Source organism: Xenopus tropicalis, chromosome 7 (assembly GCF_000004195.4).
Source record: "Xenopus tropicalis strain Nigerian chromosome 7, UCB_Xtro_10.0, whole genome shotgun sequence".
Lineage (NCBI taxonomy): Eukaryota > Metazoa > Chordata > Amphibia > Anura > Pipidae > Xenopus > Xenopus tropicalis.
Window position 1 is genome coordinate 109441832 of NC_030683.2, and position 72089 is coordinate 109513920.

At 39.2% G+C, this 72089-nt stretch overlaps 4 protein-coding genes and 1 long non-coding RNA gene across 5 annotated transcripts; 2 read left to right on the forward strand and 3 right to left on the reverse strand.

The window, feature by feature from the left end:
• Nucleotides 1-7215: 7215 nt before the first annotated feature.
• LOC116412238 lies at nucleotides 7216-9293 on the forward strand. Its single transcript, XR_004223604.1, has 3 exons — nucleotides 7216-7279; nucleotides 7904-7939; nucleotides 9209-9293. It is a non-coding gene; the product is annotated as an uncharacterized LOC116412238 (long non-coding RNA).
• Nucleotides 9294-11227: 1934 nt separating this feature from the next.
• On the forward strand, nucleotides 11228-16390 carry LOC108648112 (traf2 and NCK-interacting protein kinase). Its single transcript, XM_031906008.1, has 13 exons — nucleotides 11228-11352; nucleotides 11888-11983; nucleotides 12207-12242; nucleotides 12711-12776; nucleotides 12946-13002; nucleotides 13280-13408; nucleotides 13773-13883; nucleotides 13994-14084; nucleotides 14250-14368; nucleotides 14778-14832; nucleotides 15030-15108; nucleotides 15516-15676; nucleotides 16014-16390. The coding sequence occupies exons 7-13, from the start codon at nucleotides 13779-13781 to the stop codon at nucleotides 16022-16024; spliced, it is 621 nt and encodes a 206-aa protein (XP_031761868.1). The 5' UTR covers nucleotides 11228-11352; nucleotides 11888-11983; nucleotides 12207-12242; nucleotides 12711-12776; nucleotides 12946-13002; nucleotides 13280-13408; nucleotides 13773-13778; the 3' UTR covers nucleotides 16025-16390.
• Nucleotides 16391-19396: 3006 nt separating this feature from the next.
• LOC100490788 (trypsin-3-like) lies at nucleotides 19397-25577 on the reverse strand. The gene is given in 5 exon segments (NM_001346571.1): nucleotides 19397-19739; nucleotides 20618-20754; nucleotides 22586-22845; nucleotides 23734-23899; nucleotides 25502-25577. Coding segments are annotated over 5 exon segments (753 nt in total). The 5' UTR covers nucleotides 25542-25577; the 3' UTR covers nucleotides 19397-19589.
• Nucleotides 25578-35693: 10116 nt separating this feature from the next.
• klk15 (kallikrein related peptidase 15) lies at nucleotides 35694-41704 on the reverse strand. The gene is given in 5 exon segments (NM_001011435.2): nucleotides 35694-36070; nucleotides 37008-37144; nucleotides 38739-38998; nucleotides 40225-40387; nucleotides 41629-41704. Coding segments are annotated over 5 exon segments (756 nt in total). The 5' UTR covers nucleotides 41672-41704; the 3' UTR covers nucleotides 35694-35917.
• Nucleotides 41705-51453: 9749 nt separating this feature from the next.
• Nucleotides 51454-60393, reverse strand: LOC100498532 (trypsin-3-like). Its single transcript, NM_001346569.1, has 5 exons — nucleotides 60318-60393; nucleotides 55312-55477; nucleotides 54462-54721; nucleotides 52768-52904; nucleotides 51454-51830 (listed from the first exon to the last, which is right to left on the reverse strand). The coding sequence occupies exons 1-5, from the start codon at nucleotides 60355-60357 to the stop codon at nucleotides 51678-51680; spliced, it is 756 nt and encodes a 251-aa protein (NP_001333498.1). The 5' UTR covers nucleotides 60358-60393; the 3' UTR covers nucleotides 51454-51677.
• Between the last annotated feature and the right edge of the window lie 11696 nt (nucleotides 60394-72089).

Below are 72089 nucleotides of genomic sequence, written 5' to 3' on the forward strand. Positions count from 1 at the left end.
TTATAAGCAACCACATTAATAAACCAGCTGGTAGAGACGCTTCCCAATATAGAGATATCTTGAGCCAGCAAGTTATGTTTCAACTACTGCGTCAGCAAAGTGCTGCCCGTATTTAGCCAAGAATACATTAGAATGGGGCTGTCCAGTTTAGGGCCCGTAGACAATATGTGGTACACCATGGTATTTTTATCAGCCCGGGCTGCCCAACCTGCCCAACTTGCATTACAAGTTATATACTTTGTCTGGATATAGGAAAAGACTAAATTCCAATACACCTGTTCCACTTGTGCTTAATCATTCAGGGAAAAAAAAAGCTAATTTGGTGCCAAGATCCGAATGCTCGATATTTCACACATTATGCAATCCTAGTTCTGTTATACAGAAAACCCAGGTGCTTAATCCCTTATAATTGCCCTTAATGTCTCTTAATCCCCCTCTCCAGCTAAAAACAGAGGAAACTCCCGAGTGTGGATCACACAGTGCCGGGTTTAAAACCTTTATTATTGTTCGGAGGTGCCATTAACAAAATGTAAAACACTTAATCCTCTCCAAGGACATCTTCACCCGCCAGTCATCTTTTCCCATGCACTGAATAAAAATCCTGACCCCTCTCTCTCCAAAGTCTCAGCCACTCAAATTCCCTCCTAAGGAGGTGTGTGCCCCACACCCCTTTGGTAACTTTTCCTAATTTTAATCCTGGAAGTTTCCAAATGACTTTGCACACTCTCAGCTGGTCCGTCTCCTGCAAGTCACAAGGTGGAAGCTATCCTCTACCTACTTATCATCCATGCCCTTCCTTGCTGAACAATGGCATGTAGGAATCTATAGAAAGTTTCGTTTTAAAAGAAAAACGGTTGTTTCCCCCAACCGGACTGTGGTCTCTATATGCCCCAAACCTCTGGTGGCAGGAAAGCAATTTCATGGTGACAGGTGCTCTTAAAGAACCTTTTTTTCTATCCTGCCTTCAGAGGTGAAAGAAGACAAAACCCCAAGTCTGCACTGACAGTAGGGCCAACTAGAGAAAATTTTGTTGTGAAACAAATCATAATTCCAGTAGGGGGCGTACATATCTAAAAAGCAGGCAGGATGCCCCGCAGGAGTGACACTGAATGTAGCTTTCAAGTAAATTGAAAACTTTGTACAATTTGGGATGAAGCCTTAGTCCAAGGGGGTTGTTATAATATATCTATATAATTTAACTCAAAAAGCTGAAGTGGAATGTTATACAAAATAAATATATTTACACAAAGCAAGTAGTGCCCAAGATGCTGAGGGCTGTCAAAACCTGAACATTGTGCACTACGACCCCTATAAGTACTGGGTAGTGCTGTGCCTACTGACTGCTAAATTTCACAGCTATGCAGAACTAGTGAAATGTGGGTAAGAGTGGGTAGGGCCGCAAGAAAAACTACAGCACAGACGCTATGCCACTTTCAAAGTCTGGAAAGAAGCCATTTTAAGGAAATCGCCCACAATTAGCTGTGGAGAGCTGGTGCCACTGTATGCTGAGTGGGCCCTTTGCACTGTATATGACATCTATATGAGAAAGAATAAAAGAGCTGCTTTAGTGCATTCTGACTTTTCTTAATTTGAACTGATTTCTAGTGGTTGTGACTCTTGCCTGTCCCTGACTTATGAATCTTCGCTGCCTGCCACTGACCACTGCCTTATCCTTTTGGTAGCGTATATTTGGATTATGTACAATGAGAAATGAAAGGCAACTTTCTTCCCCAACAGGAGTTTTCTGCTGGATGGAGGTCGACAGCAGGAGTTTGGTGCCTTCAGTACTTATTATGGAAGGTGATGTACCTACAGGAGGGCAATGCATACCTCCCAACATTTGAAAATTAGAAAGAGGGACAAAAACAGTGGGCGTGATCGCATCCACATACCTCTTTACATAAACACACCCTTTTTCATGGTTGGTTGCTACTGTCCTGAATACATTTTTCCCAGATGAATGGTCTTTTATCCTAAAACAATCTAATATGAAGGATCAAATGCTGAAAAATCTCCCTGTGTCTGCCATTAAGCAAAAAGATACCTGATCTAGCCAGTGGGAGTGCAGGTATCCAGTTTTTTTTAAAACATCAGGTTTAGGGGATCCTTGTGCTGCCTGTGTAATTTTAAACTGCAGATTCTTCCCTCCACTGTCTGCATCACAGACAAGGAGGGATTACAGCTACACAGATCTGTACTTTAGTAATGCAGACAGTGCTTTGGAAGGCTAAACAAGGGTGGGCAATGCTCAAGGCCTTACTACAGGGATCCCCAACCTGGGGAGTTGCGGAGAATAGATGGGAGAATAGATGTTATAACTCACGGACAGGAGGCTGATTCACTGGTCTGATCTTTTCTCTCTGTCCCTTCCCAGCCCCCTGCTCCCTCACCGATCATTCCCAGCACCAGAGCCGGATTTCTCTTCTGGGCGCCCCGAGGCCGCCCCTGCTGGTCGCCCTCCACCCGTGCGCATGCGCAAACGGCGCTACCCCCCCCAGTGCGCATGCACAAACGCGCGACAACCCCCCTCCCCCCGCGAGTGCGCATACGCTCCTTTAAACTCCCATACGGAGCAGTGGGGAGAGGTCCCGACTGCTCGGTATGGGAGCCAAATTTAAAAATTTTCTTGCAGCAGGGCGGCATGCCGCCCCTAAACTTCTGCCGCCCTAGGCCCGGGCCTTTTTGGCCTCTCCACAAATCCGGCCCTTCCCAGCACCCCCTGCTCCCTCACCGATCATTCCCAGCCCCTCTGCTCCCTCTTTTGTCACCATGAAATTTGTTTGTTATGCTCCATAGACAACTCGCCTTTAGAATTTTTCTTGTGCATTTATAATTATTTAAATTTTATATAGCAATCTAACCAAAGAATAATCCACAATGAGAGTTGCAGTTCCACAAAAACCCTTGAGGTCTGCCTCTCTGTTGGGCTTCAGGTACCCCAGTAATATGTCTTATTTTAACATCTCCTTGCTGTACATCTCAGCTGCTTCATTTTGGGAGGACAAACTTGCTATTAGGAATACATTACATTTTCTGCCCATCACTTAGTTGCCCTTATTTTTGTTGCAGAAAATTTTGGGGTTTTTTTTTTTGCAAAAAATCTGTCTGGTGAAAAAATTTGCTCATTACTATCTGCCAGTCATAATTAGGATGATTATTTTCTTAGTATTTAACAATTACAAACTTTTAGATGATTTTCAAAAATGCCATAATACTGCTAACAATAGCAAAGCTTTGCAGTATGGCAGTCTGGAGTAGAAAGACATAAGGGCTGATTCACTAAAGTGCGTTAATTTTTATCACACTTTTTTGAAATTTTTTAAATTAACGCGCGATTCACTACAGTATTACCGCGTGCGTTGTCGCACATCGCATGCGTTAATTTGCGCGCAAACACATGCGTTCATTTTAACGCATGCGTTAATTCGCGCGCCGAAATAACACTAACGCATGATTCACAAACACTTGGATGCGCTAAATATCGCATTAGTCAATGCGAAAATTAACACCTACTTGGGCCAGGCGGTAATTATAGAAAAGTAATGAGCTTTTGGCAACACAATATGGACGTTGCAGTGGGATTTATTCAAGTCTGTGTTGGCCCTAGAGTGATGTAGCCGCCAGTTTGCAGGGAAATGGGCATTTTCAGTACAGTGAATTTCAGCAAGTATTGGCATGTATGGCTAATATGGCGTGCGTTTATTTGCACGACTATTTATATGAGGCTACTATTTATATACTACTATTTATATGCGGCTACTGTTTAACGCACATTTTAACGCACTTTAGTGAATTGGCCCTATAGTTACCCAATATATGGTTTTTTGGGGGATGAACATGTTGGAAGGGGATGCACAGAAAGAAATGAAAGTTTTTGTCCTGGAAAACACCAGGGAAAACAGGTTGTCCTATTCAAAACTAGGAGGGGGGCAAATTACAGGGCACCCACTTATGAATTGGCACAAGACCCCTGCACTAATATTATACAATGTGACCAAGATACCGGGTTGTGCTGTTGGCAGGGTGCCTTCCAGCCTTTCCATGGGAACCCTAGTCTGCTGGGCGCTACACTAATTGGGCATTTTTCTCTATGCTTGTGAGAACATAAAAAGGGCAAAGGCATCACGCCCAATTTCTGTATCAATTGCCTAGTAACTCAGAGAACTAGCGATGATGAGCGAATCTGTCCCGTTACGCTGAAAAATTAGCGAAACTTTGAAAACCAAGAAAAATTCACGAAACATGGTAAATGGTGTAAAAAACTAAAATTGTTGCTTGCATCAAAAAAATTGTCACACAAAAAAAAAACCCTTTTTTTTGACGTGCGTCATTATTTTTGTAGTGCTGCAAATTTTTCCACAGTGAATTTTTGCACCCGTTTCATGAAACAATGGCAAAATGCAGAAATTCACCATAAATCCATGTCTGGTGAAACATTTTGCTTATCATTAAAGAGAACCTATAAAAGCAGTTGTAATTCAAATGTAACCAAAACAAATGTAATGAGCAAGGCCGCCTTTATTACTAGTTTGGCATGTAACATGTATATAACTTTCTACTGCACACTGATGTGGAATACATTATTATATTATAAAAACCTGCAATAATAATAATGAGAATAAAGAAGACATTATAGTGATAGTATTCCCTGTACACAACAAGGGTGAGTGGGTTCATAATAAAAACCCAGCCATTATCACATTGTCCTATTTGAAATCAACAGCTAAACTGTGGCAGTTTTTATAAATGTTTTTTTAATCAGCAGCAGATCTGCTAACCCCCATCCCCCCCCCCTTAGCTTGGCCATGTGATGCTGCTGTGATGTCACAATGCGCAGAGTCAAAGTATCCAAACAGCAGCCCAGATTGGCTCATTCTTTCTTAGGAGACTGAGGTGAGTGGTAGTGATAAGCAAATCTGTCCCATTTTGCTTTGGGGAAAAACCCCCTAAACTGCAGAAAAATCCGCAAATAGCGAAAGCATTTAAGTCAATAGATGACAAATTTTATGTGTGACAAATGTTATGCAGACGACATTTTTTATACTCAACTTTTTTTTTTTACTTACTCCAAACACATTAAAGTCGGGCATATTTGTCTTGGCAAATTTTTGCCACAGTTTAATGAAAAAAATTGCCAACGGTTAAATGTGGACTTTCGCTACAAATCCTTGCCTGGTGAAAAAATTCACCACTCATCACTAAAGCACTAAATATTCACTAAATTAGCAAAAATAATCATTTTAATACTGGTACTGCATGGGTTTAGCAACTGCTACTGCTGTTGTGAATATGATAGGATATATAGAATTGCATTAAATGTGATTTTAAAGGGGGAGGGTGTATTTGGCTCTGCATACAATAACTGTGACATTCCCTATATGCTGGAGTATGGGATCCTATTTGAAATCAACAGCTAAACTATGGCAGTTTTTATAAATGTTTTTTAATCAGCAGCAGATCTGCTACCCCCCATCCCCCCCCTTAGCTTGGCCATGTGATGCTGCTGTGATGTCACAATGCGCAGAGTCAAAGTATCCAAACAGCAGCCCAGATTGGCTCATTCTTTCTTAGGAGACTGAGGTGAGTGGTAGTGATAAGCAAATCTGTCCCATTTTGCTTTGGGGAAAAACCCCCTAAACTGCAGAAAAATCCGCAAATGGCGAAAACATTTAAGTCAATAGATGACAAATTTTATGTGTGACAAATGTTATGCAGACGACATTTTTTATACTCAACTTTTTTTTTTTACTTACTCCAAACACATTAAAGTCGGGCATATTTGTCTTGGCAAATTTTTGCCACAGTTTAATGAAAAAAATTGCCAACGGTTAAATGTGGACTTTCGCTACAAATCCTTGCCTGGTGAAAAAATTCACCACTCATCACTAAAGCACTAAATATTCACTAAATTAGCAAAAATAATCATTTTAATACTGGTACTGCATGGGTTTAGCAACTGCTACTGCTATTGTGAATATGATAGGATATATAGAATTGCATTAAATGTGATTTTAAAGGGGGAGGGTGTATTTGGCTCTGCATACAATAACTGTGACATTCCCTATATGCTGGAGTATGGGATCCTATTTGAAATCAACAGCTAAACTATGGCAGTTTTTATAAATGTTTTTTAATCAGCAGCAGATCTGCTACCCCCCATCCCCCCCCTTAGCTTGGCCATGTGATGCTGCTGTGATGTCACAATGCGCAGAGTCAAAGTATCCAAACAGCAGCCCAGATTGGCTCATTCTTTCTTAGGAGACTGAGGTGAGTGGTAGTGATAAGCAAATCTGTCCCATTTTGCTTTGGGGAAAAACCCCCTAAACTGCAGAAAAATCCGCAAATGGCGAAAACATTTAAGTCAATAGATGACAAATTTTATGTGTGACAAATGTTATGCAGACGACATTTTTTATACTCAACTTTTTTTTTTTACTTACTCCAAACACATTAAAGTCGGGCATATTTGTCTTGGCAAATTTTTGCCACAGTTTAATGAAAAAAATTGCCAACGGTTAAATGTGGACTTTCGCTACAAATCCTTGCCTGGTGAAAAAATTCACCACTCATCACTAAAGCACTAAATATTCACTAAATTAGCAAAAATAATCATTTTAATACTGGTACTGCGTGGGTTTAGCAACTGCTACTGCTATTGTGAATATGATAGGATATATAGAATTGCATTAAATGTGATTTTAAAGGGGGGGGTGTATTTGGCTCTGCATACAATAACTGTGACATTCCCTATATGCTGGAGTATGGGATCACTTATCTGCAAACCCATTATCCAAAAATACTGTATCCCATAGAGTAGTGATCCCCAACTAGTGGCTTGTGAGCAACATGTTGCTCCCCAACCCCTTGGGTTGATATAAAAAAACAGTACTTTGTACTCCAACCGTGTATGTATTTGGGTTAAGTCTAAAGCAACTGGACTTGCAGACTAATCTTGGGAACATTTCACCTCTCATCCTAATAGCTTCTTTAGTTCAGATTTTTTCAAAAGTCATAGCAGTTGGTTGTACTTGTCACCTTTGTGTGTGTGTTTGGGGCTTTGCCATTGATACTGTTATGGGTACTACGAGAACCTTGCATGGTTGAATGTAAAAAAAAGTATTTTATGGTTTGTCAACATGCTCACATTAACCCACCCTAACGCTAGCTTATCCTTATTATTAGGATTACTAAAGTGATGTTTTTTTTTGTCCCCATAGAAAGAATTCAGCGTTTCAGAATGTGGCGGTATATCTGTGAATATTTTCCTTGCTTCGGCGGGGTAAGGACTCCATTATTTTACTGTAAAATCACCCACTTCATTTAGTGAATAGCTTCCCAATGATGATCTCTAAATATGTCTTAGGAAAGCTGGCATTCCCACTGTATATGATAGTGAATATGATGTGATATATTGTTAGGGGCTCAGATTGTGTCTGGATATATCTGTATATTATCCTACAAACCATCACTAACACAATTCCATAGGGATTTCACTGATTACAAAATCTTCCACTACTGAGTTGCATATTGAGATTTCAGATAAGCCCCAAAAATCACAGCCGACTTCAGATTTTTATGGGCTAATTGCCAAGGAGTCAACTAAATCAAAATTGTAAAATATTTACCCATCGAAATCTGAATGTAAATGTCATCCTGCTTGCATTGCTATATACTACAGTATAACAGCATCTCCACTGCAAATAATTGCGGTACGGAAGTCAGGGGAGAATGCATCAGCTGCATAGGGCAATATGGCAGTGTTTAACTTTTACAATTTAAACTGATATTGGTATCTATATATTTAGGTGTTTTCTCATAACTGATTTTGATTTATATCATTGAACAATTTGCCTATTTGCCCATTTCTTTTTTTGATAAAACCTTTTTTATCTCTTTTCACTAGAAACTACCAGATGAACCTACACAAGAAATTATCGAGGTAAGCAGAGAAGAACTGGGCAAGATAGATTCCATTTCCTTAGCATTTATATTATTAAAACCATGTTATTTACACATCAAAAGATTTCTATACAGGTTCATTAAATAGAAAACTTAAGGAAACCTCCACTAATTACTTGCATATTTACATTTCTGATAAGTCCTGTCCTACTTAGGGGCAAATGTATTACATTTTTCTACAATTTGAGAAACTGAAACAGAAAATTTAAATGAAAATACAGGTATAGGATCCATTATCCAGAATGCTTGGGACCAAGGGTATTCCGGATAAGGGGTCTTTCCCTAAATTGGATCTCCATACCTTAAGTCTACTAAAAATCAATAAAACATTAATTAAACCCAATAGGGCTGTTTTGCACCCAATAAGGGGTAATTATATCTTAGTTGGGATCAATAATAAGGTACTGTTTTATTATTACAAAGAAAAAGGAAATCAGTTTTAAAATTCTAAATTATTTGATTAAAATGGAGTCTATGGGAGATGGGCTTTCTGTAATTCGGAGCTTTCTGGATAACGAGTTTCCAGATAAGGGATCCCATACCTGTATTTGTAAACTAAAACCTAGCAAGCTTTTGTAGAAGTCAATGGGAAAACAGTCAATTTTTTACAGACTTATTGTACATTAATGGACAAGATGGTTTTCATAGCGATGATGTTTTTTTCCCTTGACTTAATGCTAGTGAGGAGCGAATCTGTCCTGTTTCGATTCGCCATAAAATTTGTGAAACGACAAGAAAATTCGCGAAACAGGGAAAAAATCCACAAAATACATTTGTCACGCAATTTTTTTGTCACCCACGCCCATTTGACGCAACCGCACACAATTTTTATGCAAGAGCGCCCAATTTGACACGACTGCAACTTTTTTTGATGCGCGGCAAATTATTCCGCGGCGGATTTTCACGGACGTTTCGCAAAACAATTTCCTAATCCCGAAATGCGATCTCCAATCAGCACTAAAAGTTCAGGGCAATGTATTAGTTGCTAAGGGCAATATGGCACCAAAACTTCTTATACATGTAAATAATTATTCAGAGAAGACAAAACGGACTAAGTCCTTATATACAATGGTGAAATGAAAATTAAACTCCAGATATTTTATATAAATTCTGATTCTCTTATTTTTAAAATGACAGTGCTGTCTATATATGTTTATAGGCAAGTTTAATTTATATGATTGAATGAATTTCAATTCGTTTATTTCCTCATTTCTTTTTCTAATAAAACTTTTGTTTCTCCCTTTGCTAGAAACAACCAGATGAACAAACTGAAACAGTTATTGTGGTAAACACTGTTTTCTTTTTTGTTTGAAAAAATAAAAGTTTATATTGATCCAAACCAAGAAAAACTCTGATTTGCTAGAAAACAGCCCAAATCTCCAACCAGCACTTACATTTTAGGGCACATTATAGAATATTCATGAACTGATATCTGAATGTAAATGTTATCCTCGCTACATTATTCAGTATAGGGGCAGTTAGTCGATGATGATCGGCTGTGGCAGTCAATGTAGAATGCATTAGTTGCAGAGGGCAATATGGCACCAAAGCAAAGAAATATTTAGAGAAGACATTCAGTATGGTTAAATGAAAATTAAACTAAAAAACAAATATTTGCTATACATTCTGATTCTGTTATTTTACAAATTATAGTTCTATATAGGTATTGATACAAGATTGATTATTAAATGAATTCCAGTTTGCCTATTTGCTCATTTCTTTTTATAATAAAACTTCTGTTTCTGCCTTTGCTAGAATCAACCAGTTGCAACATCTGATGAAATTATTGTGGTAAGCAGAGAAGTACTGGTAACATACCTACTGTGTAAAAACACGTTTTCTCTTCATAGCTACTGATGTAGTAAAACATAGATCCAATTCATATTGATATTTATGATACTCAATATCATATTAACTGCTTATTTAAAATCATTTTCTTTGTTGATCATTATATCTCCTTTCCTCTCCTGGCTCTAGCTATTCCCCTCTCCTTTGCATTAATAGAATAAATCTCTATACTGACCGTGCATTTATTTATACACATTAATTATATCTCCTCCAAAACTATACATTTACTGATCTATAGAGATAACTTGTCTTGTATTAATGTTGTTGGATAATAGGCCTTTAATTTTATAAAATAACCCCACCTTTTTATCTTAACCAGGCTCAACTAGAGAAGACCACAGATAAAATCTGCCTGGTAAGGAGAAGAGGAGTTGGTATAATTCACTGTTAATAGGCCAAGGGACATTGTTCCTGATCATTATTACGCTCATTAGCATAGTTTCTTTCTTCTTAAGCAATGGCACGAGGGGTTGTTAAGGTTTAAGCTGAAGATTCTAGTCCTTTAGACAGATTCGGCAGCTTATCAGCCCATGTATGTGGCCACCCAATGGGCCTCCCCAATGGATATCTGTCCGAAAATCAGCCAGGTGTCGATCTGGGAGGTTTGATATTCCCCAACTGCAGTCATGCAGTTGAAAACGATAATTCAATTGTTTTATTTTATCATGTTCACTGCTGGGTTGATCTTCTAAAATAATATTTTCTCTTCACCAGGAAACCATCGCAGTGTGCGAGGAACCTCCCCAAGAGATCGGAGAGGTAACCAGCAAATAATTTTATTAACACAAAACACAGAAAATGAATTTTACAAGCTATAAAAATACCAATAGATCATTTAAGACAATATAAACCCTACCTTTTGGCAACTGTTTCAAATAAATGCGTGTCAGTTTTCTACAAAGCAGAGATCTGATTGGTCGTTGTGGATAACTGCAGTCATGCAGTTGAAAATCATAATTCAATTATTTTATCATGTTCACTGCTGGGTTGATTTTCTAAAATAATATCTTCTCTCCACCAGGAAACCATCGCGGTGTGTGAGGAACCTCCCCAAGAGATCGGAGAGGTAACCAGCAAAGAATTTTATTAACACAAAAGAAAGTGAATAAAGATAAAAATACTGTACCAATAGATATTTTTAGACAATATGCTCTACCTTTTGGCAACTGTTCCATATCAATTATCAGTTGAAAATGATAATTGAAAAGGATTAATTTTATTTCTAAAATAATATTTTCTTTTCACCAGGAAACCATGGCAGTGCGTGAGGAACCTCCCCAAGACATCGGAGAGGTAACCAGCAAATCATTTTATTAATACAACAGAAAGTGAATAAAGATAAAAATACCAATAGATTTTTTTTAGACAATATGAACCCCACCTTTTGGCAAATGTTCCATATCAATTATTAGTTGAAAATGATAATTCAAAAAGATGTATTTTATTTTATCATGTTCACTGCTGGGTTGATATTCTAAAATAATATTTTCTCTTCACCAGGAAACCATCGCAGTATGTGAGGAACCTCCCCAAGAGATCGGAGAGGTAACTCGATAAAATGTTTAAGCATTACAACTAGATTGTTAACAAATGTTCTCTCAGGAGCTCTCAAAAGATTGTGGCATCAACATCAGAATCAGAGCTCATAAGTAAAGAATATTGTTTAAGGAGAATTAAACCTTTTTCAACATATTTGGCCCATGTCTAGCCCCTCCCATCCTACTGCATCAGCCAAAATCATTTGAAGGCCCCCATTCTTCCATCACTAATTACAAAATGCAAAATTACATAGCGGGGTAGCTGAGCCTTAACAGAACTCATTGCCAGATTGCCCTTTAGTGTGCATATGTTAATATGCTCAGCAATCAGAGTAGTGATGGTTTTAAGAGAAAGGACAAAGCTAAATATAAAGACTACCCACCCTGCTGAGTAGCTTTGAGTTTTGTTTGTAGGTATGGGGGGCTCACAAAGGCATTTAGGTGATATAGTTGAAGAGGGTGGTTTGTGCTTTAAAAGGGTTTGGTTTTCCCTAAAGCTAATGGTTTCAGTTTAATTAATAAATTGTATCCCTCTTAACCAGGAAATACCAAAGGAATCTAGTGTTGGTATCAGCCAGCACCAAAACTTGGACGTGGGCATTAAAAATAATGAAGAAAGCCTCCAAGTCTCCAATAAGGTTTGAGCAGAAAGTTCTCAATAAATCTATTTAGCAATATACATTTAAATAAGCAGTATTGTCCCCTTTTCAAAGTGAATGAATTGCCCATTGTTTTAATTAAATATCTATTGTCATTTCTTGCAATGTACCTAATATATTCCTCCCTGAGTGGATTCACCTTTCCTTGTTTTTTTAAAATAATAATTTCTGCGTTTTAATAAAACTTTTTTCTCTTCCCCAGGAGAATGATACTTATCACTTTCAAGAGAAATACCCGGTAAGCAGAAGTTGTACAACTGTATTTTGGAACAGATGTAAAAGCCCAATTTTTATGGTTTTACTTTATTATAGCACCCAGAGGTGGGCTGTAACATTTCGGTGCCCAAGGCAGCCCCTCTGCTGCTGGCTCTGCTGCCAAAAACCATTCAGCCTCCCCCTCCCAACTGGGTCCTTTGCTGCAGCCACTTGCGCTAGCCACCCCAATCCCCAATGCTCCATGCAGAATCAAGGAGCTAAAGGAACAGTGCAATTGTTTTCCTTTAAATAGAAACCCTCGGCAAGTTGGACCCTAGTTGCCGCCTTGCCTATGTCTAGTTCCTGCCCTGATAGCACCCTTCAGCCTTCTCCCCAATACAGCATTTCCCTGTTTCCACTACGCCAGCTTTGCTTCTCTGATGTACAAAGGGTTATTAGCCCAACTTTATTATATTCATTTCATGATGTCATGTTTTCATTATTCTTTAAGGAACCCGAAAGAATCTTAAAACTAGGAAAGGCTATCGGAGAAGGTGGCTTTGGCGTGGTTCATAAGGTGAGATATTAAATATCCGATATTAAAATTTTGTTTCAATGCTTTTGGGTAATTCCATAATTCTGCAAATTGGTCATTCTCACCATCTTTTCTGTGTTTTTCTTGTTACTGAAGCTTCCGATAACTTCTCCATATCCACATCATCACCCTTTCTCTATTTGTTTTACAGGGTTGGCATCAGATCAAAAACAGACAAGTGGCCATAAAAATAATAAAAGACCTGGAGGTAATGTGTTTTCATTACTATTAGTATATCTAGATAATAATAAACATTTCTGGAAAAGCCCTTTTGTTACACCTACATTATTATAATCAGTAATAGGAGAACTTGCTAACTGAATATTAGCTGCCACTCACATATTATGGGCCAATCACAGTTCTGTATGGAGAGAGGCTGCTAATTTAGAAATGCAGTTCTCGTATAGTAATATTAATACACTGTAAATGTCCATAACTAAGTACCTATGTTTCTTTGTAACTTGGTTTGTTTTCTTTGAAACTAGAATGAAGAAATAATCAGAAATGAATTAGAAATCCTTGAGAAAGTTTCAGGCCACGAAAATATCATCACCTTCCATGGGGCTTTCTACCAAAAGCCCAATGTGAGGAATTCGCAAAATGAAGGATTATGGGTAAGAAAGTGTTTATTCAGATACTGGTTAAACCATGCTCCAAACATGCCAAGCATGTATATTGCTAGGAGATAAGAGTAGGGTTGTTTTGCCTCCAATAAGGATTAATTATATCTTAGTTGGGATCAAGTACAAGGTACTGTTTTATTATTACAGAGAAAAAGGAAATCATTTTTTAAAATTAGAATTATTTGCTTATAATGGAGTCTATGGGAGATGGCCTTTCTGTAATTTCCAGATAAGGGATCCCATACCTTGAAGGCAATAAATCCAATATGCCATCCATCTTTCTCTAGGCATTCCAAGTGAATTGTAGGCAACACAGAAATATCTGCATTATGTTCTTTGTGTGTTTGTGTTCTAGATTGCTATGGAGTTTTGTGCCGGTGGGTCAATATATGACTTAATGGAGACCAAAAAGGATTATTCATTAGGAGAGAGATGGATCTCCTATATCTGCAAGGGGGTTTTACAGGTATGTCATATAGGAACCTAAAAGGTGCTTCTCTAGATATTTGTTTAACAAATCTATGTTATTAGCTCAGGATATTTATATTTTTACATTTGCTTTATGAATTTCCCCAGGGCCTGTGTCATCTACAAGACCTGAAAATGATCCACCATGATCTTAAACCCGAGAACCTCATGTTAACCAGATCTGCAGACATAAAGATAAGTAAGTGGCACAAGAACATAAATGTTTCAATAAAGTTTTGTTTTCTGACATAAAAAAAGTTTTTCTTTAGGAAGTGTCTATGGATGAAATCATTAAGATACTGTATTTTCATAATGTTGCATTTTACAAATGAAAACTTATGCCTACCATTTCATATAATTTCAGTTGATTTTGGCCTTGCCACTGTTGGAGAGACAAGCATTAGCGTCGCTGGAACAGCGACATATATGGCACCAGAAGTGTTTGCATGCTGTCAAGACAACTATGTTGGATATGATAATAAGGTATAGTGATGTCTTGTCTCTTTCTTTTCAGTTTAGAGCTCCTGTCCTGTCACTTTTATTTAATACATATATGCCCTATATGAATTAAACTGCGGGCAATGTGTAGCTCACTCGTTACAGATACCCCGATAACTGCAAAAATAAAGCAGTTATTTGGTTGCTATGAGAGGGGTATGTGAAGTGAGCGAGCAACATTCATTCTAAGAGCAGGGTATAAGTTTCTTTGAAACCAACTTCACCCAAATCCTTAATCTTTATGGTGCTTTGAATATATTTCGTTTTCTACATGAATGGACAATCAGGGTGTGGGTGGATAGATAGAAGGAGTATCTGAATGATCTATAATTGGAATTCTTTCATGTGCCCTATGTATATTCTTATCTAATAGTTATCATCTTTTAATTTCTAGGCCGATGTGTGGTCGCTGGGTATCATAGCCATTGAAATGGCAGAAGGAAATGCCCGTAAGTATACCCCAGTAATTCTTGGCATGTTTGTGTAGCAAAATATATAAAGATGTGTAACTAGAAAGGTCAGAGGGCATTTATGTGCCATGCTGTAATATAGAATAGCACTGTCCCATTGTAAATTAAACAATGAATAAATATTGAAAATGAAGCCTTGTCAGCAGCTTCTTATATTGTATTTTCTTACAATCTAGCACACAGCGAACTAACGGAAATAAAATTCATCAAAAGAGTCATTCATGGTCCCCCTCCAAAATTGACGTGGACCAGATGGTGAGTTATTTAAATGATAACAGTGAATTATGGGAGGTGGGGAAATGAGAGAATATATAAAGGTGAGAGAGGGGGAGAGGGTGGCAACATTCTGCTTGCAGGTAAATGCACCCTAATAATTTAATGTAATATGGAAGCAAGTTAGACTTTCCTTTCTCAGAATCCTTAAAAGAGAAGAAGAGCTCACACTCATTCTTGTACAGCTTTTTTTGCCTGGGTTGTGATAGTGATTGTGATAGTGTTATGTGCTTGGGGTGACATCAAGCAAGTCACTTTAAACAGGGGGCTTATGGGATATTCAGGGCACACGACTGTGCTGTTGGGTTCTGATTATGCTAGAGGCATGAACTTTTCCATACATCTGAGAAATGAGATATATTTAATCCAATAACAATTTTTTTTCCCAGGAGTGTCACATTCCACGACTTTATTTACCAATGCCTGAAGAAAGATCCAGCAAAGAGACCAACTGCAAAGCAGCTCCTGTCACACCAATTTATCGCAGGCATGTGGGATGAAAGGGATGTAAAGATACAAATTTCAAAGCACCTACAGAAATGTAAGGAAGGTAAGGTCAACTTTAATCCTCTACTGCACCAATGGAAACAGTATTCTCTGGCTTCCATATATGTACAATAATTCTATAACTAAAACCGCCAAAAATAAAGGCTTAGATTGTTTTATGCAGGGGTCACTGAACTAGGCCAAATATAGAGGAGAGACCCCCAAGGTGAGATGGGAGAAAGTGTTATTGTTGTATAGTTGTATTTGACCTTTAAATGAGCAGCAATAGGATTGTGAGATAAAACATGAAAAACATAAAAAATTGTAAAGAAAAATAAATTGTAGAATGATTATACACATAGGGAATCCATGGCTAACATTGACCAATCTTTTCTTGGCAGCAAAGCGTTGAAGCTATAAAAGAAGAAGAACAAAATCGCGGCACCATGTATGTTGGGGGCAGCCATTGGGGGGGAGGGACAGGGGCAGAACTCTAGGGGCCCATCCGTTATACTTGTACTGGGCCCCAATGGTTCCCCGATGGCAGCCCTCCATAGAGTCAAATGTACTCTTCTTGATAAATAACAGTCTTCAAGGACTTAGAGACAAAGAGAAAGAAATACGGAACTGAGAAGAGGACATGACCCAGTATGTTAGTGCATCTGATGCACTGCGTCTGAGAACTGGGGGCTTAAGCTGACTGACAAAAATATTACTTTTTTGTCATATTATTTATTCTTAACATTTTTTGCATAATGCAAAAATGTATTCAGCATTGTTATTGTATACTGACAATTTAAAAAAATAAATGTTATGTTTTTGAAAGAGATAGGCTTGCTGTACATTGGTATTAGTGAGATAGGCAAAGGCAAAGGAAAGTAGCCCAGAGTTACCCATTTTTAGGCCCAGCGCTACCTGCACATATAGGAACAAAACCATTAAACCATAATTTAACCTTAGGTACCATCATTGCCTCCTCATCCTCAGCCTAGCTAATGGGAGTTTAGATATATGATAAAAGCAGCACAGGATAACAGTTCCAGAGAGAGGGTCAGTAAATGGGGTATCGCAGGAAAAAGTAAATCACAAATTAATATCAAATTGTTTTGTTCATTTTTAATGAGGCTGTAAAATGATCTTATTCTATTTAAAAACTCTCAAAAAAAAATCACAACTTAACTTGCACCAATGCTGAAGAAACACTTGCATTGACTGCCATAGAATCTCAAAAGATTCACTGTTGACTTTAACAAACTGGCCCAAAGATATTTAGCTAAATATATATAAAAAAAAGTATAACAAATATTTGATAGTTTTTAGAATATTTGCTAGTGCATACACCAAATCTTATTACTTATTATATGTTATTACTGGATATTTGCATGTATTATTTTGTGAGAACTGCGGTACTGATTGCTTGTCTGGGGGAAAATAAGATATGATTGTGCAAAATATACTAAGATACTAATACTCCTTTACTAGCAGCCAGGCGGTTTATCTGTATGGTGAGTGCTCCTCAACAACTACTACATATATAAATGTGTATATAAGGGTTATGGGACATGGGGAGATGCATTGCCCGTGCTTATATTTGTGCTACCATGGGTGGCAAATCTTCCAAAAGTGGTTTCCCACTGGCAATAAAGTAGATCACCGGTGGGAAGTCTTTGCAGCGTTTTTTGAAGCCACCCAGACTTTCCTTGCCAGGCAACTTCATGAAGCCAAACTGACTCATATGTTTTCCCAGTGGCAATTAACATTATTGCTGGTGGGAAAGCAGAGTTGGCTTACAGTTCCAGCATCATTCAGCCCTAGGAGGAAGAGTGATGCAATAGTAGCTGAGAGAGGCCAACATTGTGACAGTAAGGCCAAATGTGAAGAGAGAGGGATGAAAGAGAGTAAGAGTACCTCAGATATAAAGAAAGGGGGCCACTCAGAATTTTGGAAAACTGAAGAAACTATAGGGTTGATTCACTAAAGTGCGATAAGCGTTATTGCATGGTTTTTTGCGTTAAAATTGACACAAAAAAAGTCACGATTTGCTAAACTATTATCGCATGCGTTAAGTCGTTCATTTTAACGCATTGCGTTAATTAGCGAATAGAAATAGTATTAACGCATGATTTACAAACACATATAAAGCGTTAAACGCGCTACTTGAGGCAGGCGGTAATTATAGAAAAGTACAGCAAATGATGAGCTTTTGGCAACACAATATGGACTTTGCAGTGGGATTTATTCAAGTCTGTGTTGGCCCTAGAGTGATGTAGCCGCCAGTTTGCAGGGAAATGGTCACTTTCAGAACAGTAGTTTTACGAACGTAATGGTGTGTATGGCTAACATGGCGTGCGACAAGTAGCGCGCGCATGTTACTTAACGTGTGTTGCGTCAAATACCGCACGAAAATAGTCTTTGCGACTTAAATAATGCACACAGCATTGCATCTAAATTAACACAAGTCTCCTTTTAGTGAATCGTGCGTTAAGACGAGAAAAATAAGACGCGATAAAATTTTTAACGCATGCTATAAATAGCGCTCCTTTTAACGCAACTTAGTGAATCAACCCTTATGTCTTTATTTTTGGAATGAAATTGTAATTGACTGTTGTCCATTAGAGGTGATTCACCCAATGGGAAATTTCCATTATATGTATATGTGTGTGTTTAAGGCAGGCCTGGACTGAAGATGCCATAGACAGTCACTATTTATTGGGCTGGTGGGGGGGGGCTGTATTGGCCTCTGTGTACTTGAAATACCAGGGCTTATTTTGTATCCCAGTAGTTCATATGTTGTATGAGGGACTAGGACTAGGCACTACACAAAGCTCAATAGAACAGTGTCTGTCTAATGTACTGCAGATACACTTTGCTCTAAGGAGAATGAAGATGTAAAGACACTTTATGGAAACTAGGATAGGCATTATTCCATGTCCTTATACAGGCAGGTCTGTAATTATACAATTATGATTTAGCTTTCATCAGATAGGACTGAACATGATTGCATGGCAATTGTAGTCTTACTAAAGTGGCTTTTTTATCAGCTGACAACTCAGTTCTTCTGGCCTTAAATTACAGTGGCCTCAAAAGAACCAAGGAAAATGTGAGACTCAACGAGATGCTCCCTAAAACTAACAGACACCTCTTGTTTGCAGTGGGTTACATAACATTTTAAAAAACTGTATTTTGGTTGATGACAAACTGGATTAACAAGGGCAAAACTGTAGATCTGAATTAAGGATATGGAATGCTTAACATCCTCCTAATTTCTGAGCCCCTCAGTATCACAATTTTTGTGGTACTAAAACCGGATAAGGTATTCTATTAGCTAAAATGAAGCAACCAAAATGCACATGTAGGGGACTGATAGTTTAGTTACCCTTTTATATTAAAGGCAGTTTTAGACAGCTAAGCTGGGGCCTAGTTTGTTGGGAGACAGAATTTCTTTATTGATTAGCAGAACTTCAACAGAAATTCACTGTGGGAAAATTCATCACGTGTCAAAAAAATTCACGGTCGCGTCAAAAATGAGTGCGGTCACATAAAAAAATGACTTTAGTCAAATTTGAAAATTAAAAAAAATGAGAAATGATGGAGTTTTAGTAAACCTCGCCACACGAGTGGAGCTTACAGTGTATCTCTTTATAAACTCAGTGATTTAACTTGCATATCCTTGAAAACATCAGACTGCATCACCTTGTGATGCCTTCATCTTCACCGTAAGCCCCAGCTCTGTTTGAAAGCCCCTATTAGCCAAATACATTAAAGACAATATTTGCACATAGGATTGATGCCTCATATCAATTTAATTGTTTGTAACATATAACAGCTAGAACAACATATTTAACCACTTTTGATGTTCAAGATATGATATTTCATACAGGATAAAGATGTTGGGAGCTGTTGTTCAGCTGCAGCAGAAGAGCCACATTGCTTCCCATGGTATACAGTCACTGTATGTGAGTCTCAAGGGTTTGTGTCTAGTTGTTTTCTGTAATATTCTTTATCCAGTCTAGATAGTTACAGACTTTAGCATACACTCCTGGAGAATTCTTCCTGGCACAGTACCTTCCCCATGAAACCACTCCATAAAGTTCTCCACTGCAAATCAGGGGGCCGCCAGAGTCACCCTAATGAAAGGAAAAAAAATAATTTAGAAATGTGTTACAAATACATTACAGTACAATACAAACAGTACAGTTTTATAATTAGTTTTGAACCAACATTGATTTGAGTATTGATGATGGTTGTACAAATGAATATGGCTAGGTATGCTGTATTTTATATACTAAACTTGCTGTACTAGCCCACTGGTTAATAGTAATGGCCCATTCTTTCATTGTAGTCTACAGGAGCTCTGTGTTATGGATATTTATTAGGCCATTTATGAGCCTCAGTTCAGACAGTTATTTTAATTAATTGTTTTAGTGCCAAAAATAAAAAGTTATCTTTAAAGACCACTGTTACCACTTGGCAGAAATGACCTGGAGTTTATAAATAAGCCCCTTAGACCTCAAACCATGGTATGTAAAAGTCACGCATTTGTATATGGTCAATATAATAGAGTCAACTTGGAGGTATTTGTCTTTTTTCCCATGATATATTTTACATGCTGGCAGGTGTGACATATAAAAAAGGGGCAAATTCTTTGTTATGGCCTGCCCATATAATTCCTTTTTATTTCTTTCATTGCTGACATTCTGAAAGGTTCTAGGCCTCAGGGGCAGTATAGAGCTTTCTTGGAGGTTTCTGTACTGTACATGGAAGCCTTAGAACAATATGGTGGCTCTGCTGCCTATCAGTGCATTGTGAAGAAGAGGATTGCCAGCCCAGGGTTGGAGGATAGGAAGTAGAGTGATTTTCCTTTAGTGACTTTTAAACTGGTGAGAACAGCATCAAAGCAATGAATAATAACCTTCCAATTAAGCAGTGCAAGCAACCTATATCTGCATGTTGCATTGGAGGGTGTGTGAGTATGCTTGTCCACCTCTATCCATCCTTTTCTTACCTTGCAAGAATCCTTTTCACCTTCCAGGAAGCCGGCACAGAACATGTTCTCAGAAATCATCCTGGGATATGAAGCCTTACAGCTGGAGTCAGACAGAATGGGCAGGTCCAGACATTGCAGTTGATCAGGGTATCGCGCTATAAGCAATCAAAAAAATATTAACATTCTTCCGTTCATTATTCTATCCTGACTTTAATATATTAAAGGTCAGCAAGTAAAATTTCTTGAATTGCAATGGCAGCATGTTATCTATAGAGAGGGGTTATCCCAGTCACATACTCCAACCACAGACTGAGCTTTAGCAATAAGGAGAGTAGCAGGAACCCATTTCATAATTTCCCAATTAAGGAGTTATGACATTATGTGTTACATTTTAAAAGATGCAAACAATTCGGATGAAATAGTTGGCAAAGTATATGTGACAGATGGGGAGGTGTTAGATTTTCTTGAGATCTTGAGATGATCAGTTTAACTGCAGTGTAGGGAGCTTATAATTAGGTTAGATCTTTCTAATCTGTCCTTGTACTGTTAAGGTGCAATTATAAAGGGGTAGTTAGCCTTGCTGCACTACACTGCTCAACCAACCTTTACTCAGCTGTTGCTGGACTACAAATCCAGGAATAATGTGAGATATAATGAAGACTGAGACATGCTGGGAGCCATAGTCTAGCAACATCAGGTTTGCAGGGGTGCTGCTGCCATACGGGGAGTTGAGAAACTCACCTCAGATGGCAGCTCCCATCAAGTTACCAGGGGTGGCAAAAAGCAGCTCCTGCTAACTTAAAGAGCCGAAATTCAGATTTTTATATCGGATTTTTGACTCTTCTAGTGCAGAAAGCACTATTACACTCTGCACTAGCTAGGTGGCCCCCCTTGATCCTGTAAAAAAACAAAGTGCAGGGGGAGTGGCATCAACTTGGCACAATAAAACTTTTACAAAACTTTTCTCCAAATCTTCCCAGCCAGCGGCTGCATTAAAATGCAAAATATCCTCCAATGAGAATTCCAGCTGATCCCAGCTGATTTGCTCCTGCAATTGGAGTTAGAAGCTTTAAGCATTTCCTAGGATTGATCAAGTGTGTCCTTTATTCTCATGTTTAATTCCAGTGTAATATAATAAAGCCAAATATGAAATAATAATCTCTGTATGTAAAATAACAGCAATTACTCTTAACAATTACATTAGAGGGCATTATAGACAGATAGACAGAGACACCAGGATATTAAGTGGCTTGTCCAGAGTTACAAGGAGTTGTCACAGGGAATCAAACCAGGTTCTCTAGCATGAGATCCCACATCAAAGGCTGAACACTTAGAAGGGTTAAACTTGAAAGGCATTTGTTGTTGTTTTTTTCATTCCAAATGAACTATGTAATTATTTAACTTTTATTCCTATGGAGCCTCCCCCAGTAACATGGGTCTGCTGCCTCCCTTGTCGCACCCCTAATATAAGGTCCATTAACAAATACAAAGTTTTATTTTGAAACAACAAAGACAGGGGTTCTATCTTACAAGTCTAAGTGGCCCTACTACACTCTATTAAGCAACACCATTCAGGAGTTCATTTGTTTTTTTGACTTTCTATTAGGGGGGTTTGTTTCAAATTCAGTGATAGCTTCTCTTGAAAGTTTTTCTATTTTTGGTTGGTGGAGGTAGGCTTATGCATCCAGATGTGCAAGTCAGGGAGCACCGATTGCAGACTGTATAGAAGCCCTGGATTTACCTCCCACCCTATGGCATTGTGCTCTCCCTGGATGCAAGTGCATAAAGACTGAAGGGTGCAATATTGCTCTATCAGGCCAGTAGTAAAGTATGCAACATTTTTTGTCTTTATCAGTGTCAAAGCTGTATAAATATTTAAAACTGTACTGATTATCTCCTAGCTACTAAATATGAATGTATAAAATTCCAGTAGTGTTTCTTCCCTATGAAAAAATGATTCATTTGTTATCCAAATGAGCTACCTACTATTATATGCAAGCAGATTCCCATAGCCAGACACTAGACACTTAGCACCGTCTGTTGGGCAGCTTCTTGCCACTGGGATGGGCTGCACATACTGATTATACTGAGCAGGTTTCGCTAGTTTAACCAACATGATATCATGGTCATAAGCTTCATCTTTGTAGCTGAAGTGCTTATAGGCGGCCTCCACTTGGATGTGCTGCTCAGTTCCTTCCTTCTTTTTAAGATCGTGTTCTCCAAGGAGAGCAACCAAGGTCTTGGGTCTAGACAAAAGAGAGAATATAGAATGCAAAATATGGAGTATATAAAGTGGGAAATTAATATGTTCTAACCCTGCTTTGAAAAATGGTTACAAGATGGGAGAAAAGTTTTATCCTGATTAACCTATGAGTAGACCTCAATGACTTGGAGACAGGACCCCCAGAGTAAAACAATGTTCCCTCTGATTTCTTCTTGTCTGTGTATGCAAATATGAGCTTACATCTTAATGTTTTGTGTGTAACAGAATTTGTTGTGCGCTGGCCTCAACATTTGTGTGTGTACACACGAGAACATGACAGAGCAAGGGTCCCCAACTTTTACCCATGAGCCACACTCAAATGTAAAAAGATTTGGGGACCAACACAAGCATGGAAAAAATCATGGGGATGCCAAATAAGGGCTGTGATTGGCTATTTGGTAGCATCTATGTCAACTGACAGCCTACAGAAGGCTCTGTTTGGCAGTACCCCTGGTTTTTATGCAACCAAAACTTGCCTCCAAACTGGGAATTCAAAATAAGCACCTGCTTTGGGGCCTGGACTATCTGATAGGACTGAAACACAATACATTATATGCTCTTTATCTAAAAAGATAACAGGCTACAACTGGGGGAATGGAGGGGTTTATTTACACTGAGGCTTCCCAGTGACCTGCTGGTTTGTTAGACTTTAATCCTTGGGATCAGGAACTGGAATGGGGTTTTAGCCCATTTAGTTTTAGTACCATTTTTCATTAAAGAAAAACCTTAGATATTTACTAATTAAAAGGACAAGCAAATTGTATGTTCTGCAAAAGCCCTATTCAGTAAAATGGGGTATAATGTTTTTTTAAATGAACTGTATGAGAGGCATAGCTGTTCATATACATATGTCACATTGTGAGTTACTTACGGCTGGTAGCAATGAGCAGCAGAAATTATCCATCTGGGTGAAATTAGGGAACCCCCACACCAGTTTCTTCCATTGAAGGTGAAAAATACTTGCCAGGGCTGGGAGTGAGGGGTGCACTCATATCCTCCCACAATCTTATCATCATCATCATCCAGAGGAGCAGCAGCTGCAAATAATAATAGCAGTATTGGGTGTATGTAACTTTTCCATAGGGCTTATTTATGGCAGTACACAACAGTTGCCTATGAGATGTTATGGAACCCAATGCTGAAACTTAAGCTTTTTTGTTCAAACGCCAGGCAGTATTTTAATGACTGCTAATTTTAAATACATAGCCATACTAATTTTCTCTTTACCTGATGATATCACCATTTTCTGTATTATCTTATATTGTTGAGCGGCAGTTTCTAAAAGGTGGGGTATAGGAGCCTTGAAATGATCAGAGGGGTTCAGATGTTGTCCTTCCTTAAGCAATAGAATGTCAACAGTTTCCCACTCTCCTGCTCTGTGAGTTTGTTATATGGTGTGTGCATGAAGTGTTTTACATAGGAGCTTAGTTGCAGCGGTTGGGAGGGTGGGGCACCCCTGGGGTAGTAGAAAAGGAGGGGTTGTCATGGTTAAATGGTTACTGTGTGTAATGGGTAAGCATGGGGCTAGATTTAGAAAATATTCTCAGTATTCAGGTGGGTTGGGGGGGGGATCAGGAGGCCAAGGCTTAGTTTCAAGGTTGGCACAGGGCGTTTCAAGCATGTTAATCTACATTAACTTGTTTTACTAATATATGTGCAACCTTTTGTATATAAGGGGCCATTTGCAATGCAGAATGCAGTGTGAAAGTGCAAAAAAAATCCACAGTCAGCCATTTTAACTGCACAGTGCACACTGCATTGTTCAAATTTCCACAGGCCTCAGTTGCTCAGTGGAGAGTCCAATGGCTGCCCCCTTGAATAGAGTGCTGCCTGCTAAGTGGACTCTATTAAGGCATGGTAATATTACTCAAGCTGTACAATAACTCTTCTTGCAGATATGCAATAATGAACTTCAGGCAGCCATAGCTCAACAGATTCACTTGTTGCAAAGTTTATTAAAACAAATAAATCCCAACAGTACTTATGTTTTTCTTTGAAGCTCTTGTTATTGTACAAGAAATGATCAATGGTTAAACGGGTCTTAGATCTCTATAGATATAGATCTTGGGACTTTTTGGTTTGAAGCCTTACTTTCAGTCCAATGTTCCCCTTTGCTCATAAAGTATTGATAGATATAGATACAATATTGTTATAATAATCATGTTATTATAATACTCCAGTAATTCAGGTTTATCCTAATTGGCTACTTTTCGAACCTTTACATGATGGGTTCATCTCCAGATTTGTAGTTCTGTGTATATCTAAGACACTAGAAACACATTCTTACTATAACTGACCTGCAGACCTACCCACCAGCAGATCCACATCTTTGTGGGGGGGCTACTACCAGAGTTTGCTAACTACAGCTCTACATCTTTCCATTTGAGTACTATTGGAATACATATGTCATTTTCATGTTTGTTAAATGTATAATTATTTGAATCTTTAAGATGGAAATTAGGTTTCCTTACAGATTATAACACTGAAAAATAGAGGATATTGCTAAATGCAGATTTTACACAACAAAAGAAATTACAGATGTTATAAAGTTGATTTTATGTGGATAAACCAAGAATAACCCTAGATGTTCTTTAGAGACCAATGTTTTAAGTATTTGTAGATCTCTAACAGATTCTTACCTGCAACTGCCAGGAACATCAGTACCCAGAGAGGCATCATGATGAGTTTTCTTGGGTTGTCAGTCGTAAGCTGAACTGAATCGAAGAGACTGTTGTTCACAAAGGGGAGAGCCTTTATAGGCCAGTTATCAGCATAAAAGAGCACCTGGTTTCTTCCCATGGCCCTTCTCCAGGTACTTAGATCATAAGTGCTAGCCTGGTAATAATTAGTCACAGGAAACATGTCTTGGCTATTAATTGATAAATCAACATTATTGCTGCCATTTTTAGTAATATTTAATAGAATTTATGCATCAACACTGATAAAAAAAGCCAGTTGGTGATCTGTTCTTGGAAATGTATTTCTAGCCAAGTCAAATACTTAATATGCCAAGGTGAGTTGAGCAAATCCAGCAGCCATATTCATACCGACTAACATTACAGACTAAGCAGTACAGAATGGTTTCTTATTCAAGGAAGAAGTCCAGGTGCAGTTTGTCTATAAGCAAAAAATGAACAACTTTTTCCTTCACTATAACCCTATCCAGACACTTGTGGCTGTGAGAGCTCAGTCGTGGGCACAATCCTGTTATAGATTAGCAGTAGTAAATATTCTTAGGTCACCAAGTCATCAAAAAAAAGTCAGTTGGTGATTGAATCTCAGACAAGAAACTCTAAGCCATGTAAGATATTAGCCATATACCTAGGTGAAAAGAACAAGCATGATCTGACACATAGTCCAGTTCACACCAATTACAATAACCAGATATTCAATATATGTAATGTAAAGTGAGCTTTACCAAAGTAAAAAAAAATATATATAAATCCTTTGCAGATTAAATGTTACCATAGAATGTCTTATAGCCGCTCTGTGAGAATATCATCCAGGGAGCATATTGTTAAGTCACGTAGTTATTTAGTCACCCTACTCACTGCTTTTTAAGTTGGGGGGTCCAATGCTGTACTCCTTGAGGTCAAAAATGTTCAGCTTTACCCACTTCTCATCTATAATATAGCAGTTATGAATAGGACTCCATCTGAGTTTCAGCTTGTATATATTGAAGTGGAGTTCCATAAACTTAGGAGATGTTTTTAAAGTTTATGAATGCCAAAAGAGTGGGGACACATTACAATGTGGTGAAACTATTAGGCATATTTTTCAGTACTGGTATTGCAACAGAGGGCTACCAGTCAAACTCTTATAGATGAATATACCAGAGACTTATGGGTACCAAGATTTTGCTCCTAGAAACTTCTTTATCTCAGACCAATACCTAATGTCTTTTTCCCCTCAAAAATACCCACCTATCACTATTACCATCTTCTATTACACTGGAGAAAGAATTTCAATTATTTCAGAACCTTATTATTTCTATCTTTCTTGTCATCAGAGTCATTAGAAACTAAATAAAATAATACCTGCTCTGATTTCATATCCCAGTTCGAAAGCCAAGATGCTCATAACTATTGCCACTACACACTGAATTAGGGCCTTATTCTTTTGCCCCCCTGAAACCACAGGGACTCCCCTCTCTGACTAATTCTGTACTAATTTATCAAGATGTCTGTGGAGAAAGCACACATTGCTGCTCATTTCCCTTACATAGAATTCTCTGGGCCTGCCCTAAACTATGCATTACCTCAGGAGAAACCGTTACCACTGCCATTCATTCTCACAACTCTAAACCACAAACTTTTCACCTATATCTTTAGAACAGCCTTCAGAACTCACCCCTGGTATTCAGTTTGGCTTTCTCTATAGGATGTTTAGCATTGGTTTGCAATCAGGGTTTCTTCACTTCTCCTACTGAAGTTGCATTTAACACACAGGGTTAGATAATAACCACAGGCTTAGATACTTATCTTGAGATGGATATCAAGGTTTGCTATATCATCTGCAGCATAGATACTACAAATTTTTATTATAATTTAGACAGAGATGAGATGCAATGTGAACAAATAGTGAAAAGTTCCATGTTTTTTGCATTTTGAGCCCTTACTCCAGATTAATTTGCTCCTTGAGGTTCAGTTCTTTGTCCTTCTAGAATAGAACACTAAAGGTTGCTCCTTTGCATGCTGTGTTGATCAATTAAAGATTGATAATATCTTCTCTCTTTTTTTGACTGCAATATTACTGGCTAGAGTTAAATGAGTTAGATCTCATGTTCCTCTCTGCTGTTGCCCTGCCCCCTATTAAATTCTTTGTACATCCCACTTTCTTGCCTTATTTATTGTGTTTTTCCTCACATATCTTCACTGTTATATATGGAGGAAAGTCTTTTCAAGATATTCCATACATACAAGAAATATAGCACAATATCTTAATGCAAAAACAATTATAACAGAACAATGTCCTTACTTATCAAGCAAAGCACATCTAATACACATTTTTTGTGCCGAATTCGCACCAGTGTGCAAGCGTCCAGGGGGCCCCAAGGGGATGCGTGCCTGGATGCACCCTCCGCACCCCCGGGTAGTTCCACCACTGCCACTCTGTAACTCAACATCCATGCATCCATTTGTATTTGCTGGGGCCTGAAGGAATCTGGATTTCTGATGGGCTTTAGATTATTTCATGATTTTATTTTACTTGTAGCTTCAAGTAACCCTCTTGGTGGAGCAAAACAGCTTGCAGGAAAGTCATACCCACTGCCCCCTACTCATATTACGCAGAGAAGAGACAATGACACAAAAATGGTGAAAAAAATAGGACATAGGTTTTACTTTATCCAGGTGCTTATCTTCATATGGCATAAATAAGTAGCCGTTGGGAAAACATATGCGTTGCTTCGCCATTCTAAATTAGCCCGGAGTTGGCAGTGGTGATTTACTTTATCGCCAGTGGGAAAGCATTCAGAGGAGATTAGTCGCCACCACTAGGGGAGATTAATCAAGGGGTGAATAATCTAGTGTTTAATTGCCCTAACAGCCAGGCCACACAGCCAATGTCCAAGGCCACTTTCTCTAGACACAGTCACAGGCCCCTCGGCACTCGCTTTCTCTCTCTCTTTGTCTCAGGCTCCCCAGGTCCCCTGGTTCTCTCCCAGGCTTCATCTCACACACTTTTTCAGTCTTTTACCTTTCTTTGTTACCCTCATTTGTATACAGTATGAGCTTAATGGGTAGCTAGCAGCCTGGCACCTCATGGGAATGTATGCACCCTAGAAAGCAGATTTAGTCAGGGGAGGAGGCTGGTACTAGGCTAGTTTGGCAAGTTGTGGCACAACTTTTGATTGACAGTTATATGGCTATTAACGTAACAGGGCTAGTTAAGAGCTAAGTAGTTGTTATACAAACTAGCACATCATGTTTGGATATAATTATGCTGATCTTTACAGTGGATGTCATATTTAGTGCAGTACGCTGAATTGTTATTCATAAATATTCTGCTGCCATTTTATGTCAATGCCTGTGTCCAGTGTGCTCATTGGGGTGTGAGTATGGGGTGGGGTTAGATTTTGGCTAGGATGGTGCAAAATGCAAGTAACAAGTTAGAAACTTGTTTACTTGGCTGTGATGAAAATGAATTATTTTGCAAAACATATACTGCCCATCAGTAGGTGTATCTATGCATATCCCAAATAGATGCAATGAAATACAAGAAGGTGACCATTCAAAACATTACATTAATCTTTATTGACAGAAAAAGATGAGTATCAAGAGTGTTGGGCATAAGAATTACACATGAGAATAAGTTGGTAGCAGGACGTATTGCTAATCATATATTCCCCCTTTCTGGTTCACTACAGAAGAGCTGCCAACTTTCCAAGAACATTGCCCAGTACCATTAATACAGAGTAGGTGCAATTCCAAGACAAACAAAGCATAAACAATTTAGAATGGGAACAAAGACATGTGCAACACGGCAGACCTGTAAATGGAATTCTCGTGTGAAGAAGATATGGGTAGAGCTGCTGGACCATCACTTGTGGCTCCTAGTATCTCCTTGGTGGAGCAAAACAGCTTGCAGGGGAGTCGTACCCATTGCCCCTTCTTTATTACTGATACTGATACTTATTACTAATAGTGCAGCTTCACTCCCTTTTTGTTTTGTAACACGTTTTGTGGTATTATCACAAGAAGGCTTGCATGCAAGCTAGAAAATGATAGAAATACATTGCTTTGCTTGATAAAGATAAAAAAACAAACAAAAAAGCTTTTCTTATTTAAAGGAAGATTAAGGACGGATATTTTGCAACCTAAGATAACAATAGCACCGTGTTTATCTGTAGCAATCTGTTGTATAAAAGAGAAGTCGAGCGGCAAACATTAAAAAACAGTTCCAAGATATGTGATATCTCCCCACACATGTAACACGTTAGCCATCATGGTGTGTGAGTAGCAACAGAACTGGGAAGCCCTTGTGAATGTTGCTTTTTATCTCTAGCGTGCATTTTACAGTGGGTATTTGTTATAGCTTTAGGGCCAAGTCACACTATGTGTGTTCTCTGCAGGTGTTTCTACACTGTTGGAGAAAATGGCAGTACTAAATGTTCCATAACGGCATTGGCTACTTTTGTCAGTGGGCAACTTGAAGACCTTCCTCGCACACCCTAGCATTCCAAAATGAGAGGCTCGGTACACAATGCTGGAGGGATCGGCACCCTCCCAAACAATTCAAAAACAGAAAGCAATGGCACTCGGAGCAATTACAAGCATGACGAGCCCTTGCAAATTTTATTGCGGAGGTGCAACGGTTCGGGGCAAAACAACCTTGATAAAGGGGTTGTTTTGCCCTGAAATGTTGCACCTCCATAATAAAATTTGCAAGGTCTCGCCATGCTTGTAATTGCTCCGAGTGCCATTGCTTTCTATTTTTTATTTTTTTTTCTACTTTTGTCAGTGCACACTGATGTCAGGGCAAAAAGAAGTAGATTTCCATTTTCTCCCCCAGTGTAGATAATCCCACAGGAAAAAAAGCCCTAAACATTCCTGAATCTAGGACCTCAGATCATTTCGTCACCCCCTCCTGTTGTGCATACTCACAAGAACAACTCCAGAATTAGGTTCAGAGACCTGGCCCGTAGCTCATCATTTTATTTACCCCCATATGCTTTATTTTCTCAAGCTTTTATATAAATTGAGCCACACCCTTCCAGATCACTTCTCACTGGCATCCAATTGTGTTACAATCCTATTAAAAGAAGCCTATGGGTGAAGACACACAGAGCTACTAGTAGCAGCTACTTGTCATGGCTACTAAAATAGACAATGCTGAATATTTACTGATAATTGCCTCTGTGTGTTTTAGCAGAGGCAATTCTTAGTATTGTCTATGGCAGGGTATTTTCTGCTGTTAAGTAGCTGTAACAAGTAGCTGCTACTAATTAGCTCTGTGTGTCTTTGCTTAAAGGGAGAATGGCTTATATGGCCAAAAGGATTTGTACAATGTCACTTTGGGAACAGTTTGGGCATGCATGACACTATCCATAGCAGGGAAACTCCATAACCTTTCTCATAACCTATAATAGGAGACGTGAACCTCATTTACAAGAAAATCACAACTTCATTATCCAGAAATCTGTTATCCAGAAAATTCCAAATTGCAGGAAGGCCATCTTGAATAGACTCCATTTTAATCAATTCACTTTAAAAAAAAAAAAAATCCTTTTTCTCTAATTAAAATATACCTTGCACTTGATCCTAACTAAAATATAAGTAATCCTTATTGGAGGCAAAACAATCCTACAGAAAATTAAGGTTAAGGTTGCCTTTGGTCCCTGCTTCAGGGGGACTGACCCCTTTTTGATTTCTCTGTCCCCTTGGAAAATAGACCCCAGCAAGCGTCCCCAATTTTAAAAGCTGTCCCTGGATCTCTCCATGACAACAGAACCAACCCCCAGCCAGTCATTACTGTTCCAGGACAGGAACAGGAATGAGTGATCATCTGTCACCTGATCACCTTCGCTCCTCCCACATCCTTGAAACTTCCCTCCTACAGCATTTCTGTTGCTGAAGAAAGAAATTTGTATAAAATTATTTTGGAGTATTTTTAGGAAGAGATATTAAGATTAAAGTATGTGGCTCTGTTGAGCAGTGGGAGAGTTGCCGAAAAAGTGCTAGTGGCACAAAACCTTTCTATGGGGCACAAAGTCCTATTTCTGTCCCTGAATTTCACTTTGAGAATCTGGTAACCTACCCCATTATGGACCTGTCCATAATATTTGGGACCTGGGGTTTTCCAGATGGGATCTTTCCGTAATTTGGATCGAAATACCTTAAGTCAGTGATCCCTAACCAGTGCCTCAGGGGTAACATGTTGCCCCCCAACCCCTTGGATGTTGCTCTCAGTGCCCCCAAACCAGGGAGTTATTATTGAATTCCTGACTTGGGGGCAAGTTTTGGTTGAATAAAACCAAGAATTAAAAATGTGAATTGAGTAAATTTGAATCAGTGGGAGCTGCCCTTCCCGTAATTTGGAGCTTTCTTTTCAGCTTAATAGACCCTATACCTGTAATATGTTTGAGGCTCACTTCCTTTGCAGTTTGTGCTCTAATCCCTTGTCTTGCAGAAATCACATATTATTCCCATTTAAAATGAACAGGATGATATCAAATGTAGCTACAATACAAAATGTTTGTGCAAAAAATTCTCAATAGTCTTTATTGTTTATAGGACAGACTGCTTTCTAATTAGATTGGTTTGTGGATTTTGTGTTTACTGTATGAAATTTCTTATACAGGATTTTTTTTACAAGTTTATATAATCCACTTTCTTTTTTTATTCCCTTGTGTCTGTATACATAGCTCAATGCCTGGAGCGGTTCATTCTTTGCGTGTGAAAATTTGCTTTGGGGAAATGAGAGTTTAATGTGTGCCCCATATTCTCAAATATCTCACATTTTTATCTCGGAGTCTGATCTTCTGGCAGTTGGTAAAGTTTTGCTTGTCTGTCAGAGACAAATGGTAAACACATTGCAAATGGCTAGGTATTCTCGTTATCATAGCATTATATCATCTTAATAGCCACAGGCTTCAGTTTATTTCTGCTAATGTTTATAGGGCACCTGTCACAGCAAAGTTATTTTCACCATCTGGAGGTTTGGGCCAATACAGCACACAATTTAGTTGGAGAAAAAATACTATTTTAGCCATAAAATCTCCCTAGCAAGCTCTATGCCTCCAGCACTGGGAGAGAGATTGCACCTCCAGTGGGGGAAACAATTTTGCTATGATAGGTGCCCTTTAACATGGAATAAACCGAGTTAACTTTACTAAAAGGAATTCTGTCATGCTTTTTATGTTATAGTTTTTATTACTGTATTGCAAGTAATTGATTCTACCATTTAATATTTTATTCTTGAACCAATACATGTATTTTTTAGCTGTAATATTGGTGTGTAGGCGCCATCTCAGTGCATTGTGCCTGAGTCTGAGCTTTCAGAAGGAGCCAGCGCTACACATTAGAACTGCTTTCAGGTAACCTATTGTTTCTCCTACTCCCATGTAACTGGAGGAGTCCCAAGCCGGACTTGGGTGTTTTACTACTGAGTGCTGTTATCACATCTACCATTAGCCGGGGCATGGAAGCATTTTTAGCAATACAGCTTTCAGGGAGCTGTTATCTTGCTACCGTCCCATTGTTTTGCTGGTTGGCTGCTGAGGGTAAAGGGTGATATCACTCAAACTTGCAGCTCAGCAGTAAAGTGTGACTGAAGTTTTTCAGAACAAAAGTCACATGGGAACCTGGGAAACTAAGAATATATCTAGCCCCATGTCAAATTTCAGAATTAAATATGAAAAAACATTGATTACTTTTTAAAAAAATGGATTTTAGTGCAGGATTCTGTTGGAGAAGCGTTAACTGGTTTGTAACAAATGTTTTCTCATGGCAGAAGATGAGTAAATTCTGAGAGGTCCTTGGTCTAAATATGACAGCATAGAAGAAGCCATTTCTCAGATGTTTTGCTATAGTAGCCACCTAAATACATTAGAGCTCCTTTACAAATGTGTCAAGACAGGGTGAAGACAGGCTGGAGTCCATATGCTGGGTTACACCAGAAAATAGTTCCAAAAGCAGTTTACTCACATGGTATGATGTTATAACTGCTCATGGTAGATGGATGCAGACAGAAGCCAAGAACTGGGCAGGTGGCAGGTAAGCAGTGCCCAATAGACAAGCCAAGGTCTCAGCAGGTATGAAGCAAGCATTGTCAGAAAACAGGCCAAAGTCTGAGTCCAAGTAATGGGCCAGAAGTCAGAAGCAGAAACAAACGAGAAGCTGTGTACCTGTTTGTGAAGTGCAACTTTGGTCACAATTCATGTTTTTTTCCCCGCAGTGCAGCAATAGCCCCTGGTCATTCCAGGGAAGCACAGCATTGCATTTACATAGTTACATAGGTGTAGCCCCCTTTCACTGCTGCATGAGATCTCGCACACATTCACTTGCGTGTGGCGCTACAGGAGCCCTGTGCCCCCGCTATCTGGAAGAGCAGGTACACTGATAAATGGCGTGCCTCCTCCCACGGTCAGGACAGGTTGGGCTGCGGTACCCCTCCCTGGGAAACTTCTCTGATCCACAAAACACACACACAGGAAAGGTTGATGGATTTATTGGCAGGACGCTATACCTTTAAATTTGCAGGGATAGATACAGTCTGCCAGCCAGGGGCAACTTTACTCTCATAACACTGCTGGTACTTTCTGAACTGCTGAGGGGAATCCCCCCACTTATGTGGCAAGTGCTACAGAGTCTTGAGAAGAACTCCCTTTGGCTTTCCGCGCCCTGAGAAGAGCACGCTTTGTTCTTCAGAGCCCTGTACAGGACTGTTTTATTATTACAGAGAAAAGGGAATCATTTAACCATTAAATAAACCCAATAGGACTGTTCTGCCCCCAATAAGGGGTAATTATATCTTAGTTGGGATCAAGTACAGGTACTGTTTTATTACTACAGAGAAAAAGGAAATCAGTTTTAAAAATCTGAATTATTTGAATTATTGAATTATTGTTATATGGGAGACAGGCTTTCCATAATTTGGAGCTTTCTGGATATAGGGTTTACAGGTATGGAATCTGTTATCTGGAAACCTGTTATCCACAAAGCTCCAGTTTACGGGAAGGCCATCTCCCATAGACTCCATTATAAGCGAATAATTCAAATTTTTAAAAATAATTTCCTTTTTCTTCGTAATAATAAAACAGTACCTTATACTTGATCCCAACTAAGATATAATTAATCCTTTTTGGAGGAAAAACAATCCTATTGGTCTTAATTAAAGTTTACATTATATTTTAGTAGACTGTGTATGTACACGTAGATTACAGCAAAAAAAAAAACCCTTATCCAGAAAACCCCATGTCCCTATACCTGTATAAAGTATATTTTATGCACTGTGCTTGCTGTGAAAAAGTTCTGTTATGATCAGTCCTGAAATGTTTTTTACAAAGTTACAAAATTCCCTCATGTAATGTGTTTTGCAGGGAATATCTACAGCACAGCATTTACCAATAGGCTTATACACAGATTCATTATTTTATGCACAGGCCCAGGACAACCAACAGATGGGCCCAAACTGGCTCAGTGTCTCATTTGGCAACCTCGCCACACGAGGGAGCTCACAGTGTATCTCTTTATAAACTTAGTGATTTAAAGGAGAAGGAAAGTCATTTTGGCATTTTACTGCCAATAGATTTGCCACATTAGTGCCACCTAGAACAACATATTTATTCTGCAGAAACCATTACCATACCTTAGTAAACAGCTTTAGAAGCTTTCTCTGTTTGCTTAAGATAGCAGCTGCCATTTTAGGTAGCTTCCTGCCTGCAGTCTATAGCTGAGATCACACATTCCTAAGGGAGGGGGGAGGGAGTTCTTAGCATTCTGGTGGGAGGGGGAGCAGGAGAGAGAGTGAGAGGAGAGAAATGCGCCGACTCTGGGCCCGGGAATTAAGGCTGTTTCTGAGAGAGGAAGTCAGACACTGGGACATCATGCTTACAAAAAAAGAGACAATAAATCCCGTGTTTCTTTTAATAGAGGACTCAGTGGAGCATTACTGTAAGTGCTTATGGCTTGTATTTACATAGACCTTTCTGATAAAGTTTACTTAGTTTTTACTTTTCCTTCTACTTTAACTAGAATATCCAAGAGAACATCAGAGTGCATCACCTTGTGATTCCTTCATCTTTACTGTAAGCCCCAGCTCTGTTTGACAGCACTGCAGTAAAAGCCCCTATTAGCCAAATACATTAAAGACAATATTTGCACATAGGACTGATGCCTCATATCAATTTAATTGTTAGTAACATATAACAGCTAGAACAACATATTTAACCACTTTTAGTGGCTGCACACACAGTAATACACATATATTGATGTTCAAGATATGATATTTCATACAGATTAAAGATGTTGGGAGCTGTTGTTCAGCTGCAGCAGAAGAGCCACATTGCTTCCCATGGTATACAGTCACTGTATGTGAGTCTCAAGGGTTTGTGTCTAGTTGTTTTCTGTAATATTCTTTATCCAGTCTAGATAGTTACAGACTTTAGCATACACTCCTGGAGAATTCTTACTGATACAGTAGCTTCCCCCCCATGAAACCGCTCCATAAAGTTCTCCATTGCAAATCAGGGGGCCGCCAGAGTCACCCTAATGAAAGGAAATAAAACTAATTTAAAAATGTGTTACAAATACATAGCAAACAGTACCGTTTTATAATTAGTTTTGAACCAACATTGATTTGAGTATTGATGATGTTTGAACCATGTCTTTGTACAAATGAATATGGCTAGGTATGCTGTATTTTATATACTAAACTTGCTGTACTAGCCCACTGGTTAACAGCAATAGCCCATTCTTTCATTGTAGTCTACAGGAGCTCTCCATTATGGATAATTATTTCTGAGCCTCAGTTGAGACAATTATTTTAATTGTTTCAGTACCAAAAATAAAAAGTTATATTTAAAGCCCAATGTTACCAGTTGGCAGAAATGACTTGGAGTTTATAAATAAGCCCCTTAGACCTCAAACCATGGTATGTAAAATCACGCATTGGTATATGGTCAATATAATAGTCAAAGTCAAAGTTAACATTTGGAGGTATTTGTCTTTTTTCCCATGATATCCTTTACATGCTGGCAGGTGTGACATATAGAAACAGGGGCAAATTCAATTTCTTTCTTATGGCCTGCCCATATGATTCCTTTTTATTTCTTTCATTGCTGACATTCTGAAAGCTTCTAGGCCACAGGGGCAGTATAGAGCTTACTTGGAGATTTCTGTACTGTACATGTTCCTCCACAGGGGACACCTGGGAGCCTTAGAACAATATGGCGGCTCTGCTGCCTACACAGTGTCCTGTGCCAGTGCATTTTGGGGAAGAAGAGGATTGCCAGCCCAGGGTTGGGCTTAGTAATTAGAGTGATTTTCCTTTAGTGACTTTTAAACTGGAGAGAACAGCATCAAAGCAATGAATAATAACTTGTCTTCCAGCTAAGCAGTGCAAGCAAACTATATCTGCATGTTGCAATGGAGGGCGTGTGATTATAGCAATCTGCTTGTCCACCTCTATCCATCCTTTTCTTACCTTGCAAGAACCCTTTCCACCTTCCAGGAAGCCGGCACAGAACATGTTCTCAGAAATCATCCTGGGATATGAAGCCTTACAGCTGGAGTCAGACACAATGGGCACATCCAGACACTGCAGTTGATCAGGGTATCGCGCTATAAGCAATAAAAATATTAACATTCTTCAGTTCATCATTCTATCCTGATTTTAATATATTAAAGGTCAGCAAGTAAAATTTCTTGAATCACAATGACAGCATGTTATCTATAGAGAGGGGTTATCCCAGTCACATACTCCAACCACAGACTGAGCTTTAGCAATAAGGAGAGTAGCAAGAAGCCATTTCATAATTTCCCAATTAAGGAGTTATGACATTATGTGTTACATGTTAAAAGATGCAAACAATTCGGATGAAATAGTTGGCAAAGTATATGTGACAGATGGGGAGGTGTTAGATTTTCTTGAGATCTTGAGATGATCAGTTTAACTGCAGCGTAGGGAGCTTATAATGAGCTTATAATTAGGTTAGATCTTTCTAATCTGTCCTTGTACTGTTAACATGCAATAATAAAGGGGTAGTTAGCCTTGCTGCACTACACTGCTCAACCAACCTTTACTCAGCTGTTGCTGGACTACAAATCCAGGAATAATGTGAGATATAATGAAGACTGAGACATGCTGGGAGCCATAGTCTGGCAACATCAGGTTTGCAGGGGTGCTGCTGCCATACGGGGAGTTGAGAAACTCACCTCAGATGGCAGCTCCCATCAAGTTCCCAGGGGTGGCAAAAAGCAGCTCCTGCTAACTTAAAGAGCCAAAATTCAGATTTTTATATCGGATTTTTGACTCTTCTAGTGCAGAAAGCACTATTGCGCTCTCTGTACTAGCTATGTGGCCCCCCTTGATCCTCTCTAATGTGAAAAAAATCAAAGTGCAGGGGGAGCGGCATCAACTTGGCACAATAAAACGTTTACAAAACTTTTCTCCAAATCTTCCCAGCCAGCGGCTGCATTAAAATGCAAAAAATCCTTCAATGAAAATTCCAGCTGATCCCAGCAGATTTGCTCCTGCAATTGGAGTTAGAAGCTTTAAGCATTTCCTAGGATTGATCAAGTGTGTCCTTTATTCTCATGTTTAATTCCAGTGTAATATAATAGAGCCAAAAATGTAAAAATAATAATCTCTGTATGTAAGATAACAGCAATTACTCTTAACAATCACATTAGAGGGCATTATAGACAGATAGACAGAGACACCAGGATATTAAGTGGCTTGTCCAGAGTCACAAGGAGTTGTCACAGGGAATCAAACCAGGTTCTCTAGCATGAGATCCCACATCAAAGGCTGATCACTTTGTTTTTTTTACTTCAAATTCAGTGATAGCTTCTCTTGAAAGTTTTTCTATTTTTGGTTGGTGGAGGTAGGCTTATGCATCCAGATGTGCAAGTCAGGGAGCACCGATTGCAGACTGTATAGAAGCCCTGGATTTACCTCCCGCCCTATAGCATTGTGCTCTCCCTGGATGCAAGTGCATAAAGACTGAAGGGTGCAATATTGCTCTATCAGGCCAGCAGTAACCTAAATGGTTGAGAAGTGTGCAACATTTTTTGTCTTTATCAGTGTCAAAGCTGTATAAATATTTAAAACTGTACTGATTATCTCCTAGCTACTAAATATGAATGTACAAAATTCCAGTAGTGTTTCTTCCCTATGAAAAAATGATTCATTTGTTATCCATATTATACCTACTATTATATCCAAGCACATTCCCATAGCCAGACACTAGACACTTAGCCCCGTCTGTTGGGCAGCTTCTTGCCACTGGGATGGGCTGCACATACTGATTATACTGAGCAGGTTTCGCTAGTTTAACCAACATGATATCATGGTCATAAGCTTCATCTTTGTAGCCAAAGTGCTTATAGGCGGCCTCCACTTGGATGTGCTGCTCAGTTCCTTCCTTCTTTTTAAGATCGTGTTCTCCAAGGAGAGCAACCAAGGTCTTGGGTCTAGACAAAAGAGAGAATATAGAATGCAAAATATGGAGTATATAAAGTGGGAAATTAATATGTTCTACCTCTGCTTTGAAACTGGTTAAAAGATGGGAGGAAAGGTTTATCCTGATTAAGCTATGAGTAGACCTCAATGACTTGGAGACAGGACCTCCAGAGTAAAACAATGTTCCCTCTGATTTCTTCTTGTCTGTTTTTGCCTTTATAGGTCCCTGGTAAGGCCTCACCTTGAGTATGCAGTGCAGTTTTGGGCTCCAGTCCTTAAGAAGGATATTAATGAGCTGGAGAGAGTGCAGAGACTGCAACTAAACTGGTAAAGGGGATGGAAGATTTAAACTATGAGGTTAGACTGTCAGGGTTGGGGTTGTTTTCTCTGGAAAAGAGGTGCTTGCGAGGGGACATGATTACTCTGTACAAGTACATTAGAGGGGATTATAGGCAGATAGGGGATGTTCTTTTTTCCCATAAAAACAATCAACGCACCAGAGGCCCCCCCTTTAGATTAGAGGAACGGAGCTTCCATTTGAAGCAGCGTAGGTGGTTTTTCACGGTGAGGGCAGTGAGGCTGTGGAATGCCCTTCCTAGTGATGTGGTAATGGCAGATTCTGTTAATGCCTTTAAGAGGCGCCTGGATGAGTTTTTGAACGATCAGAATATCCAAGGCTATTGTGATACTAATATCTACAGTTAGTACTAGTGGTTGTATTTATAGTTTATGTATGTGAGTGTATAGATTGGTAGGTGTGGGTTGTGTGTGCTGGGTTTACTTGGATGGGTTGAACTTGATAGACTCTGGTCTTTTTTCAACCCTATGTAACTATGTAACTAAGTGTGTGCAGATATGATCTTACATCTTAATGTTTTGTGTGTAACAAAATACATGGGAAACATTTTATAATGAGACGTTCTTTATCTAAAAAGATAACTGGCTACAACTGGGGGAATGGAGGGGTTTATTTACACTGATGCTTCCCAGTGACCTGCTGGTTTGTTAGACTTTAATCCTTGGGATCAGGAACTGGAATGGGGTTTTAGTGCCATTTTCCATAATAGAAAAACCTTAGATATTTCCTAATTACTGTAAAAGGACAAGCAAATTGTATGTTCTGCACAAGCCCTATTCAGTAAACCAATATTGAAAATGGGGTATAAATATTTTTTTAAATGAACTGTATGAGAGGCATAGCTATTCATATACATATGTCACATTGTGAGTTTCTTACGGCTGGTAGCAATGAGCAGCAGAAATTATCCATCTGGGTGAAATTAGGGAACCCCCACACCAGTTTCTTCCATTGAAGGTGAACAATACTTGCCAGGGCTGGGAGTGAGGGGTGCACTCATATCCTCCCACAATCTTATCATCATCATCCAGAGGAGCAGCAGCTGCAAATAATAATAGCAGTATTGGGTGTATGTGCCTTTTCCATAGGGCTTATATATGGCAGTACACAACAGTTGCCTATGAGATGTTATGGAACCCAATGCTGAAACTTAAGCTTTTTTGTTGAAATGCCAGGCAGTATTTTAATGACTGTTAATTTCAAATACATAGCCATACTAATATTCTCTTTACCTGGTGCTATCACCATTTTCTGTATTATGTTATATTGTGGAGCAAAAATTTCCAAAGGGTGGGGTATAGGAGCCTTGAAATGATCAGAGGGGTTCTGATGTTGTCCTTCCTTAAGCAATAGAATGTCAGCAGTTTCCCACTCTCCTGCTCTGTGAGTTTATTAAATGGTGTGTGTGCATGAAGTGTTTTACATAGGAGCTTAGTTGCAGCGGTTGGCAGGGTGGGGCACCCCTGGGGTAGTAGAAAAGGAGGGGTTATCATGGTTAAATGGTTACTTGGATTGTGTAATGGGTAAGCATGGGGCTAGGTTTTAGCAAATAGTCCCAGTATTTAGGTGGGTTGGGGGGATCAGGAGGCCTAGGCTTAGTTTCAAGGTTGGCACAGGGTATTTAAGCTAAGCATGTCAAGTTAATCTACGTTGAGTTGTTTTACTAATATATGTGCAACCTTTTGTATATAAGGGGCATTTGCAATGCAGAATGCAGCATGAAAGTGCAAAAAAAGACCACAGTCAGCCATTTTAACTGCACAGTATACACTGCATTGTTCAAATTTCCACAGGCCTCAGTTATTATATTATTCCAGTAATTCAGGTTTATCCTAATTGGCTACCTCCATATTCTACTTTTGGAACCTCTTCATGGGTTCACCCCCAAATTTGTAGTTCTGTGTATATCTAAGACACTAGAAACTAATTCTTACTATAACTGACCTGCAGACCTACCCCCCAGCCCATCCACATCTTTGTGGGGGGGGGGTGCTACCAGAGTTTGCTAACTACACCTCTACATCTTTCCATTTGAGTATTATTGGTATACATATGTCATTTTCATGTTTGTTAAATGTATAATTATTTGAACTTTTAAGATGGAAATTTCCTTATAGATTATGACACTAAAAAATAGAGGATATTGCTAAATGCAGATTTTACACAACAAAAGAAATTACAGATGTCATAAAGTTGATTTTATGTGGATAAACCAAGAATAACCCTAGATGTTCTTTAGAGACCAATGTTTTATATATTTGTAGATCTCTAACAGATTCTTACCTGCAACTGCTAGGAACATCAGTACCCAGAGAGGCATCATCATGAGTTTTCTTGGGTTGTCAGTCGTAAGCTGAACTGAATTGAAGAGACTGTTGTTCACAAAGGGGAGAGCCTTTATAGGCCAGTTATCAGCATAAAAGAGCACCTGGTTTCTTCCCATGAACCTTCTCCAGGTACTTAGATCATAAGTGCTAGCCTGGTAATAATTAGTCACAGGAAACATGTCTTGGCTATTAATTGATAAATCAACATTATTGCTGCCATTTGTAGTAATATTTAATAGAATTTATGCATCAACAATGATAAAAAAGCCAGTTGGTGATCTGTTCTTGGAAATGTATTTCTAGCCAAGTCAAATACTTAATATTCCAAGATGAGTTGAGCAAATCCAGCAGCCATATTCATACCCTCTAACATTACAGACTATGCAGTACAGAATGGTTTCTTATTCAAGGAAAGAGTCCAGGTGCAGTTTGTCTATAAGGAAAAAATGAACAACTTTTTCCTTCACTATAACCTTATCCAGACACCTGTGGCTGTGAGAGCTCAGTCACTGGCACAATTCTGTTATAGATTAGCAGTAGTAAATATTCTTAAGTCACCATCAAAAAAAAGTCAGTTGGTGATTGAATCTCAGACAAGAAACTCTAAGCCATGTAAGATATTAGCCATATACCTAGGTGAAAAGAACAAGCATGATCTGACACATAGTCCAGTTCACACCAATTACAATAACCAGATATTCAATATACGTAATGTAAAGTGAACTTTACAAAAGTAAAAAAAATATATATATAAACCATCCTTTGCAGCTTAAATGTTACCATAGAATGCTTTATAGCCGCTCTGTGAGAATATCATCCAGGGAGCATATTGTTAAGTCACGTAGTTATTTAGTCACCCTACTCACTGTTTTATAAGTTGGGGGGTCCAATGCTGTACTCCTTGAGGTCAATAATGTTCAGCTTTACCCACTTCTCATCTACAATATAGCAGTTATGAATAGGACTCCATCTGAGTTTCAGCTTGTATATATTGAAATGGAGTTCCATAAACTTAGGAGATGTATTTAAAGTTTATGAATGCCAACAAACAGTGGGGACACATTACAATGTGGTGATATTATTAGGCATATTTTCCAGTACTGTATTACAACAGTGTCAAACTCTTATAGGTGAATATACCAGTGACTTATGGGTAGATTTTGATCCTAGAAACTTCTTTATCTCAGACCAATACCTAATCTCTTTTTCCCCTCAAAAATACCCACCAATTACTATTACCATCTTCTATTACACCGGAGAAAGAATTTAAAATATCTCAGAACCTTATTATTTATATCTTTCTTGTCATCAGAATCATTAAGCAGTAAATAAAATAATACCTGCTCTGACTTCCTATCCCAGTTCTAAAGCCAAGATGCTCATAACTATCGCCACTACACACTGAATTAGGGCTTTACTGGGCCCTCTACACTTTTGGCCCCCCTGAAACCACAGGGACTCCCCTCTCTGACTAATTCTGTACTAATTTATCAAGATGTGTGTGGAGAAAGCACACATTGCTGCCCATTTCCCTTACATAGAATTATCTGGGTCTGCTCTTAACTATGCATTACCTCAGGAGAAACCGTTACCACTGCCATTCATTCTCACAACTCTAAGGGCTCTGGCACTCAAGGAGATTTTTAAAAGAGCGATTTGGCGACAAGACGAGCGACAAGACGCCAATGCTAAACCAATGGAAATCGCCAGCGTCAAAACATACGAGGCTACTTCAAGTCGCCTGCTGTTTCAAATTGCACACAGACCCTTTTCTGAGCGACTTGAGTAAACATGTGGGAGGGGTAACTGTTTAGTGGTATCATGGGTAGCAGATCGCCTGGAGCTCAACTCGCATGAAATCTCTTCGTGTGTATTGTTGTGGCGACTTGTCGCCAAAGCGCCTGGGGGAAAAAATGCTGGCTAGAGTTAAATGAGTTATATCTCATGTTCCTCTCTGCTGTTGCCCTGCCCCCTATTAAATTCTTTGTACATCCCACTTTCTTGCCTTATTTATTGTGTTTTTCCTCACATATCTTCACTGTTACAGTATATATGGAGGAAAGTCTTTTCAAGATATTCCATACATACAAGAAATATAGCACCGTATCTTAATGCAAAAACAATTATAATAGAACAATGTCCTTACTTATCAAGCAAAGCACATCTAATAAACATTTTTTGTGCCAAATTCGCACCAGCGCAAGCATCCAGTGTGCCCCAAGGGGATGCGTGCCTGGGTGCACCCTCCAAACCCCTGGTAGTTCCACCACTGCCACTCTGTAACTCAACATCCATGCATCCATTTGTATTTGCTGGGGCCTTAAGGAATCTGGATTTCTGATGAGCTTTAGATTATTTCATATGGCCATATGGTTATATGGCTATTAACGTAACAGGGCTAGTTAAGAGTTAAGTAGTTGTTATACAAACTAGCACATCATGTTTGGATATAATTATGCTGATCTTTACAGTGGATGTCATATTTAGTGCAGTACGCTGAATTGTTATTCATAAATATTCTGCTGCCATTTTATGTCAATGCCTGTGTCCAGTGTGCTCATTGGGGTGTGAGTATGGGGTGGGGTTAGATTTTGGCTAGGATGGTGCAAAATGCAAGTAACAAGTTAGAAACTCGTTGTGATGAAAATGAATTATTTTGCAAAACATATACTGCCCATCAGTAGGTGTATCTATGAATATCCCAAATAGATGCAATAAAATACAAGAAGGTGACCATTCAAAACATTAAATTAATCTTTATTGACAGAAAAAGATGAGTATCAAGAGTGTTTGGCATAAGAATTACACACAAGAATAAGTTTGATATATTGCTAATCATATATTCCCCCTTTCTGGTTCACTACAGAAGAGCTGCCAACTTTCCAAGAACATTGCCCAGTACCATTAATACAGAGTAGGTGCAATTCCAAGACAAACAAAGCATAAACAATTTAGAATGGGAACAAAGACATGTGCAACATATCCCCTTGGTGGAGCAAAACAGCTTGCAGAGGAGTCATGCCCATTGCCCCTTCTTTATTACTGATACTTATTACTGAAGGTATGCTCCCTTTTTGTTTTGTAACACGTTTTGTGGTATTATCACAAGAAGGCTTGCATGCAAGCTAGAAAATGATAGAAATACATTGCTTTGCTTGATAAAGATAAAAAAACAAACAAAAAAGCTTTTCTTATTTAAAGGAAGATTAAGGACGGATATTTTGCAACCTAAGATAACAATAGCACCGTGTTTATCTGTAGCAATCTGTTGTATAAAAGAGAAGTCGAGCAGCAAATATTAAAAAACAGTTCCAAGATATGTGATATCTCCCCACACATATAACACGTTAGCCATCATGGTGTGTGAGTAGCAACAGAACTGGGAAGCCCTTATGAATGTTGCTTTTTATCTCTAGCGTGCATTTTACAGTGGGTATTTGTTATAGCTTTAGGGCCAAGTCACACTATGGGGGAGATTTACTAATCCACGAATGGTCTGAAGGCGTCAGAATGCTGTTTTTTCGTAATGATCTGTATTTTTGCAACTTTTTCGTCGCCGTCGCAACTTTTTCGTATGTTCCGCTACTTTTTCGGATATTTTCCGTGACTTTTTTGTCGCCGTCGCGAAAAAATCGGATCGGGTTTTACGCTGTTTACAATTGCTCAATAAGAAAAAAACGCGACGAAATAGTCGCGCAAAATATCATAATGTCACGGCGGCGACGAAAAAGTCGCGACAAATACGAAAAAATTGCGACAGTGATGAAAAAGTCGCAAAATTATCGTTTCCAATCCGATTTTTTCCCTTTCGGGATTCGGATTCCTGGATTTGTAAATCTCCCCCTATGTGTGTTCTCTGCAGGTGTTTCTACACTGGTAGAGAAAATGGCAGTCTACTAAATGTTGCATAACAGGCACAGGCACGGCATTGGCTACTTTTGTCAGTGGGCAACTTGAAGACCTTCCTCGCACACCCTAGCATTCCAAAATAAGAGGCTCGGTACACAATGCTGGAGGGATCGGCACCCTCCCAAACAATTCAAAAACAGAAAGCAATGGCACTCGGAGCAATTACAAGCATGGCGAGCCCTTGCAAATTTTATTGCGGAGGTGCAACGGTTCGGGGCAAAACAACCTTGATAAAGGGGTTGTTTTGCCCTGAAACGTTGCACCTCCATAATAAAATTTGCAAGGTCTCGGCATGCTTGTAATTGCTCCGAGTGCCATTGCTTTCTGTTTTTGTTTTTTTTTTTCTACTTTTGTCAGTGCACACTGATGTCAGGGGAAAAAGCAATAATAACTATAGATTTTAGTATCACAATAGCCTTGGATACTATGCTTGTTCAAGAACTCATTCAGGCCACTCTATAGGCATTAACAGAATCTGCCATCACAACATCACTAGGAAGGGCATTCCCCAACCTCACTGCCCTCTCCGTGGCCTAAAGGTGATCCTTTTAATGGGAAAAAAGAACACCCCCTATCTGCCTATATTCCCCTCTAATGTACTTGTACAGAGTAATCATGTCCCCTCGCAAGCGCCTTTTTTCCAGTCTAACCTCATAGCGTTTATATTATTTCTACCAAAGTGCATAACTTTGTACTTTTGACATTAAACCACATTTTCCAGCCCTTAATGAATCCTGAAAAAGTGAAGAGGTCTGGCATTCATAGAGCTAAGCTCGTTTAGTACCATGAGATGAATACATGTTCAAGTCTCTTTTTAATTTCTTCCTGTATTAGCTGGTTCCTCAGTAGTGTAGACAGACGAAAAATAAGGGTGAAGACACATGAGGAGATTAGTCACCACAACTTTTAAGAAAACTCAGTAGGAGCGACTAATCGCAGTGATTTAGCTACCATAGGTTAGTGTACAAGTCTCTGCGACTAATCGTGCATTGTTTGTGGCACAATGATTGCCTTTATACTGGCAAAGTCTGCACGTCTAAAATTTTGTGTTTTAGTTACTCCTTTATAGCGTTGTCTCTGTAACATAATGTCAAAGGAGACCATGTTGTGTTCACTGTTCCCTAAATGCTCACCCACACAAATGGTAGAGATGAGTTCAATACTATTCGTTATTATCAGATCCAAAAGAAAATCATTCCTAGTAGGTCCTCAAACTGCCTGAAATAAAAAGTTGCCATTTTGCATATATACAAACCTACTAGCTTTTTCTGACTTGGCCACTCCAGTACTCCAGTCACTGTCTGGCTAATTGAAGTCCTGCATAACAATAACTTGACCAAGTTGTAAGGCCTCACCCATTTGTAATAGTAGCTGGGCCTTATTCTCCTCACTTATACGGGGTGGTTTATAGCATACACCAGTGACTGTTTTCTTTGTAATCTTTAGCCCTGCTGAAATCTCTACACAAGGTTTCTATACCATCCCTGTTGCTGTCCCTGGTAATTTCTTTAGCACATGGCCTTAAATCTGGCTTTACATAAAGACAAACCCCTCCACCCTTTTTAATCTCTCTGTCCCTCCTAAAAAGGGTGTAACCATCTAAATTCACAGCCCAGTCACATGTTTTATTCCACTAGGTCTCAGTGATACCAGTTGTATCATGATTGTCAGTACACACAATAGCCTCCAGCTCCCCTTATTTCCCGGACAAGCTCCGTGCATTAGCCAGCATGCAGCAGAGGTTATTACTTTTCCCTCTGTCATTTATATTAGTGTTAAGGTTACTATTAGGCTGTTTTCATTGTTACAGAGGAATCTATTTATCTGGTTAACTGTATGTCCCCCTCACTCCTCCGCCATGATCCCTTGCTAATGCCACTGCCAGGTCTACACTAGCTTCCCCATAATACTCAAGCTCACCCCCCTTGCTTAGTTTAAACACTCCTCCAGCCTCTTAGCCATTATTTCACCTAAGCACAGCAGATCCCCTTCCACTGAGGTGCAATCTGTCACGGCTATATACATTGTACCCCAAGGAAAAGTCAAGTGAAGAAACTAAAATTAGCCATAAAGACACAACCTTAATAACCTTAGATGGCCTTTTATCTCTTTCCTGAGCAAAGTAACATCAGAACACTTCTCTCTTCTGAATGCATCTCTCCCTTACGGTACAGTTACAGGAACTGACTAGAAGGTGATACTTTTACACTATTCATTGTATTAGTAGTTAATAAACAGCCTAATAGCTTGAATTAAAAAAATAAAGTTCAGAAGTACTTGGGAAAAACATCCTGAAAAGTTATGGGGAACCTGCTTTTCCCAGACTTTAACCGGAAGAAAACCTAATTCTACTCAACTGCTTTCAAAGTACAGTGAACTGACTGAGCAGGGAAGAAGACTTTCTATGCAGCTGGGCCTCTGTACATAGAATTAACCCCAAGTGACAAAGAAAAAGATCATCATTTAATCAAAATAGTTAATTATGAAAAATTGCAAAAGTGGTCAGCAGGGCACTTTTTGTATATTTACTTAACTGTTATACCAGCCTTTACTTGCCATTCAATATTGGTGGAATTGAATGCTGGAAGTGTCTTCTGTTGGAAATGGTTACTGCTTACTGATTTACAGTATAACAAATGCTTACCCCCTTGTTTGTATAGGGATTTATTAATGGAGTTATTTAATATACACAAATATTTGTAATGTTTGTAACGTGTTACTTCTTTAAATCTTAAACCATTCTGTTCCCCTTCTACTGTACATCATTCAGCCAGCAACATCTCCTATATTACTTAGAGTATATCTCAGACTGCCAATAAACATAGATACACATTTTCCCCACACCAGTAGTACATGTGCATTCTCTGTATCACATTATCGTTTCATCTCGCTGTATGTATTCTGAGTTGGGTGCTGCAGTCCCTGAAAGAGAAATAAATATTTTTTTTATAAATTATTTATATCTGTCTGTTTTAATTTAGTCTCTATCATTAAGTAAAAGAGGCAGTTCACTATTCCAGATGAACACGCACAGGGCTTGAGTTCAGGTGCATGGAACTGCATTGGAGCCAATGTGCTTCTCATATTTGAATAGAAAGCTGCAATTCCTTTTGCTTATATGTCTACTAAGGTTTTGATCCATTTGAGTTAATAAGCAGGTGCAAAGGACACTATCCTTGTGATCTACCCTTCTCTCTGCTCTCTATGCTTTGGGTTTTGGCTATAAAAGAGGTATCTCCTTAACCAGTATTCTGAGTATTACCCAGTATGTTTTTCCCCTTGGTTGGTGCTCCTTTTAGGAAAAAAATGTCCTGGTTCCAGGAAAAAACTGACTGCCATGCCACAATTTTACTGTTTACTTTTAATGTTTCCCAGGCATCATCAGACATTAAATTTACTCATCTGAAAATGCCCCCATCTTAGCCAGGGAATGCCTGAGAATGGAATAAGATGTGGGCACAGTGCTTGCCAGAGTATTTTTCCTTAGAGTTGGACTGGAAGGTCCAGGGCCCACTGGGGCTGCCACCTCAGCACCCCACCCTAGTCGTGAGGTCAACGCCAAGTCCTCCAAAGAATGCGCAACTCCACAGCCCCCCCCTCCCAATTACCTTGCAATCTCAGATGCAGCAGAGATATGGAGGGGAGGTCAAAGGGGAGCATGTTTAAGTCAGTGGAGTGACCAGGGACATGAGAGCTGGGGCCCACTGGTTCTTCTTCCAAGGTCCTGCTGGTCCAGTCCATTGGTGGAAAAACATGGCAACTTAATTTTACCAGGGTGTGTAACTCCTCTTATAAATGACAGTCGGGAATCCATTGCTCCCTATATATTGTACAGAGAGCACGTGGAGGAGTAATGTAAGTAACTGTACCTGTGAGCAGAGATCCCATGAGTCAAAGGGCCCAGGTGGCCATGACTTTATCTCTGGGAGACATGAGAGTCTATCAGGTTTAATGGCTCAAAATTTAGTGAAATTGCTTAGACAAAATATAGGGGTACATTACAAATAGTGGGTCAAATGAAATGGGGGTTCACAGGAAGAGGAGTCTGGAAATTCAAAACCAGCTCCAAGCACCCTACTGTCAGGAAGGTTCCATATCCTAAGTATTATTAGTGATGAGCGGATCTGTGTCGTTTCACTACGTCGAAAATGTTGTGCGTCATAAAAAAATGTTGCGTTCCCGTTTCACGAAACAATCCGCCAATGCCAAAATTTGCCATGAGTCTATGGGAGATGGCCTTTCCATAATTCAGAGCTTTCTGGATATAGGGTTTCCGGATAACGGATCCCATACCTGTACTATCATATAAGGAGGTTTTTATACCACCCCATATTTATTAAGCTGCATATCCATCATTTTTATTATCATGTATTACAGGTATGGAACCTGTTATCTGGAAACCCGTTATCCACAAAGCTCCAGTTTACGGGAAGGCCATCTCCCATAGACTCCAATATAAGCGAATAATTCAAATTTTTAAAAATAATTCCCTTTTTCTCTGTAATAATAAAACAGTACCTGTACTTGATCCCAACTAAGATATAATTACCCCTTATTGGGGGCAGAACAGCCCTATTGGGTTTATTTCATGGTTAAATGATTCCCTTTTCTCTGTAATAATAAAACAGTACCTGTACTTGATCCCAACTAAGATATAATTACCCCTTATTGGGGGCAGAACAGCCCTATTGGGTTTATTTCATGGTTAAATGATTCCCTTTTCTCTGTAATAATAAAACAGTACCTTGTACTTGATCCCAACTAAGATATAATTACCCCTTATTGGGGGCAGAACAGCCCTATTGGGTTTATTTCATGGTTAAATGATTCCCTTTTCTCTGTAATAATAAAACAGTACCTGTACTTGATCCCAACTAAGATATAATTACCCCTTATTGGGGGCAGAACAGCCCTATTGGGTTTATTTCATGGTTAAATGATTCCCTTTTCTCTGTAATAATAAAACAGTACCTGTACTTGATCCCAACTAAGATATAATTACCCCTTATTGGGGGCAGAACAGCCCTATTGGGTTTATTTCATGGTTAAATGATTCCCTTTTCTCTGTAATAATAAAACAGTACCTGTACTTGATCCCAACTAAGATATAATTAATCCTTTTTGAAGGAAAAACAATCATATTGGGATTAATTAATGTTTACATTATATTTTAGTAGACTATGTATGTACACGTAGATCCAAATTACAGCAAAAAAAGCCCTTATCCAGAAAACCCCAGGTTCTGTTATGATCAGTCCTTAAATATTTTTTACAAAGTTACAAAATTCACTCATGTAATGTGTTTTGCAGGGAATATCTACAGCACAGCATTTACCAATAGGCTTATACACAGATTCATTATTATATGGACAGGCCCAGGACAAGATGGGCCCAAACTGGCTCAGTGTCTCATTTGGCAACCTCGCCACACGAGGGAGCTCACAGTGTATCTCTTTATAAACTTAGTGATTTAAAGGAGAAGGAAAGTCGTTTTGGTATTTTACTGGCAATAGATTTGCCACATTAGTGCCACCTAGAACACTATATTTATTCTGCAGACACTATTACCATACCTGAGTAAACAGATACTGGAACATCATGTTTACAAAAAGAGAGACAATAAATCCTGTGTTTCTTTTGATAGAGGACTCTATCTGTAAGTGCTTATGGCTGTATTTACATAGACCTTTCTGATAAAGCTTACTTAGATTTTACTTTTCCTTCTCCTTTAACTAGAATATCCATGAGAACATCAGAGTGCATCACCTTGTGATGCCTTCATCTTTACTGTAAGCCCCAGCTCTGTTTGACAGCACTGCAGTAAAAGCCCCTATTAGCCAAATACATTAAAGACAATACTTGCACGTAGGACTGATGCCTCATATCAATTTAATTGTTTGTAACATATAACAGCTAGAGCAACATATTTAACCCCTTTTGGTGGCTGCACACACAGTAATACACATATATTGATGTTCAAGATATGATATTTCATTCAGATTAAAGATGTTGGGAGCTGTTGTTCAGCTGCAGCAGAAGAGCCACATTGCTTCCCATGGTATACAGTCACTGTATGTGAGTCTCAAGGGTTTGTGTCTAGTTGTTTTCTGTAATATTCTTTATCCAGTCTAGATAGTTACAGACTTTAGCATACACTCCTGGAGAATTCTTACTGATACAGTAGCTTCCCCCCCATGAAACCGCTCCATAAAGTTCTCCATTGCAAATCAGGGGGCCGCCAGAGTCACCCTAATGAAAGGAAATAAAACTAATTTAAAAATGTGTTACAAATACATAGCAAACAGTACCGTTTTATAATTAGTTTTGAACCAACATTGATTTGAGTATTGATGATGTTTGAACCATGTCTTTGTACAAATGAATATGGCTAGGTATGCTGTATTTTATATACTAAACTTGCTGTACTAGCCCACTGGTTAACAGCAATAGCCCATTCTTTCATTGTTGTCTACAGGAGCTCTCCATTATGGATAATTATTTCTGAGCCTCAGTTGAGACAATTATTTTAATTGTTTCAGTACCAAAAATAAAAAGTTATATTTAAAGCCCAATGTTACCAGTTGGCAGAAATGACCTGGAGTTTATAAATAAGCCCCTTAGACCTCAAACCATGGTATGTAAAATCACGCATTGGTATATGGTCAATATAATAGTCAAAGTTAAGCTTTGGAGGTATTTGTCTTTTTTCCCATGATATCCTTTACATGCTGGCAGGTGTGACATATAGAAACAGGGGCAAATTCAATTTCTTTGTTATGGCCTGCCCATGTGATTCCTTTTTATTTCTTTCATTGCTGACATTCTGAAAGGTTCTAGGCCTCAGGGGCAGTATAGAGCTTTCTTGGAGATTTCTGTACTATACATGCTCCTGCACAGGGGACATCTGGGAGCTTTAGAACAATATGGCGGCTCTGCTGCCTACACAGTGTCCTGTACCAGTGCATTTTTGGTAAGAAGAGGATTGCCAGCCCAGGGTTGGGCTTAGTAATTAGAGTGATTGTCCTTTAGTGACTTTTAAACTGGAGAGAACAGCATCAAAGCAATGAATAATAACTTGTCTTCCAGCTAAGCAGTGCAAGCAACCTATATCTGCATGTTGCAATGGAGGGCGTGTGATTATAGCAATCTGCTTGTCCACCTCTCTCTCTATCCATTCTTTTCTTACATGGCAAGAACCCTTTCCACCTTCCAGGAAGCCGGCACAGAACATGTTCTCAGAAATCATCCTGGGATATGAAGCCTTACAGCTGGAGTCAGACACAATGGGCACTTCCAGACACTGCAGTTGATCAGGGTACCGTACTATAAGCAATCAAAAAAAGATTAACATTCTTCAGTTCATCATTCTATCCTGATTTTAATATATTAAAGGTCAGCAAGTAAAATTTCTTGAATTGCAATGGCAGCATGTTATCTATAGAGAGGGGTTATCCCAGTCACATACTCCAACCACAGACTGAGCTTTAGCAATAAGGAGAGTAGCAAGAAGCCATTTCATAATTTCCCAATTACCAGTAAGGAGTTATGACATTATATGTTACATGTTAAAATATGCAAACAATTCGGATGAAATAGTTGGCAAAGTATATGTGACAGATGGGGAGGTGTTAGATTTTCTTGAGATGATCAGTTTAACTGCAGCGTAGGGAGCTTATAATTAGGTTAGATCTTTCTAATCTGTCCTTGTACTGTTAACATGCAATAATAAAGGGGCAGTTAGCCTTGCTGCACTACACTGCTCAACCAACCTTTACTCAGCTGTTGCTGGACAACAAATCCAGGAATAATGTGAGATATAATGAAGACTGAGGCATGCTGGGAGCCATAATCCAGCAACATCAGGTTTGCAGGGGTGCTGCTGCCATACGGGGAGTTGAGAAACTCACCTCAGCTCCCATCAAGTTACCAGGGGTGGTAAAAAGCAGCTCCTGCTAACTTAAAGAGCTGAAATTCAGATTTTTATATCAGATTTTTGACTATTGCGCTCTCTGTACTAGCTATGTGGCCCCCCTTGATCCTCTCTAATGTGAAAAAAACAAAGTGCAGGGGGAGCGGCATCAACTTGGCACAATAAAACGTTTACAAAACTTTTCTCCAAATCTTCCCAGCCAGCGGCTGCATTAAAATGCAAAAAATCCTCCAATGAAAATTCCAGCTGATCCCAGCTGATTTGCTCCTGCAATTGGAGTTAGAAGCTTTAAGCATTTCCTAGGATTGATCAAGTGTGTCCTTTATTCTCATGTTTAATTCCAGTGTAATATAATAGGGCCAAAAATTTAGAAATAATAATCTCTGTATGTAAGATAACAGCAATTACTCTTAACAATTACATTAGAGGGCATTATAGACAGATAGCCAGAGACACCAGGATATTAAGTGGCTTGTCCAGAGTCACAAGGAGTTGTCACAGGGAATCAAACCAGGTTCTCTAGCATGAGATCCCACATCAAAGGCTGATCACTTTGTTTTTTTTACTTCAAATTCAGTGATAGCTTCTCTTGAAAGTTTTTCTATTTTTGGTTGGTGGAGGTAGGCTTATGCATCCAGATGTGCAAGTCAGGGAGCACCGATTGCAGACTGTATAGAAGCCCTGGATTTACCTCCCACCCTATGGCATTGTGCTCTCCCTGGATGCAAGTGCATAAAGACTGAAGGGTGCAATATTGCTCTATCAGGCCAGCAGTAACCTAAATGGTTGAGAAGTGTGCAACATTTTTTGTCTTTATCAGTGTCAAAGCTGTATAAATATTTTAAACTGTACTGATTATCTCCTAGCTACTAAATATGAATGTATAAATTCCAGTAGTGTTTCTTCCCTATGAAAAAATGATTCATTTGTTATCCATATGAGCTACCTACCATTATATCCAAGCACATTTCCAAAGCCAGACACTAGACACTTAGCCCCGTCTGTTGGGCAGCTTCTTGCCACTGGGATGGGCTGCACATACTGATTATACTGAGCAGGTTTCGCTAGTTTAACCAACATGATATCATGGTCATGAGCTTTATCTTTGTAGCCAAAGTGCTTATAGGCAGCCTCCACTTGGATGTGCTGCTCAGTTCCTTCCTTCTTTTTAAGATCGTGTTCTCCAAGGAGAGCAACCAAGGTCTTGGGTCTAGACAAAAGAGAGAAAATAGAATGCAAAATATGGAGTATATAAAGTGGGAAATTAATATGTTCTAACCCTGCTTTGAAACTGGTTAAAAGATGGGAGGAAAGGTTTATCCTGATTAAGCTATGAGTAGACCTCAATGACTTGGAGACAGGACCTCCAGAGAAAAACAATGTTCCCTCTGATTTCTTCTTGCCTGTGTGTGCAGATATGAGCTTACATCTTAATGTTTTGTGTGTAACAAAATACATGGGAAACACTTTATAATGAGCTGCTCTTTATCTAAAAAGATAACAGGCTACAACTGGAGGAATGGAGGGGTTTATTTACACTGAGGCTTCCCAGTGACCTGCTGGTTTGTTAGACTTTAATCCTTGGGATCAGGAACTGGAATGGGGTTTTAGTGCCATTTTCGATAATAGAAAAACCTTAGATATTTCCTAATTACTGTAAAAGGACAAGCAAATTGTATGTTCTGCACAAGCCCTATTCAGTAAACCAATGTTGAAAATGGGGTATAATGTTTTTTTTTAAATGAACTGTATGAGAGGCATAGCTGTTCATATACATATGTCACATTGTGAGTTACTTACGGCTGGTAGCAATGAGCAGCAGAAATAATCCATCTGGGTGAAATTAGGGAACCCCCACACCAGTTTCCTCCATTGTAGGTGAACAATACTTGCCAGGGCTGGGAGTGAGGGGTGCACTCATATCCTCCAACAATCTTATCATCATCATCATCCAGAGGAGCAGCAGCTGCAAATAATAATAGCAGTATTGGGTGTATGTGCCTTTTCCATAGGGCTTATATATGGCAGTACACAACAGTTGCCTATGAGATGTTATGGAACCCAATGCTAAAACGTAAGCTTTTTTGTTGAAATGCCAGGCAGTATTCTGATGAAGTGGTACGAAGCCACGAAACGCGTCAAGCGAGCTATATAGGACTGTTATGTTTTTCATTTTATTAATAAAAGTGATATTTTAAATAAGGCAATGTTCTCAGTGCTCCGTCTAATATTTTTGTTCTGACTGTTGGAGTACGCCGGAACTGGGGGCGCAACAGACGTTGTAGCACGAGAACTGCTTTACAGCTGGAAACGCCGGTGAGTGCTCCCCTTACTATATTGTTACGTTCAGGCAGTATTTTAATGACTGTTAATTTCAAATACATAGCCATACTAATATTCTCTTTACCTGGTGCTATCACCATTTTCTTTTTTTTCTTTTTTTCTCTTTAACGTTTTTTTATTGGTGAATAAAGAAAAGTTTACAGCAATAATGTTGCAGTGGTTTTACATTATACAATACGCATATATATATATATATATATATATATATATATATATATATATATATATATATAAAAAAGTAAATTGAATAAACAAGCAGGTAAATAGAGTAAATAAAGTAGAACATTGCAACCTCACTTGTGCGGGTAGATTGATGTTAGATCTAAATTCACCTGTTTTATTACTATACCTTGGGAAGTAACAAAAGACAGATAAAGTAGGAAAGGAAGAGAGAGAAGAGATAATAGGACAGAAGGAGAGTATTTAGAAAAACACTGTCTGAATGCCAGGATTTTTATAAAAAAGGGAGATAACAAAAAAGAAAAGCACCTATGGGGGCTATCCATGTCTTGTTTATAGACATAGACATAAAATCTGCAGCCAGGTTTTTAAATGTATCCATTATTCAGTTATTTCCTAAACATTACACTGAAGAGAGATCATATGCACTTTCTGGTGGGGTTTTTTTCAGAATATTTGCTATTGTTCCAGGGATCCCATTTTGCGTGATACTTGTGCATTAGGTGGTTATATTTCTGGTGTTGAAGTATTCCATGGTACTGTTACTATTGAGTAAGGAAATTATGTCATTTAATGTAGGGATCAGTATTGATTTCCAGTTTCTTGCTATCAGTAAACGGGATACCGCAAGAACATGAATTATGAACCGTTTTTTATTTCAGGGGATGTGATCTAAGTCCAGATTTAGCAGAGCAAGTCTAGGAGATATTGAAATGTTGATTTGAGATAAGTCCGTTAGGATAGGAGATATTGAGAGACAAAATTGGGATATCTTAGGGCAATCCCACCATATGTGAATAAAAGTTCCGATTTGGTTGCAGTTTCTCCAGCATTTGTTGGATGAAGTGGCCGGGAAGATTCTATAGATTTTTGCAGGGGTCATGTACCATCTGTACATTAATTTTACACTGGATTCAAGGAGTTGGAGTTGATCTCGGTTTCCCATTTTTTTGTATAAGAGTTTGTTTCTTGTACATTGATGTCCAACAACCGGGCATAATACTGCAATATTTTTGAAGGTTGTTGTAGTAAGGTGTAAAGCCGGTTTTGTTCTGTTGGTAGGGGTTTTAGTTTCTGTAGTGAGTTGGTTCTCAGATAACTGGATAATTGTAGGTAGGCAAAAAAAGTTGAGTTTGGTACTTTGAATTTGTTCCTTAAATAGGTGAAAGGTTGGAATATAAGTTTTTGAAACAGGTCTGCGAAAGTGGTAATGTTTGCTTGTGTCCATATGGTTAAGTTCAGGTTATCTATTATTTTTTGGAATCCAGTTATAGGAAAATGAGGGTAAAGACCGTTCTTCAGATTGTCCATATGTATTAGTGTGTCCCATATTTTAATTGAGGCTGTTGTCGCAGGTAAATGGTTTTTTTGTCCCGAGCGTAATTAAGGAGGGATCCATATTGTAGAGGTGATTGGAATCTCTGTGGTGGGGATAACTGAGAGTTCTTGAGATACCCGTTGAGGAGGATTGTCCGTATCAAAAAATTGTTGCAAAAGATTGAGATGACAGGCCTGATAGTACTTTTTAAAGTTGGGGAGTGCTAAGCCTCCTTTGTTTTTGGAATTTGTCATGGTGTTATATGCTACTCTGGGTTTTCGTTTTTGCCAAATAAATTTGGATACTAGACCTTGTAATGAAGCAAAAAATTTAGCAGGAATATTAATTGGTATGGTTCTAAATAAATATAGGATTTTTGGTAATAGGTTGCATTTAATTGCTGCTAAACGGCCTAGCCACGAGATATCTTTGTACATCCAGTCCTGGGTGAGTTTTTGAAATTAAGCATAGGAGTAAAGTTTTCTTTAAACAGATTTTTTACAGAGAAACTTACATGGATGCCCAAATATTTTATGGAAGACTGCTGCCATTCGAACTTATATGAGGACTTTAGGTCCGAAAGAATGTGGTTTGGAATCCATATCGGGAGTGCTTCTGTTTTGGTGGTATTGATTTTGTAATAGGAGACTAGGGAGAATTGTTTAATTATTTGGAATAAGTCTGGTAGGGATTTACTGGGGTTTGTAATTGTAATGATTACGTCATCTGCAAAAAGTGAGGTTTTACAGATTTGAGAACCAATTGTGTATCCTTGAATCATTGGGGATCTACGTATAGATTCTGCTAGGGGTTCCATAATGAGGGCAAATATAAGAGGGGAGAGTGGACAACCTTGTCTAGTACCATTGGTTAGGAAAAATGGGGCTGAGCTAAAACCATTTGTAAGAATTTTGGCAGAGGGTTTAGTATATAAAGCTAAAGCACTGTCTAAAAAGAAATCAGAGAAGCCAAACTTAAGTAAAACTGCTTTAATAAAGGGCCAGGCTTCTCTATCGAATGCTTTTTCAGCATCTAAAGATAGGATCAGGCAAGGTGTTCTGTTAGAATTAGCATGTAGGGCAATGTTAATTATTTTTCTAGTGTTGTCCGGAGCTTGCCTAGTTGGGATGAAGCCTACCTGGTCATTTACTATTAAAGTCTTTAATAAAGGATTTAATCTTATAGCTAAAATTTTTGCATAGATTTTTATGTCCGAATTTAGTAGGGAAATTGGCCTATAATTGGTTACTAGATTAGGGTCTTTTCCTGGTTTTGGTATCGTGGTTATAGTGGTTTGGAATAATTCCGTACGGGGAGAGGGGTTGGCACCTAAATTATTAAATAGTAGCGTTAACAGTGGGGAAATATTGGGCATTCGTTTTTTATAAAAATTATTAGTAAACCCATCAGGTCCGGGGGCTTTATTGATTTTTAGGATTTTGGTTGCTTGTAAAACTTCATCTGCTGAAATGGGTTGATTTAGTTGTTCTTTCTGTTGTTGTGACAGGATTGGTAAAGATAGAGAGGCTAGAAAGTTGTCAATGTTTGTTTGTGTTGGTTAAGGGGTGTATGGATCATCACTGAGATTATAAAGGGTAGAATAATAGTTAGCAAATTCTTGTGCCATTTGTGTTGGGTTGGTTAGCTATCACCATTTTCTGAATTATGTTATATTGTGGAGTGAAAGTTTCCAAAGGGTGGGGTATAGGAGCCTTGAAATGATCAGAGGGGTTCAGATGTTGTCCTTCCTTAAGCAATAGAATGTCAACATTCTCCCGCTCTGTGAGTTTATTAAATGGTGTGTGTGGATGAAGTGTTTTAAATAGGAGCTTAGTTGCAGCGGTTGGCAGGGTGGGGCACCCCTGGGGTAGTAGAAAAGGAGGGGTTGTCATGGTTAAATGGTTACTTGGATTTTGTAATGGGTAAGCATGGGGCTAGGTTTTAGCAAATAGTCTCAGTATTTAGGTGGGTTGGGGGGATCAGGAGGCCGAGGCTTAGTTTCAAGGTTTGCACAGAGTGTTTAAGCTAAGCATGTCAAGTTAATCTTCGTTGAGTTGTTTTACTAATATATGTGCAACCTTTTGTATATAAGGGGCATTTGCAATGCAGAACGCAGCGTGAAAGTGCAAAAAAAGTCCACAGTCAGCCATTTTAACTGCACAGTGTACACTGCATTGTTCAAATTCCCACAGGCCTCAGTTGGAGAGTCCAATGGCTGCCCCCTTGAATGGAGTCCTGCCTGCTAAATGGACTCTACTTAAGTCATGGTAATATTACTCAAGCTGTACAATAACTGTGCAATAATGAATCTCAGGCAGCCATAGCTCAACAGATTCACTTGTTGCAAAGTTTAATTAAAAAAAAAATCCCAACACTACTAATGTTTTTGGTTTTAAGCCTTACTTTCAGTCCAATGTCCCCCTTTGCTCATAAAGTATACATATATATATATATATATACAATATTGTTATAATATTCCCGTTATTATATTACTCCAGTAATTCAGGTTTATCCTAATTGGCTACCTGCATATTCTACTTTTGGAACCTCTTCATGGGTTCACCCCCAAATTTGTAGTTCTGTGTATATCTAAGACACTAGAAATGAGCTCTTACTATAACTGACCTGCAGACCTACCCCCCAGCCCATCCACATGTTTGTGCGGGTTGCTACCAGAGTTTGCTAACTACAGCTCTACATCTTTCCATTTGAGTACTATTGGTATACATATGTCATTTTCATGTTTGCTAAATGTATAATTATTTGAACTTTTAAGATGGAAATTAGGTTTCCTTATAAATTATGACACTGAAAAATAGAGGATATTGCTAAATGCAGATTTTACACAACAAAAGAAATTACAGATGTTATAAAGTTGATTTTATGTGGATAAACCAAGAATAACCCTAGATGTTCTTTAGAGACCAATGTTTTAAATATTTGTAGATCTCTAACAGATTCTTACCTGCAACTGCCAGGAACATCAGTACCCAGAGAGGCATCATGATGAGTTTTCTTGGGTTGTCAGTCGTAAGCTGAACTGAATCGAAGAGACTGTTGTTCACAAAGGGGAGAGCCTTTATAGGCCAGTTATCAGCATAAAAGAGCACCTGGTTTCTTCCCATGGACCTTCTCCAGGTACTTAGATCATAAGTGCTAGCCTGGTAATAATTAGTCACAGGAAACATGTCTTGGCTATTAATTGATAAATCAACATTATTGCTGCCATTTTTAGTAATATTTAATAGAATTTATGCATCAACAATGATAAAAAAGCCAGTTGGTGATCTGTTCTTGGAAATGTATTTCTAGCCATGTCAAATACTTAATATTCCAAGGTGAGTTGAGCAAATCCAGCAGCCATATTCATACCCTCTAACATTACAGACTAAGCAGTACAGAATGGTTTTTTATTCAAGGAAGGAGTCCAGGTGCAGTTTGTCTATAAGGAAAAAATGAACAACTTTTTCCTTCACTATAACCTTATCCAGACACCTGTGGCTGTGAGAGCTCAGTCACTGGCACAATTCTGTTATAGATTAGCAGTAGTAAATATTCTAAAGTCACCATCAAAAAAAAGTCAGTTGGTGATTGAATCTCAGACAAGAAACTCTAAGCCATGTAAGATATTAGCCATATACCTAGGTGAAAAGAACAAGCATGATCTGACACATAGTCCACTTCATACCAATTACAATAACCAGATATTCAATATATGTAATGTAAAGTGAACTTTACCAAAGTAAAAAAAAAATATATATAAACCATCCTTTGCAGCTTAAATGTTACCATAGAATGTCTTATAGCCGCTCTGTGAGAATATCATCCAGGGAGCATATTGTTAAGTCACGTAGTTATTTAGTCACCCTACTCACTGCTTTTTAAGTTGGGGGGTCCAATGCTGTACTCCTTGAGGTCAAAAATGTTCAGCTTTACCCACTTCTCATCTATAATATAGCAGTTATGAATAGGACTCTTTCTGAGTTTAAACTTGTATATATTGAAGTGGAGTTCCATAAACTTAGGAGATGTATTTAAAGTTTATGAATGCCAACAAACAGTGGGGACACATTACAATGTGGTGATATTATTAGGCATATTTTCCAGTACTGTATTACAACAGAGGGCTACCAGTCAAACTCTTATAGATGAATATACCAGAGACTTATGGGTAGATTTTGATCCTAGAAACCAATACCTAATGCCTTTTTCCCCTCAAAAATACCCACCTATCACTATTACCATCTTCTATTACACCGGAGAAAGAATTTCAAATATCTCAGAACCTTATTATTTATATCTTTCTTGTCATCAGAATCATTAGGCAGTAAATAAAATAATACCTGCTCTGACTTCCTATCCCAGTTCTAAAGCCAAGATGCTCATAACTATTGCCACTACACACTGAATTAGGGCTTTACTGGGCCCTCTACACTTTTGGCCCCCCTGAAACCACAGGGACTCCCCTCTCTGACTAATTCTGTACTAATTTATCAAGATGTTTGTGGAGAAAGCCCACATTGCTGCCCATTTCCCTGGGCCTGCTCTAAACTATGCATTACCTCAGGAGAAACCGTTACCACTGCCATTCATTCTCACAACTCTAAACCACAAACTTTTTCACCTATATCTTTAGAACAGCCTTCAGTACTCACCCCTGGTATTCAGTTTGGCTTTCTCTATAGGATGTTTAGCATTGGTTTGCAATCATGGTTTCTTCACTTCTCCTACTGAAGTTGCATTTAACACACAGGGTTAGATAATAACCACAGGCTTAGATACTTATCTTGAGATGGGTATCAAGGTTTGCTATATCATCTGCAGCATAGATACTACAAATTTTTATTACAATTTAAACAGAGATGAGATGCAATGTGAACAAATAGTGAAAAGTTCCATATTTTTTGCATTTTGAGCCCTTACTCCAGATTAATTTGCTCCTTGAGGTGCAGCTCTTTGACCTTCTAGAATAGAACACTAAGGGGCACATTTACTAACCCACGAACGGGTCGAAATGAGTCCGATTGCGTTTTTTTCGTATTGATCGGTATTTTGCGATTTTTTCGGCTTCTTTACAAATTTTTCGTTACCAATACGATTTTTGCATAAAAACGCGAGTTTTTCGTAGCCATTACGAAAGTTGCGTAAAATCTGGCGATTTTTCGTAGCGTTAAAACTTGCGCAAAAAGTTGCACTTTTTTCGTAGCGTTAAAACTTACGCGAAACTTTGCACCATTTAAGTTTTAACGCTACGAAAAAGGCGCAACTTTTCGCGTAAGTTTTAACGCTACGCAAAAAGCGCAACTTTTTACGCAACTTTCGTAATGGCTACGAAAAACTCGTATTGGTAACGAAAAATTCGTAAAGAAGCCGAAAAAATCGCAACAAATACGAAAAAGTCGCAAAATGTTCGTTTTCAAGTCGGAACTTTCCCAATTCGGGTCGGATTCGTGGGTTAGTAAATCAGCCCCATAAAGTTGCTCCTTTGCATGCTGTGTTGATCAATTAAATATTGATAATATCTTCTCTCTTTTTTTGACTGCAATATTACTGGCTAGAGTTAAATGAGTTAGATCTCGTAGTTACATAGTTACATAGTTACATAGGGTTGAAAAAAGACCAGTGTCCATCAAGTTCAACCCATCCAAGTAAACCCAGCACACCTAACCCACACCTACCAATCTATACACTCACATACATAAACTATAAATACAACCACTAGTACTAACTGTAGATATTAGTATCACAATAGCCTTTGATATTCTGATTGATCAAGAACTCATCCAGGCCCCTCTTATAGGCATTAACAGAATCTGCCATTACCACATCACTAGGAAGGGCATTCCCCAACCTCACTGCCCTCACCGTGAAAAACCACCTACGCTGCTTCAAATGGAAGCTCCTTTCCTGTTCCTCTCTGCTGCTGCCCTGCCCCCTATTAAATTCTTTGTACATCCCACTTATTTATTGTGTTTTTCCTCACATATCTTCACTATTATATATGCAGGAAAGTCTTTTCAAGATATTCCATACATGCAAGAAATATAGCACAATATCTTAATGCAAAAACAATTATAATAGAACAATGTCCTTACTTATCAAGCAAAGCACATCTAATACACATTTTTTGTGCCAAATTTGCACCAGTGCAAGCGTCCAGTGTGCCCCAAGGGGATGCGTGCCTGGGTGCACCCTCCGCACCCCTGGTAGTTCCACCACTGCCACTCTGTAACTCAACATCCATGCATCCATTGATATGGATAGTTGTTAGGAGGTCCCTAAGGTGTGGAATTACATGCTGGGGGTTGCTGTGCTAGCCACAGGGGAGGAGGAGCCATATGTATTTAAGGGTGTGTCTTAACAGGACTTTAATTTTTTTTCTCATATAAGTGATGGGCGATATCCCTGCACTGCGCACCAACCATTTGTCTTTTTGGTGTGCTACCACCATTACTGTTAATGTGGTCTTTGAAATGTTTGTATTAACATGGGTGTGGGTTAAAGTGGGTGTGGTTTTAAAACAGGGAGTGGTCAAAATTGACTACAGTTATCAGCCCTCCACCACGTAGGCCAGAAAAATTCTGGCCATCGGTGCCACAGAAGTTGGACAGCACTGGTGTATGGCATGGTATTATTTTTTTTTAGCCGCAACAAAACACTAGCGACAAGTAGCACGTAGTACATGAGGAAATTAGTCGCCCCATAATTAATCTCTGCTAGCAGTGGTGACTAATCTTCTCTGAATGCTTTCCAGCTGGCAATAGTGTAAGTCGATTCGCCATTCTAAATTAGCCCGGAGTTGCCAGTGGTGATTTACTTTATCGCCAGTGGGAAAGCATTCAGAGGAGATTAGTTACCACCACTAGGGAAGATTAATCAAGGGCTGACTTATCTAGTGTTTAATTGCCCTAACAGCCAGGCCACACAGCCAATGTCCAAGGCCACTTTCTCTAGGCACAGTCACAGGCCCCTCGGCACTCGCTTTCTCTCTCTCTTTGTCCCAGGCTCCCCAGGTCCCCTGGTTCTCTCCCAGGCTTCTTCTCACACACTTTTTCAGTCTTCCAGCCCATTTAAGTGTTGTTGTAAGGTGTTTGTTATTATTTTGGTCAGATTTCAGGGGTGGCTGGGACCCAGTGGAAAGGTTAGGAGGGGAGTTTTGAGATGAATGGGTAGCTAGCAGCCTGATACCTCATGGGAATGTATGCACCCTAGCAAGCAGATTTGGTCAGGGGAGGAGGCTGGTGCCAGGCTAGTATGGCAAGTTGTGGCACAACTTTTGATTGACAGTTATTTGCCTATTAAAGTAACAGCGCTAGTTAAGACTTAAGTAGTTGTTATACAAAATAGCACATAACATTTAAATATAATTACAATGATCATTACAGTAGATGTCATATTTCATTTTCAACGGCTGTGGCCAGTGTGCTTTTTGGGGTGTGAGTATGGGGTGGGGTTAGATTTTGGCTAGGATGGTGCAAAATGCAAGTTACAAGTTAGAAACTTGTTTACTAGGCTGTGATGAAAATGATATATTTTGCAAAACATATACTGCCCATCAGTAGGTGTATCAAAGAGCCAATGCATATCTCAGATAGATGCAATGGAATACAAGAAGGTGACCATTCAAAATGTTAAATTAATCTTTATTGACAGAAAAAGATGAGTATCAAGAGTGTTGGGCATAAGAATTACACACGAGAATAAGTTGGATATACAGTGGCTTGCAAAAGTATTCGGCCCCCTTGAACTTTTCCACATTTTGTCACATTACAGCCACAAACATGAATCAATTTTATTGGAATTCCACGTTAAAGACCAATACAAAGTGGTGTACACGTGAGAAGAGGAACAAAAATCATACATGATTCCAAACATTTTTTACAAATAAGTAACTGCAAAGTGGGGTGTGTGTAATTATTCAGCCCCCTTTGGTCTGAGTGCAGTCAGTTGCCCATAGACATTGCCTGATGAGTGCTAATGACTAAATAGAGTGCACCTGTGTGTAATCTAATGTCAGTACAAATACAGCTGCTCTGTGACGGCCTCAGAGGTTTTCTAAGAGAATATTGGGAGCAACAACACCATGAAGTCCAAAGAACACACCAGACAGGTCAGGGATAAAGTTATTGAGAAATTTAAAGCAGGCTTAGGCTACAAAAAGATTTCCAAAGCCTTGAACATCCCACGGAGCACTGTTCCACCGATCATTCAGAAATGGAAGGAGTATGGCACAACTGTAAACCTACCAAGACAAGGCCGTCCACCTAAACTCACAGGCCGAACAAGGAGAGCGCTGATCAGAAATGTAGCCAAGAGGCCCATGGTGACTCTGGGGGAGCTGCAGAGATCTACAGCTCAGGTGGGGGAATCTGTCCATAGGACAACTATTAGTCGTGCACTGCACAAAGCTGGCCTTTATGGAAGAGTGGCAAGAAGAAAGCCATTGTTAACAGAAAACCATAAGAAGTCCCGTTTGCAGTTTGCCACAAGCCATGTGGGGGACACGGCAAACATGTGGAAGAAGGTGCTCTGGTCAGATGAGACCAAAATGGAACTTTTTGGCCAAAATGCAAAACGCTATGTGTGGCAGAAAACTAACACTGCACATCACTCTAAACCCACCATCCCCACTATCAAATATGGTGGTGGCAGCATCATGCTCTGGGGGTGCTTCTCTTCATCAGGGACAGGGAAGCTGGTAAGAGTTGATGGGAAGATGGATGGAGCCAAATACAGGGCAATCTTGGAAGAAAACCTCTTGGAGTCTGCAAAAGACTTGAGACTGGGGCGGAGGTTCACCTTCCAGCAGGACAACGACCCTAAACATAAAGCCAGGGCAACAATGGAATGGTTTAAAACAAAACATATCCATGTGTTAGAATGGCCCAGTCACAGTCCAGATCTAAATCCAATGGAGAATCTGTGGCAAGATCTGAAAACTGCTGTTCACAAACGCTGTCCATCTAATCTGACTGAGCTGGAGCTGTTTTGCAAAGACGAATGGGCAAGGATTTCAGTCTCTAGATGTGCAAAGCTGGTAGAGACATACCCTAAAAGCCTGGCAGCTGTAATTGCAGCAAAAGGGGGTTCTACAAAGTATTGACTCAGGGGGCTGAATAATTACACACACCCCACTTTGCAGTTATTTATTTGTAAAAAATGTTTGGAATCATGTATGATTTTCGTTCCACTTCTCACGTGTACACCACTTTGTATTGGTCTTTCACGTGGAATTCCAATAAAATTGATTCATGTTTGTGGCTGTAATGTGACAAAATGTGGAAAAGTTCAAGGGGGCCGAATACTTTTGCAAGCCGCTGTATTGCTAATCATATATTCCCCCTTTCTGATTCACTACAGAAGAGCTGCCAACTTTCCAAGACCATTACCCAGTACCATTAATACAGAGTAGGTGCAATTCCAAGACAAACAAAGCATAAACAATTTAGAATGGGAACAAAGACATGTGCAACGCGGCAGACCTGTAAATGGAATTCTCATGTGAAGAAGGTATGGGTAGAGCTGCTGGACCATCACTTGTGGCTCATAGTATCCCATTGGTGGAGCAAAACAGCTTGCAGGGGAGTCGTACCCATTGCCCCTTCTTTATTACTGATACCGATACTTATTACTAATAATGCAGCTTCACTCCCTTTTTGTTTTGTAACACGTTTTGTGGTGTTATCGCAGTAGGGCTTGCATGCAAGCTAGAAAATGATAGAAATACATTGCTTTGCTTGATAAAGATAAAAAAAACAAACAAAAAAGCTTTTCTTATTTAAAGGAAGATTAAGGACGGATTTTTTGCAACCTAAGATGACAGTAGCACTGTGTTTATCTGTAGCAATCTGTTGGTTTGTATAAAAGAGAAGTAGAGTGACAAACATTAAAAAACTGTTCCAAGCAACAGCACTGGGAAGCCCTTATGAATGTTGCTTTTTGTCTCTAGCGTGCATTTTACAGTGGGTATTTGTTATAGCTTTAGGGCCAAGTCACACTAAGGGGCCCATTTATCAAAGTCTGTATTTCAGAGTTTTAAAAGTATGTTAAGAAAAATTTGTATCAAATGTGATAATTTCTGATGTGCGCTAATATCACGAAAATTTTGGATCGTGGTCGTATGAAAATATCATGGTATGATCTGAAAGTTCCGAAATTTTCGAACGATCGTAAATGGTGTGAAAACCTTTCTGACTTTGATCCTTCTGTACATTATTTTGGAAGCCTCCCATAGGGCTCCATGGCACTCTGCAGCTCCAACCTGGCCCAAGGAAAGTCTCCCATAGGGCTCAATGGCACTCTGCAGCTCCAACCTGGCCCAAGGAAAGTCTCCCATAGGGCTCAGTGGCACTCTGCAGCTCCAACCTGGCCCAAGGAAAGTCTCCCATAGGGCTCAATGGCACTCTGCAGCTCCAACCTGGCCCAAGGAAAGTCTCCCATAGGGCTCAATGGTACTCTGCAGCTCCAACCTGGCCCAAGGAAAGTCTCCCATAGGGCTCAATGGCACTCTGCAGCTCCAACCTGGCCCAAGGAAAGTCTCCCATAGGGCTCAGTGGCACTCTGCAGCTCCAACCTGGCCCAAGGAAAGTCTCCCATAGGGCTCAATGGCACTCTGCAGCTCCAACCCGGCCCAAGGAAAGTCTCCCATAGGGCTCAATGGCACTCTGCAGCTCCAACCCGGCCCAAGGAAAGTCTCCCATAGGGCTCAATGGCACTCTGCAGCTCCAACCCGGCCCAAGGAAAGTCTCCCATAGGGCTCAATGGCACTCTACAGCTCCAACCTGGCCCAAGGAAAGTCTCCCATAGGGCTCAATGGCACTCTGCAGCTCCAACCCGGCCCAAGGAAAGTCTCCCATAGGGCTCAATGGCACTCTGCAGCTCCAACCTGGCCCAAGGAAAGTCTCCCATAGGGCTCAATGGCACTCTGCAGCTCCAACCCGGCCCAAGGAAAGTCTCCCATAGGGCTCAATGGCACTCTGCAGCTCCAACCTGGCCCAAGGAAAGTCTCCCATAGGGCTCAATGGCACTCTGCAGCTCCAACCCGGCCCAAGGAAAGTCTCCCATAGGACTCAATGACACAGAGCTACTAGTAGCAGCTACTTGTCATGGCTACTAAAATAGACAATGCTGATCATTTACTGATAATTGTCTCTATGTGTGTTTTAGCAGAAGCAGTTCTCAGTATTGTCTATGGCAGGGTATTTTCTGGAGTTTAGTAGCCTTGAAAAAGTAGCTGCTACTAGTAGCTCAGTGTGTCTTCACCCTAAAACTAGAAGTAGCCAGATGCTGTACTCAGTCTGAACACAATTACTGCTGCGTTGCAAACTGTCTCTAGAAGCAATGTCAGAGCAAGAACTATAAGGATGAAGACACACAGAGGTACTAGTAGCAGCTACTTGTCACGGCAACAAAAATAGACAATGCTGATCTTCACCGATAATTGTCTCTGTGTGTTTTAGCAATTCTCGGTATTGTCTATAGCAGGGTATTTTCTGGAGTTTAGTAGCTGTGACAAGTAGCTGCTACTAAGTAGTTCTGTGTATCTTTGCCCTAAAGGGAGAATGGCTTAGATGGCCAAAAGGACTTGTACAATGTCACTTTGGGCACAGTTTGGGCAAACTCTAACTTTTCTCATAACCTATAATAGACATGAACCTCATTTACAAGAAAATCACAACTTTTAGGCTCAAAAACAAATGGAAATTTGTGCTGGTGGAATTGACACATATTTTGTGATTGCACCTAGTATGTATTCTTACCCAGAGGAACGATTAATTTTTTGGGCCTATTAATGTGAATGATATACAGGTATGTAATCCATTATCCAGAAATCTGTTGTCCAGAAATTCCAAACTACAGGAAGGCAATCTTGAACAGACTCTAATCAATTCACATTTAAAAAAAAATACTTCCTTTTTCTCTAATTAAAATGTACATTGCACTTGATCCTAACTAAAATATAAGTAATCTTTATTGGAGGCAAAACAATCCTTCTCAGTTTATTTAATTTTTACGTTATTTTTTAGTAGACAAAGTATGGTGATTCAAATGACAGAAAGACCCTTTATCCAGAAAATTAAGGTTAAGGTTGCCTTCGGTCCCTGCTTCAGGGGGACTGACCCATTTTTCATTTCTCTGTCCCCTTGGAAAATAGACCCCAGCAAGCGTCCCCAATTTTAAAAGCTGTCCCTGGATCTCTCCATGACAACAGAGCCAACCCCCAGCCAGTCATTACTGTTCCAGGACAGGAGGAGGAAGGAGTGATCTTTGGTCACCTGATCACCTTCGCTCCTCCCACATCCTTGAAACTTCCCTCCCCCAGCTTTACTGTTGCTGAAAAAAGAAATTTGTATTTAAAGGAAAAGATATTAAGATTAAAGTATGTGGCTCTGTTGAGCAGTGGGAGAGTTGCCAAAAAAGTGCTTGTGGCACAAAACCTTTCTATGGGGCACACAGTGCACCGCAGTCCTATTTCTGTCCCTGAATTTCACTTTGAGAATCTGGTAACCTTACCCCAGGTCCCTAGCATTTTGAATAACAGGTCCCATACCTGTACAAATATGGGACCTGTCCAGAATATTTGGGACCTGGGGTTTTCCAGATGGGATCTTTCTGTAATTTGGATCTACATACCTTAAGTCAGAGATCCCTAACCAGTGGCTCAGGGGTAACATGTTGCCCCCCAACCCCTTGGATGTTGCTCTCAGTGCCCCCAAACCAGGGAGTTATTTTTGAATTCCTGACTTGGGGACAAGTTTTGGTTGAATAAAAACAAGATTTTTCTGTAAGCTGATAGTGTGCATAGAGGCTGCCTAATAGCCAATCACAGCCCTTATTTGGCTCCTCCATTAACTTTTATGATGCTTGTGTTGCTCTCCAAGTCTTTTTACATTTGCTTGTGGCTCACGAGTAAGAAAGGTTGGGGATCCCTGCCTTAAGTCTACTAAAAAAATCATTTAAACATGAAATAATCCCAATAGGATTGTTTTGCCTTCAGTAAGGATTAATTATATCTTAGTTGGGATCAAGTACAGGTACTGTTTTATTATTACAGAGAAAAGGGAATCATTTAACCATTAAATAAACCCAATAGGGCTGTTCTGCCCCCAATAAGGGGTAATTATATCTTAGTTGGGATCAAGTACAGGTACTGTTTTATTATTACAGAGAAAAGGGAATCATTTAACCATTAAATAAACCCAATAGGGCTGTTCTGCCCCCAATAAGGGGTAATTATATCTTAGTTGGGATCAAGTACAGGTACTGTTTATTATTACAGAGAAAAAGGAAAGTATTTATAAAAATGTGAATTGAGTAAATTCGAATCTATGGGAGATGCCCTTCCCGTAATTTGGAGCTTTCTTGGATCCTATAATATATTTGAGACTCACTTCCATTGCAGTTTGTGCTTTAATCCCTTGTCTTGCAGAAATCCCATATTATTGGGGTTTATCTACTGTACATATGTTCCATTGGGGTAAAATTACACTGAAATTCAGGGGAAAAAAACCTGCATCATGGGATCACTTTGAACTTGACTGACTGGAAGTTTGCAGATGATTCCCATTTAAAATGAACAGGATGATATCAAATGTAGCTACAATACAAAATGTTAGTGTTAAAAATTCTCAATAGTCTTTATTGTTTATAGGACAGACTGCTTTCTAATTAGATTGGTTTGTGGATTTTGTGTCTACTGTTTGAAATTTCGTTTATAGGATATTGTTACGAGCTGTTATAATACACTTTCTTTTTAATTTCCTTTTGTCTGTGTATATATATATATACAGGTCAATGCCTGGAGGGGTTCATTCTTGCGTGAGAAAATTTGCTTTGAGGAAATGAGAGTTTAATGTGTGCCCCATATTTTTACTGGTGTGGTTCCTCTTTTTTTCTCAAATATCTCACATTTTTATCTCGGAGTCTGATCTTCTGGCAGTTGGTAAGGTTTTGCTTGTCTGTCAGAGACAAATGGTAAACACACTACAAACGGCTAGGTATTCTTGTTATCATAGCATTATATCATCTTAATAGCCACAGGCTTCAGTTTATTTATATTAATGTTTATAGGGCACCTGTCATAGCAAAGTTATTTTCACCATCTGGAGGTTTGGGCCAATACAGCACACAATCTAGTTGGAGAAAAAAATACTATTTTTATAGTTACATAGTTACATAGTTACATAGGGTTGAAAAAAGACCATTGTCCATCAAGTTCAACCCATCCGAGTAAACCCAGCACACAACCTATACTAACCAATCTATACACTCACATACATAAACTATATATATACAACCAGTAATACTAACTGTAGATATTAGTATCACAATAGCCTTGGATATTCTGCTTGTTCAAAAACTCATCCAGGCCCCTCTTAAAGGCATTAACAGAGTCTGCCATTACCACATCACTAGGAAGGGCATTCCACAGCCTCACTGCCCTCACCGTGAAAAACCACCTACGCTGCTTCAAATGGAAGCTCTGTTCCTCTAATCTATAGGGGTGACCTCTGGTGCGCTGATTGTTTTTATGGGAAAAAAGAACATCCCCCAACTGCCTATAATCCCCTCTAATGTACTTGTACAGAGTAATCATGTCCCCTCGCAAGCGCCTCTTTTCCAGAGAAAACAACCCCAACCTCGACAGTCTAACCTCATAGCTTAAATCTTCCATCCCCTTTACCAGTTTAGTTGCACGTCTCTGCACTCTCTCCAGCTCATTAATATCCTTCTTAAG

Excerpts from the sequence above, each read along its gene's own strand:
- LOC108648112 (XM_031906008.1), top strand. The coding sequence starts at position 13,779 with ATGGAGTTTTGTGCCGGTGGGTCAATATATGACTTAATGGAGACCAAA. Across the intron at positions 13,884-13,993 it reads TCTGCAAGGGGGTTTTACAG|GGCCTGTGTCATCTACAAGA; the intron begins GTATGTCATATA and ends GAATTTCCCCAG. Across the intron at positions 14,833-15,029 it reads AATGGCAGAAGGAAATGCCC|CACACAGCGAACTAACGGAA; the intron begins GTAAGTATACCC and ends CTTACAATCTAG.
- LOC100498532 (NM_001346569.1), bottom strand. The coding sequence starts at position 60,357 with ATGATGCCTCTCTGGGTACTGATGTTCCTGGCAGTTGCAG. Across the intron at positions 55,478-60,317 it reads GATGTTCCTGGCAGTTGCAG|CTGCTGCTCCTCTGGATGAT; the intron begins GTAAGAATCTGT and ends TATTATTTGCAG. Across the intron at positions 52,905-54,461 it reads AAATGTGCTTGGATATAATG|TACGGTACCCTGATCAACTG; the intron begins GTAGGTAGCTCA and ends GATTGCTTATAG.